Raw genomic sequence first — 72,089 nt, 5'->3', positions numbered from 1 at the left:
TACAAATAATAGTGGGAAAATAATTCACAGACATATTTTCTTGGCGTAAACCTTTATTATTAGACAAAAATATATAACTTTATGCAAATATATTGTTTTTGTTATGAAATCACCAACATTTAAAGTCTGAAAAGTGTGCTTTGGACTGGCTGTTTTTTTTCTTTTCAATATAATTCACTCAAATATCATATTTTAAACTAAAGAGCAATAATCAGTATATCTAGAGAACTAGCTGTGTGTCAAATACTGCAATAATCATTCAAAAAACAGTGTCTCAGTCTCTCGTTCTAACACCTCCATGAGGTAGCTACTATTTTGCCCATTAATAATTTTCTCCCTAAACGAAGAGGTTAAGAAACTGGTCAATATACGATGGTGGTAGGTAGTAGGATCAGGAGTGGAACTTAGGTCTAGCTGGATTCCAAATGAGAGCTCTTACGTTCCTCATTTTCCTGCCTCTCAAATATTTATTTATTGTTGTTTGTGCAAGGACCTGTTTTTAAAATTCCAAGCAAAGTAAGATGTGAGAATGAGTCACTGTCCTACAGCCACTTATAATATTATTAGGAGGTTTAAAAACATCAACTAGCTGAACTGAAACTCAGACTTGGATATGTGTTTCATTCAAGTGGTGTGACAGCATAGAGGAGAGAAAAGTGCATCTTGATGGTTGCTGAAGGTTGTGCCAAAGAGATGAAATTTTACCCAGGCTTCAGAATGAGCAGACACAGGAAAGAATGGGCAGAAGGAAATGAAAGTGAATAGAGCAGGATCTGGATAGAAAGTATAATTCAATTAGTTGACTTGTTTTAAGTGATTAAATAAGCATGAAATTTGGTGGTGCTCAGAAAGAGATAGGAGAACATGTGTCCAGGCAGCTAACTGGGCATTAACTTACCCCTGGTTCTTGACGTTGTTAATGGTCTCTCAGGTAAGAATTTCCTTGATGGAAGAAGATGAAAAGTAGAATAAATGATAGTACAAACACAGTCCTTACCAAACTCTTTGGTGTGACACCAGACTTCCTAAAACTTTTTTTTTTTTTTCACAAAATAATGGTGTCAACCACTTCTCAAAGAATGCTGATCTGAACCTTTAACACTGTTTTGCACTTTTGACCTAGACAAAATATTTGGTTTAGAAAGATCCTTCTTTCTAAAGAAGTGTAATTCTTATTTTTGGCAATTGATAATATTAGTAACATTCAGAACATGGCAGAATGGTGTAGGTTTAGGTGTAAAATGTCTTTTCATCATGAGGATTTACACATTTTCTAAAAGTTGCATTTTTACTTTGGGGAAAAGGCTAATGATAGGATGTAGGCTTTGCTGTTGAAGTTGGCAAGTGGAGAAGAGAAGGGGAAAATGGTTCATGGCTAAACATTAAAGTGTTAGCATAAAATTAGTAACACCCTGACCCAAGTTATAAAGGATTTAGAAACAGTGGAAATGTGGCATTTTTATTAAAATTTAGAATATGCATACTCAACACCAAATAAATCAATGCTGGGTTATTCTAGCTCTCATAGCCTGAAGGCCAGTGTTACCAACTATACAGAATTTGCTTGGATAGAGCAATAAAGCAGGAATTCAAACCACAGCAATCTCCCCAATTAGCCAGTAAGAGTCAGATATGGGCTCCTCTGGTTATTGTGATTTCCCTATAGACTGAAACTCCAAATAAGGTGAAAGTTCAAAGTTATGTTACAAAGCTGGGGGAAAAAACACCCTGTGAAATTAAAGTTAATAAGTATGAGATAGCATTCCTCATTTCGACCAACAGGTTTGCTCAAGAGGTTTAAAATAGAGGTGCTACTGGGAGATTGGAGTATTCCAAAATTCCAATCAAGTTTCTCATAAATCAGGAATCTGATATTTGAATATTATCTTCTTTTGATAATTAGTCTAAAAATGCCTACCCCTTTTAGGTCAGCTCAAATTCTTCATTCCCTAGAATGCCTTTTTTAGGTCTCAGTTATTTTTTGTTCTTGTTTTTTCTCTTGTGGTTCTATGGTACCTTATGTCTTAATGACTATTGTAATTATCATTGGAAATCAGGAATGTTCGTGTGCTTACCTTTTTTCTCCCCGAAATGTTAACTTTTTAAAAGTCAGAACTGGCTATATTGGTCTCTGCCAATGCCTAATATGACAGGAAATAGTTTCTCGAATGAATCTTGAGTGGAGATAAAAACTACTCCCAAGCATAGCCAAGTTGACAAAGGTTGGTTCTGAGATCAAGTGTACACACACACACACACACACACACACACACAGTAGGGAGGGTGTTCCAATACAGTTATTTGTTTACTGGCTAAAAAGTCCCTCACAGACAGTGCCATATGAGCTGGTGCATTGTTGTGATGCAAGAGCCATAAATTGTTGGCGAAAAGTTCAGGTTGTCTAACTTGTTCATGCAACGATTTTAGCACTTCCAAATAGTAACCTTGGTTAACTGTCCAGTTGGTATAAATTCATAATTAATAATCCCTCTGATATCAAAAAAGGTTAGCAGCATCGTTGCAATAAGTTTGCAAACTTAATTGTCAGACCTTGTATCTCTATCTATCTATCTGTCTGTCTATCTATCTGTCTGTCTGTCTGTCTGTCTGTCTGTCTGTCTGTCTGTCTGTCTGTCTATCTATCTATCTATCTATCTATCTATCTATCTATTATAGATAGATATAAATGTATATGTTAGAGTATACATTAGGTTAGTGGTATTAGACATCAGAGGAATCAAAGAATAAGAAGCTTCAACCATAACAAAACAAAGATAATAAACGAAGTATATATTGATGAAATCGATATTTTAGAGCAAACATCTAGTGTCCATTGCAACTTTCCATTGGTCATGGTAGATAGGTTGGGACATGCTACACAAAATGAAGAATGATTCTTTAGAGACCTAATCTAAAAGAACATATATTTCCAGAATAATCTGGGGTTAATGTGAACAGTAGAGATTATTTGAAGTTGAAATCATCCTTACTTACCTCCAGACATACTCGTATGGTTATTAGAAATACAGCAAACAAAATAGTGTCCCACACAGGCAATCCAGGTATAATTTTCAAGCTTCTTCACTATGTCTGCTGTAATATTTCATAGCTAACATCGTACAAGCCTAGGCTTCTATAAAGAAACAGAAACTTAAAAAGTCAGTCTAGGGTCAGCCCAATGGCTCAGGCGGTTGGAGCTCTGTGCTCCTAACTCCGAAGGCTGCCAGTTCGATTCCCACATGTGCCAGTGGGCTCTCAACCACAAGGTTGCCAGTTCAACTCCTCGAGTCCCACAAGGAATGGTGGGCAGCGCCACCTGCAACTAAGATTGAACACGGCACCTTGAGCTGAGCTGCAGCTGAGCTTCTGGATGGTTCAGTTGGTTGGAGCGAGTCCTCTCAACCACAAGGTTGCCAGTTCGACTCCTGCAAGGGATGGTGGGCTGTGCCCCCTGCAACTAGCAACAGCAACTGAACCTGGAGCTGAGCTGCGCCCTCCACAATTAAGATTGAAAGGACAACAACTTGACTTGGAAAAAAGTCCTGGAAGTACACACTGTTCCCCAATAAAGTCCTGTTCCCCTTCCCCAATAATTAAAAAGAAATACTAAGAAAAAAAAAAGTCAGTCTACATTATTCAGGTTGTGACATTATTGTTTATTTTCCAGTAATCACACCTGACCATAGTCATCAGAAATTTTATGAAGGAGTTATATGGTGCAGCATTCCATATTTAAATTCATTGGTCTAACTCTGGAATCAAATGCAGTCCTGCTTACCTAAATGTATTTCTAAAGACGTAATGGGTTGAGTTATTCTCAAAGTAATCTAGGAACAGAATAACACAGGAGATTTCTATTGTTTGCCCTGTTATTAATTAGTGGAATTCAAAAAAAATGAGATTTTGATATAATCAGCAACTAGAAACAATTGCTTCTATGAAAAAAACAAACCCATAATATCATTACTATATTTTGGTGGATGACCTCAACAGAAAAGTGGAAAGGCAATATTAAATTCTTGAATAAAATGTGGAATCATATATTGGGTGAATGTTGACTCAAATGCTTCATTTGTGTAAAGAAAGACAGAATTCTTGTGTGAAATATCATTAGTGTATGTTGTTTTTCTAGATTTCTGAAAAACATAACATGTTCGACTCTAACATAAGTGAAAATAAAATAAATTTCCTACTTTGGGAGAGCACTTTCTAGAAATTATTTATGTGTTTTTACAGTTACAGTTGACCTTCAATATTATTTTATACTAGTTTCAGGTGTACATCATAGTGGTTAGACATTTATATAATTTATGAAGTGATCTCCCCGATTAGTCCAGTACTCACCTGTTACTACATACACAGTTGTTGCAACATTATTGACTATATTCTCTATGCTGTACTTTATATCCCGTGACTATTTTGTAACTACCGATTTTTATTTCTTAATCCCTTCACCTTTTCACCCAGGTCCCCAAACCACATCCCCCCTGACAACAATCAGTTTGTTCTCTGTATCTATAAGTCTGTTTCTGTTTTGTTTGTTTGTTTATTTTGTTCTTTAAATTCCACATGTAAGTGAGATCATATAGTATTTGTCTTACTCAGTCTGACTTATTTCACTGAACATAATACTCTCTAGGTCCATCCATGTTATAACAAATGGTAAGATTTCATTCCTTTTTATGGCCTATAATATTCCATTGTATATATGTACCATAATTTCTTTATCTAATCATCTGTTGATTTCAGTTGCTTCCATATCTTGGCTATGTAAGTAATGCTGTAATGAATATAGGGATGCATCTATCTATCTTTTTAAATTAGTGTTTTGGATTTCTTTGGATAAATACCCAGAATTGGAATTGTTGGGTCATAAGGTAGTTCTATTTTTTATTTTTTTGAGGAAACTGCAAACTGTTTTCCATAGTGGCTGCACCAAATTGAGATTTCAAAAACAGGGCAAAGCATACTTTTTTTTTTTCTTTCTAGGAAACTGTGTTATCAGTATGAGTAGGAGTAGACAGAAAAACAAACTAAACCAAAACAACAAACTTCTTCTTAACTCTTGACTATCTTCTTTCATAGATGTTGGAACTAACCAGTATTCAATTCCCATATTACCTAAACATATCAGTTCTTTATTTCTTTGATGGAAACTTTTTCTGTTCTCACTTACATTGTGCAATAAAACCAATGGAATATAATAGCACATTTAACATATACATAAGAATTAACCTCTAGTTTCAGTATTACCAAATGATCATATTATTACTTAGTTTTCAATAAAATATAAAAACTCAAATTCTTACAGTAACTTAAAACTAAATTGTAAGTTATTACTAAGTAACGATTACATTTGGGTAGTATCTCCTCCAGGTAGGTTACTCTAGCACATTAATAAATGCTTATGATTCCTACTAAAGTAGAAGATAGTCTGAAGCTCAGAAAAATTTTTTCTGCTTAAGGTCATAAAAGAATACATGAGAGGATCTAAGATGGACTGAAAATTTGAGGTACTATTATAGAAACCATTCTTTAACCATGAAAATTAAAGTCTTTTTGGGAGGCCAACTAATAAAGGAGAGAAAAAGAAAAAAAGACCAAAGAAAGAAAAAAATGGGAGAGTTCCAATCCTTGTCAGTGGTGCATGGATTCACAGTTACCACCTTCGAGAATCTGATTCCGGTCTTCAGTACTTAAGTTCACTGTGTGACAAGATTTCTCTCCATCAAATTACTGTTATTTTTCCTAAACCTTTCCTGAATGAGCTGGAGAATCATTAATTGCTTTTCTTATTAAACAAGTTATTGAAAAAGCATATGTTGTTTCAGAGTGAGAACGCTAAATATAGTTTTTCAAGTAGGACTCATATTTCAATATATCTCAAAATATTTATTTAACCTTTAAAATCATTGTGATTTTTCTGAAATAATTCATATCTGTAATGGGTAATTATATTAACTGACCAACAAAAACATCTTTAAGTGAATAAAATATCCACTTTATTAATATAAAACATAGTACTTGTCAACAGAAAATGAATCTTTTTATTAAGATGTTCTACAGACTAACTTCTATTTTCATTCCTCAAGGGCCTTTATAATGTCTTTGGAGATGTGAGGTATCATGCTTCTCATTTGCTCCCCAAGGCAATTTTCATTATCCCCAAAGTATTTTATGGCTTCTAATTTTTAAGAGTTATTTCAACATTTCTGTATTAAAATTTGACACTTATAAAAGTTTGGAGATTATTTTAATTTAACCTTAATTACATAGTTCAAGCAAGAATGTCAGAAACAACTATTCTTGATAAAATGTGGACAGAGGACTCAATATACTATTGTATGTCAAAAACATCAGCAAAACCAGAAACAGAAGTAAGCAATTCTATTCTAAACCTCTTGCTTTCTTTAAAATTTAAGTTTGTCCAGTAAGTAGAAAGTAGTCAGGAGCTTTTAAAAAGGAAGAACAATGGTTATGCCTCATTTTATTTTTTCCCTCAATACATTTATGTACACATATATTACATATATATGTACGCACACATATACCTTTCTCTTCCATTAACAGTATTGTATTACTCATTCTGAAGTCTAAGTTTATATCTATGAATAACGAAGTTCATTGCACTAATGCTTAGTGAATGTCATTGCTGTTCTAGGCATAATTCTAGGCAATGAGCATACGGCACAGTATATTTATGATCAAAACTAAAATCCGTCAATATAGTTAATGTTCAAAAATATTCAAATAATGATTTTACGTATGTTTTATTATGATTATTTTGTTTGAAACGAATAGGAACCTAACTTATACATGTTTTTAAAAGGAAGGAGGGTTTAGCTCATGCAATTGAAAATTCCAAAGATCAATCTGGATGAGGACCTGCCTGGATCCATGGATTTGGATGTTGTTTTCTTGGTCTTTTTCCATCTCCAGCATGGATGCTTTCATTTTTGTGTAAGTCTACTTCCAGGGATGGCTTTTTCTACCTGGCAGGAAAGTTGGTACCTGGCATCCTGAAGGTTATATTTCCAGTGCTTTGTGAGCCAAATTATTACAAATGTTTTCTTTTTTAGCTCCATAAATCTTAGGAAAAGTTCTGGTTGGTCCTGCAGTTGGGTCATTCTTCAACCAATTATTTGAGAAAGAAGTAGTTAATGGGTGCACCTGTATTGCATGTCTACTGTTGTGAAGGGAGTGAGGGGAAGAAGGAGGCTGTGAGACAACCTTCTCAAACTGTAAAATGTACATTTGCCATAGGAAAATATCTTCAGATTCAGAATATGTGAGGAACGTTTGCTGGGCATAAAACAATAGTCATTCTGTATAGTAGTTTTCAGTACATTTGAGGAATGATCATTTGCTTATCTGTTATTCACTGAAAGTGCATATCTCATTGCCTTTTCATCAAATGATAGGCAAGTGCTATTATAATTATGCACTACCCAGATTTAGTTATTGACTAGTGTTCTTCAGAATACCTAATTCAAATTGCTGCTGATATTGTTAATAAAAGTTATATAGCTGTAAAATATAAATTCTTTACCAAACATGAAATATCCTCTAGACTTGAGGAATAGAAGAAAAATGAGTGGGAAAAAACTAATATTTTTAAGATCAATTATGATGATTAGCTATTGTTCTAGGCAAATGTTTTACATTGTCTTACCAATTTCTGACAATTACCCCAATGATAGATATACTGTTTGTTCAATTTTCAAATGAAAAAAGGAGACTTGGAAAAAGGTAGAAATCTAATGACAGATTAATCTGACTCTGAATTCCATGTTTTTTTTCTGTATACAATGCAGTAAGTTTAAGAACATAAATATATTTGTGTGGGGGGGGGATGTGCTTGCCCGCACATGCGCACACGGGCGTGTGTGTGTGTGTGTGTGTGTGTGTGTGTGTATGAAAGAGAGAGACTGAAAGAGAGAGACAGCTCAGCTTTAAAACTCCCAGTGTGATCACCTGAGTTCTCTGTTGACAATACCAGTTCAATTCATTCCTGTGCCCAATCCTGCTTCCTCACTTGCATACAAATGTTATTCCTAAAAGCATGCTTCAATAAACCACTTGTACTCAAATCTCCATCTCAGTCTCGATTTCCCCCAAAAACAACTTAGGACAGCTGGTGCTAGGAGTAACCCTTGGATGCAAAATCTAAGAAGGATTTTGAAGTTGAATCACCTGGCTGGCTGACAGGACCCCATCACTGGTGGTATGTGTAGCACAGATAACCCCTTGTACAAGGTAACAGTGCAGCGGTTACATCTTTCACTTGTGGTTCACTGGTATAATACAACAGTAAAAGGAAATGCAATGGAAGGTGCACCATCCTAGGCATTTGAGTGATCTAAGGGAAGTAATAATTATAAGAACTATGAAATTAGATGTCACTTACTCTGAGCAATGGATGCGTTAACTTAAGACAATGGAAGACTGAGTTTCATTAATAGTCATTTTAAGCATAAATATAAAAACAAGAGAAAATAAACAGAGTGTTACATAAAAGACTATCATATATGGCATCCAGTAGGCGGGAAAAGTTAAGGATCAGATCTAGGGTTGACGTAAAGAATAACAGAGCTCCAGAGAAGATTCAGTTTTCAACCCCAGCAAGTCTTCTATACCAGGATTGTATCTTGAAGAAGAACATTGATTGTGAAGGAGTGAAACCCAGAGACATAAGACTGGGGCAGCTAGGTCAATGCACTCAAAAAATTTGAATTCCCAGATTCCTCTGAACCCTTGGACTTGTGGATGTATTTTTCTCCTCCTAGTTAAAAGCTGTGCTTCCTCCTCTTTGCTAGTAGGTAACGTAGAGACCCCACTTTTCTAGACAAAATGAGCCTCCTCAGATCTTTCTCCTCTTTGGGACACCAGATCAAAAACTAACATTAAGTCTAAGCATAATCTAGTTAGGAAGTGCTGTGTCTTCTAACAGGAGAAATAAACTATACCATGAAGAAGCTACAGGGCCTAATCAAAACATACCAAGATGCATAAAGCAAAATTCACAAAAAGTCATTTTTTTAAATTTAATAAAAGGCAACTTTTCAATTCACCAAGTTAACTCTATTTTGTTCCTATTTTCCTGGAAGAGAAAAGCATCCCAACTATGTTTTCCCAGAGTGGGTTGATTTAGAAAGACCTACTAAAAGATAATCATCAAGAAACATATAGGAAAAGACATTCCTAGGTTACTGCATCTTTTCTTTTCTCCCTGTCATGAAAGTTGTATAGTTCATGATTATTAATCAACTCAAATTGGTCTCAAGCTAGGCTTAAAGTGATGGCTTCCAGGACATAAGATTATCAAATAAGCTGTTCTCTGGCAATCAGGGTTCACATGGGAAGTTGGTTTAAGTCAGGTAAGCTGTGTAAAAAAACATACATAGCATGAATAAAATCCTCAGTTTTAAAGGCCACACCTGGTAAAAATTTATACCTAATGTACTCATAAATTTTAGAGCCTTTTAAGTAGTTTCAGATTTATAGACATAAAACGTACTCAGTCATGTTCATAGTTTTAGAGCTTTTCATATGCCATTAGAGTTGACCACACATTGACTTTAATATTGTGTTGGCTTGGAGAAGATATCTGAAAAAACATAATCATTTATAAATAATTACATTCAATTTTACAGACATGAAAATGAATACTTTGGTGAAGGGAGTTGTAGTAAGTACAGTATTATAAACCTTTCAGACCATCTATAGTAATCATATTTTAATTGCAATACAAGGTGAATAGCTTTTATTGTAATGGGAATATTACTAGATATTAATGGGTATCATATAAGTATACTTGATGAGCTTATATTTTCTAAACAAAATTAAGTCTTTATCTTTAGTTAGTTCCTCAAATAACCTTACTTTGTTGAAAGTGTGGGTAAGTTGTAGAAATAAGGAAGGAGCCAAAATTCATAGTGGGAAGGAACAAGTCATCACTCAAACTGATGCCCCTACATGGTGGTCTTCTTTCTGTCTAAGTCAGAGGAAAAACATTTCTACGAGCAACTTTTACACTTACTGCATTTTCATAGAATGGAGGAAGATGCCAGCCAGCTGGGCCCAGTTATAAAATCCTACTCAAAATCAATAAGGGAAAATGAAAGGTAATATGTATCACTTCTTCAAGTAGATTAATAGTGCTGTGACTAATGAGATTCTTTCCAAGGTAAAAAGTATCACAAATTTACCTACCAAGGTCTGTATTTATGTTGAAATTACATTTCTGGTTGTTTTTTCCTTCCTTATAAAAGTTTCTGCTGCCCCAAGCTTGCTTGAGAAAGTCTGTGAAATGCTTCATAGGTTTAGAATTCTGAAATTCCCTGCTTGAACTGTCCTTGTAGTGAATAATACTCAGTACCAGTTGGACCATTGCCTTTTCTCACTGGAAAAATAAAATGTAAGCATATTTTATCAGCATCTCCAGAGACCAGTGATCTTATCACTTTGGACTTTATCACCTTTCTCTGTTTCTCTGAAAATAATTTTGTTTACCAGTTCATTTCACTAAAGTTTCACTTTTACTACAGTTGGTTTCCAAGTTTAAATTTATAAAATAAACTAGAGTATAAATATGGAAGACATATATTTTAATATCTCCTGCCTTTTCCTCCCAGAAGTCAAACAAAGCAAAACAGAAAACAACAAAAAAATTACAAAAGCACCATGAACACTTCTCCTAACCTAAAAGCACTAATTTGTGTAAAATCACATTGCTGGTCAAAGTATAAATTGATACATTTTCAGGGGAATTTGGCAATATCCATCAAAATTGAAAATATATACGCCCTTTCAAATCAAACCCCACTTCTGGGAATTTATCTTACTATTACTTTTACATATATAATAAAATGGTGCATGTATAAAATTATTCATTTTCAGGCTTACTTATAATAACAAAAAAATGGAAACAAATCAAACATTTATCAAAAGATGTAAAATTATGACAACTCCAAAATTTTTTATAATAGGCTAGGGGTCTTTAAGTAACAAAACAAGGATGAGAACAATGTGCTTAATATGAATTTTCTCATGTAATAAAAGAAGTGCTTACATGAAAACTTCTAGAAGGATACTCAAAGAATTAATAAAGGTAATTTCCTGTGGGGATAACACACTGCTAGAAAGAGGCTGTTAAGACTAAAAAAATGAAATTAAGTTAAGAAAGATGTCCAAAAACATATAAAGGAATAGATTGTTGAAAAAGACCATATGGAACTTATAGAAATAAGAAATAGGTGCATACAATTTTCAAATTACTGGATAAATTACTTAATGAATTATATATAGCTAAGGAGATAATTAGCGAGCTGCAAGATAGATCTGAAGAAATTCCTAGAATTCACCATAGAAAGACAAAGAAAGAGAAAAAAGCATTAGTCAATGAGCCTGAACATAAAAGTCTCACACACATGTAAATGAAGTTCCTAAAGGCGAGAGTAAAGAGAATGGGAGAGATGTAATATTTGAAGATTTAATGTTGTAAATCTTGTAAGAAGAGGTAAATTATATAAATATTCAGATTTATGAAGCATAGAAACGTAAAATAAAAAGAAATGCACCCATAGACATATTTTAGTGGAATTGCAGAACATAAAAGACAAAGATATGACCTTAAATTTAGCCAAAGAAAAAAGATGCCTACAAAAGGAAGATCATTATCAAGTAGCAGTTTTCTGAAGGGCACTGATGAAAACCAAAAGACAGTGGAAGAATATTTTCAAAAGCATAAGATAATTATCAAACTAAAGTAACATTCTCTTCTAACTCTATACTGCACTAAGTACTCAAGAATGAAAAGGAAATAATATATTAACAATACTGCAGTAATTTCTTATCAACACTAAAGGGATTGATTGAGGATATACATCAAAAAGAAATAAAATGAATCCAGAATGAAGATATGAGATGCAAGAAAGAAGGGTAGCAAAGAAATTAGTAAATAAATAAATAAATAAATACATATATAATTAATATAAACATGTCATTAATGTCTATCTTTTGTGCAAAATATGTCTATCTTTTGCACTAAAATTTCAAACAAATCTAAGATGTAAAGAAGGTAATAGTGTTATAGTATGTTGAAATCCTCTTATTGATTTGAGAAAAGATTGATCTATTGACTAATACTGTTTTGTGAGTTGTATGACTGACAGTAAGTGTGACAAATAAAAAAACAGAAATAGAGTTTACAACTTCCAGTTTATTAGAACAGAGAAAGTGGAAATATTTTTTTTTAAATTGCAAATGAAAAGAACAATTTGTGATAAGGGCAAATTAAATAAAATACACAAAATCCAAATATATAAGCAAATATCATAAAATAAATGTACTCATCCACAATTCAGCACATTTTCTCTATAAAGGGACAGATAGTAAATATGTTAGGCTTTCTTGGCCATATGGTCTCTGTCATGATTATTCAACTACGTCATTGTGTGGCACAAAATCAGCAATAGACAATACACAAATGAGTGTGTGTGGCTGTTCCAATGTACCTTTTTTTAACCCAAAGATAGATTGCCTTATTTGGCCTGAAGGTTATACTTTACCAATATCTGCTCTAAATCCACAACTTAAAATAAAAAATATTGCAGAATTAATCTTTCTTCTTTAAATTCCATTTATATGATGCTGATGAAAGGAAAATCAAAAACATAAGGCAGAGAAAAATTAAAAATAAAAGAATAGAAAAGGTATGCCAAGCAGATACTTTTAAAATAAAGAAATTGCTGGAATAGAAGCCTCCTGTCACAGGAAACTTATAAGCAAAAAAATAAAAAATACTTAGAAATGGAGAATAGGATAAATGTCTAGACTAAAAGGCTATATAATTTTAGACATGTATGCAGCTATAAGCATTGCCCCAAATTTATGTATGTGTATGTGTGTATACATATATAATAGAAATTGACCATCATAATGGAAGATTTTAATGTATTTCTCTGAGTATTTGATAGATGAGGCTGACATAATAATGATATAGAAGATTTGTGCAACACAACATTAATTTAAAGGACATATGTGGTATCCTGCAGCCAACAATTAGAAAATTAATATCTACCCAAACACTTGTGGAAAATATTTGGAACTGTCACATATTATGCTATAAAGCAACTTCAACAAATTGTAAAGCTTAGTATCTTAAAGATAAATTAGATCTGATACAATAGATGTGATATGATAAATTAGAAAACAATAAACACTTAAAAATAAAACAAACATAGCTATATTTGGAAATAACAGAACACACTTCTTAATAATATGAAGTATTCAAAATGGAAGTCAGAAAAGACTTCAAATTTAACAATAATATACCAAAGTTGTGGAATATGAGTGAGTGGTCATAAGCAGTATAATATACAGTAATGAACACCTATGTTAAAAATAAGAAAGGCTGAAATTAACAAAGTATTCCATTTCAAATGTTAGAGTAAAAACAAGAGAACGAAACTCAAGAAAATTGAAAGAGTAAAACAATAAATATAAGAGCAGATAACTATTATGTACAAAATAATAGTACAATTAAGACACTCAACAAAGCCAGAAGCTAGTTTTTTATTAAAAAAAAAAACAAAAAAAAAAACCACTGTTCGGCCCTATCCTACAAAGTAGGTCCTAAGACAATGAATAAAGATGCTATATTTTTATTAGAGAATGTGATCCTAGAGAATTTGAGTGACGATCAAAGGAATTGAAGCAGCCAAAGAGGAAAAAAAGGTCAGGCTGTGCTGTTGAACTGGCCACAGAGCAGAGTAATTGATTCTTTGATCCCATAGATCATTATAAACTGCACCTTAGGATGGTACTTCCTGAGAGAAGGTCGATAGCAGAGGTGGATACCTACTGGCTCCTATAGAGGTTGGGTCTAAGATTAGCCCCTTTATGTTCCCCTCTGAGCTGCATACTCATAGTTCCCCAATGTGATCCTGTTGAACCCACAACTCAGCACAAAAAGTAACCTAGAGCAAGAGATAAGAGGCACAGGCATGAAGGCACTGTAAGGTTGAACCTGCTTGAAGATGATCAACTCTTCTGTAGAGCTGTTCACTGCAGCAGCTAGAAAAAGTGGTTCCAGGCCCCAGAAGCATTTGAGGCCAAGCGCATCTAAAGTAGTATACACAAATTATCAGAAAAAAAAAGACCCCAACTCTACCAAGATTTTTCAATAGAGCGAAGAAAAAAGCATAAGTAAACAATATCCAAGAATATTATTAAATGAATTTGAAAATAGACAAGATGCATAATCTCTTGGAAAAATATAACTTGCTGTTCAAAGGGAATTAGCAATGCTAAATAAACTGGTAACCGTGAAAATAAATTACATCCACAGATTAAAGCCTACCCCCTAAAATTAGCTTTAACAAACAATAAGGGGAAAGACAATCTAGTTTTATACAAACTTTTCTAGAGAAAAAGGAAAAATAAAATATTCTAAATTAATCTAGCAAAAAACAATAAAATATTCTTAAAGTTTAAGTTAGGAATACAAGAATATATTAACATTATAATCTAATAATGCAATGTACTAAATTTTAAAAACTTAAACATATAAAACCATATAATAATTTCAATAGATACAGGAAAAGCACACAGTCAAGTCTAACATCTATGATTTAATCTTCCGATTATGACCTTGTAATTTATATTAAACTCATGCTTTTTCCTAGAATTACTAGAAAAGTTAAAGAATTTCTGAGGCACTCTCAGGACTTGAAAGATCAATATCTCACTGAGAAGGGAAGCCTACTGAAGGGAACCAGGTATTTGGAATATCCAATCTCCCCCAGTTCCTGTGGGATATTTACTGAGACGTAAGGGTTCTAAGGTAAAAGGCAGAGAAGTTGACACGTGTTTAATAAATGTCAGTGTTTGAGAGACAAAAATTAGATTTGGGACTGCCCAGACAGCTAGAATTTGCAGGCCCAAGACCTCAGGGAGAAGGGAGACACAGAGAATTGAGCCTGACTCTCTGTGCTAGTTTTCTCAGTGAAACATTTGCTTATTCCTAAATTGCAGAATGACAGGAAAAGAAAGTGGCTGAAAAACACAGCAAATCTTTTCTTAGGCTTATCATTTGGGGGAAAGAAAATTGAAAGTCAGGGACTTATTAAGTGAGAGAGGTACCTAAAAACACACAGACATTCTGTTCAGTCCCCAGGAGAGAAACAATATTTTTGAAGTGAGGGTGAAAGAAGCAGACACAGCCTTAAAAATCTGAAACCCAGATGAAGACAGCTCATTGCCTAGTTGGATTGAAGTGAGTTATCTTTTCAATAGCTGTCCAACTCTGGCTTTCACTCCTGAGAAAAATAAAACTATCTAGAACCTTTCCAGCTTTTCTTACACAATGTCTAAGATGTGATAAAAGTTTACTAATCACACATACCAAAAAAAAAAAAAAAAAAGAAAGAAAGAAAGAAAAGAAGGAAAGAAAAGGAAGAAAAAAGACCAGACCACAAATAGACAATTGAAACAGACGTACGTGTGATTCAGATTTTGGAGTTATCAACAATAAATGTTAAAAATAACTGTGATTAAAGTATCTAATAACATTAACAGGAAGATTAATAATTTCACCAGAAACTGAAGCCTATTTTTAAAATTGCATTAAATTCTAAAAATTAAAATAAAAAACTGAATTAGGAACACAATGTATGGGTTTAACAGAAGTATTGGCGAGAGAGAGAGAAAAAGAGAGAGAACTGAAAGACAGGTCAGTAAAAAACTATTCAAACAGAAGCATGGAGAAAAACATAAGAATGGCAGAAATCTAAAACAGAGTTTAAAATGCAAAAAGAAATGGGGAAAGGGTCTAACATATACATAATTGGAGTTTCAAAATATGAGGGAGAATGGGGCAAACAGTATATTTGGTAGATAATAATTGCACTATACAAGATTGAAATAGTTTTATTAAAAATAATGAAAATGTAACATATCACTATTTTGGTGTTACAGCTAAAACTATGTTTAAAGGGAAATTTAGAGCCTTAAATTCTTATTTTAGACAAGAATACTTTACTAAATACTATCGAAAAGACAATGGTAGCACTGAGGAAAGAAACAGTAAGTTCTATCCATGCAGTGCGTTTGGGAAATAGTTTGTGGAGACAGTGTTCTTTGTCAAAGTTTCATTACTAGTGTGGCTAGCATAGGATAAGTGGAAAAAGTGACAGCATGTGAGTTTGGAAATGTAAGGTGAGGTAGCTTGTGCTCACTAAAGAACTAGAATCTTTCCTATTAATCAGGGATTCAATGGCAATTGTCAGTGGTATTTAAGTAGAAAAAAGTGATATGAGAAATCTGAAATAAACATAATTCTAATTGCAGAGTTAAGGATGAATTAAAAGAACAGACGAATTAGAACGTTCTTGAAATAATGAGAAAGAAAACTAATTTGGTGTTTTTTGGAGTACAGAACACAATATGTATTTAGGAAATATTTCTTGAGTTGAAAAGACAGGATCCAATTGATAACTAATCGGATCCTGGAAGAAAGAGTAGATAAAGAAAAGAAGAAGAATTATCTATTTAATTTACTAGTTGAGCATGGAGTCTATTACCATAAAAGAGAATAAAAGAAGAGACTTTGAGAAAGAAGATAATGGACCTGCTTCCATCACACAAGTATGGGGTACCCATGAAAGAATATGTTGGAAGTAGCTAGTAAATAGTTTAAATAATTGGTTGAAAACTTGAAAAGGAGGGTTGTGATACACATGTGGGTGCTATCAGGTGAGGTAAGAAGAATAGGTGAGAATGCCAAGAGACAATGCAAACTGAGAAAAAGAGGAGGACCATGGAAAGAATTTCATTGCTCATTGTGGGCAGATTAAGACGATATAGACCCAGACATCAGGAGAGCTGGCAGAGAGGAAATTCAGGAAAATATAGGATTATAGAGCAGCAGTTTTAAAAAGGAGGGTTAATATACTTTACCAAGGCAGCAAGACTTTTGTCCTTTCCTTCACCCTTTCTCTTTTATACTAACAAATGTAATATTCAGAACCAATAAGATTTGGGAACATAGATATCAATTATGTGAAATACTCATCAATAACTTTACAACTAGGCCAGACTGACCAATATTTAAATGAAACAGCTAAAACAGCTCTTAATGCAGCTAATTAATGTAAAATAAAAGTTGTCAGGAATATAACTGAAAATAATTAGTTAATGTTAACATTAGTCAATCAGTTAACATCCCCGTCAAGTTGGCAAGCATGTAAAATAGTGACCTGTGTGTCTCACATTATTATCTCTGGTTTAGACATTACCCTTAAATATGGAGGCTTAGATGAGTTTAAAATCTTCATGTGTTGATTGAATCTTAAAGTCCCAAGTGTAAATCATTTCTCTTGTTTTGAATTTTCTCTGATAGGGAAGATTTATCTACAGGAATATTGTCAAAATCATTTCCATGGCAACCAGCTATGATACCTATCTAGAGAGATTACTCCATATACTAGTGTAGAAATTATACACATGGGGAGAAAACAATAATAAAAATATTCTTAACTTGTTTGCACACCAATTTGCCCTAGAGAAACAATAAAGATTAAGTGAAAATGTCTGTAAATTTTCTTTGCTAGAAATGTTCTGGAAAATCTTTGTCACACCCTCCTCTCCTCCAATTAAAAAAAAAAAAAGGACTCAAAAGAACAATAGTTCAGAGACAAATAATTTAAAATTGAAGTTATTTGAATGTTTGACAATACGTCTGTGTGGCAAATAATTTGATCTCTTGGCATTCGGTGGTTCAGTAGCAAACAACTAAAATACTGATTGTAATATACAATCGGTTTATTAAAAATCTATCTCAGGGATTTATTTTGCCCCTCAGGATCTGAAGTGAACTTTCCACTATTCATTGTTATTCAGAATACCAGGCTTTGGAAGATAATCAGTTCATTAGCTAGGCTTAGGAAACGACCCTCATGTCACCCTCTTTTTTGATTTTGCAAAGGTCACCATGCAAATGTGCATGTTTTGCACTAAGATAAGCTTAGAGAAATAGCCTGAAATCTTGTGGCTCGGTAATAAGTTCTGACCCTCCTTCACCCCCCCACAAAAAAGTCTTGAATTTAGAGAGGTATGTACTCTAAGAGTACAAAAAATTGTAAACAGGGCAAGTCAGGCTGCTCCTGAGAAACAAACACAGATAGATGGAAATAACAGGCTTTTCTTCCATATTAATAACAATACATTGTAAATCACAATTCAATACAAGAAAACACACTAAAATATCAGAAATATTCAAAACATGACCCATTTATCTTAGCCCACAGGACAAATTTAACTGCAGTAATCTCTCTGTCATCAGAAAACATAACCCATTATACGGCTCCTCAGCTGATGAGAGCAGATGAATAGATGAAAACAATAAAATGAAAATAGAAACTATATGCTCTTTCTGAACTAGTGATATCACTGTTTTGATCTATAATGGCAAAGTAAAATAAAATTATTGCAGTTATTTAGAAAATTCAGGCCGTTAAACCTCAAATCACTACTCTCCTCCAAAAGTCCCTATATAAAGTAAAAATATGCACTTTTGTCTACATTATCAGTATAATTGCACTATGTGTCTCTTAATTTCAGAGTACAATAATTTTCTTGATAGTTAACATCAGCAACAATGAAATAATAATAATACATTTACATCAGAATTGATCAAATGGATTCAGAGTGGCTAAAAACATGAGGAAACAAATTCAATCAAAGCAAAAAAAAAAGGATTGGAATAATTTCTTAAAGTGATTTACTCTCTTCATGCTTTATTTGTAACTTTTAAAACAGAAATAGACTAAGAGATACAGAGGAAAAACTGATGGTTGCTAGATATGAGGGAGTTTGGGGAATGGGGGAAAAGATGAAGGGATTAGAAAGTACAAATTGGTAGTCACAAAACAGTCACAGGGATGTGAGATATAGTATGGAGAATACACTCAATAATGTTGTATAGATCATGTAGGGTGCCAGATGGGTACTGGACTTATCGTGGGAATCACTTCATAGATTGTGTAGGTGCCTGACCACTGTGCTGTATACTTGAAACTGATGTAGAATAATGTTGAATGTCAACTATAATTAATTTATAGTTGTTATGTACATAATATATATATATATATATATATATATATATATATATATATATATATATATATGTATATACACACACATATATATAAAATGTATGTATAATATGTATGTATGACTATAAATATGTATATATAGTCACAGGATGTAAAATGTAGCATAGGGAATATAGTCAATGGTATAGTAATAGCTATCTATGATGTCAGAAGGATAGTAGATTGTAAGGGGGGTTATCACTTTGTGAGGGGTATAAATGTTTAATCATTATGTTGCTTTGTACACCTGAAACTAAAAAACAAAAAATCCTGGAAAAAATACAATAAAAAATTTTTAAAAATCTGGAAAAATGAAAGAGGAAAAGGTGGATAGGAAGAGTATGAGACTGAGATTTTTTTTCAATTATTAGGAAATATTTCAGACATTCAAAATGGCATATAGAATATTATTACAAAATTTATGTGCTAATCCTCAATATACCTTGAGAAATAAAACTTTATAATAATTGATACCACTGCTCCATAATCACATCCTCTTCCCTAGTGTTGATGCTAAATTTTGCATATGTTATTCTATTGGTGGACTTTTATAGTTCACCTTATTCTACCATTTAATTATGTTAACCTTGAACATTTTAAACTAAATATAACAATGATAGATATATAGATATCTCATTTTTCTAAATGAAATATTTCTCTATCAAACCAAGTAAACCATTTATGTGTTTAAATTTAGAGTATTAAGTAAATACATGTAATATTAAATAAAGGATCTTTCCATCTATGCAATTCTATAAAAGTTTGCAAATTGTTATAATATGAGACTTCCTGTGGGTAATTTTCAGAAGGGTGGCGGTGATTGAATTATCAACAAATACAAGAAAATGACACAAGGACTTCAATGTAAGTAGATAAACAGATAAACACTTAACTCTCTGATGATTGACTATAAAGATAGAACTGTATTCTCTCTGTTAGAAAGACAAGTGTCCTTGGCTTTTAAGTCCCAACAGAGAACCCCATGGCACATCCGTCCCTACTTCTTCAGGCTTCTTTAGCATTCTGTCTGCTCTTTTTTTTGTAATACTCTTCTAACTTCTCCTAACTGATATCTAGACTCCATTTGTCTTTTGTCCCTTGTCCTGGGACAAGGAACTGGTGATTGCTTCCTCGAGGCTTAGTAACAGAGCGAGTGAATGTAGGATTAATTTCTCAGGCTCAGTTACCAAGGACACATCCTTCTATTATTCCCCTGCCTATATATATATATACTCGTATGTCTGCTAGGTCAAAAATTATAATGTTCTACATATTTTAATAATTATATGTCCTGAAAACTTAGGCTCTATGCAAGTAAAGGAGAAGACTATGTCTCACAGAGTGAATAATGCAAAAGATATTAAGCCCGCTAATAGATTTTATTACAAATTGATAGCATTAAATAGCATATTGCAATGTCTGTTTTATAATAGTAAAAAAAACAAATTGCATCCATTTTGCTATTCCACTTTTAAAAGCTTATTGTGTTTTATGTGATGTCAGATATTTTGCTTTCTGATTGAATAGATAAGATGTTTCTTTTTCTAGTTTATTCTGAAGAGAATAAATCCAAATCCCTCAATCTAAAATGAATCCCAATGACTTGCACAAAGAAATATGAGTCACCATGTTTATGTAATAAAAACATTCACTATCTAAAGATAATTAAGAACTTATTTCATTGAGGAAATCTAGAACTTTTTACTTTTCTGCCCTTAATCATATATCACCACTATCACCACATTGTGGGACAAAAGAGTATGGGCCTGAAAGACAGAGCATATGAGAAGAGCGGATGGCAGGATGAATTGGTCTTTAGATGTATTAACAGTTAGAAGAGGTTAGATTGTGTTGCTTAACGAACAGCCCCCAAAACTCTTGTGTCTTAAAGCAGCAAAAACGTATTTCTCTTGGAAGTGTGCCTCAGGTCTGGGCAATTACCCAGCATAGCTGCCCTGCATGTGATAGCTCAGCTCTGTTCCTCCATATCAAACTGATTTCACCACCACTGAAGTAGGACATGGAAGAGATAGAGAATCATGTACAGGTTTATAAATGCATCTACAGAAGTAATACTTCTCAGTTTGACTCACCTATCTTTGGACAAACAAGTCACATGGCCACTTCAAAAGTTGAGGGGGTTAGAGAAATCCTAATTCATGCTTGGAAGTAGGTGAACTGGAAATAATGGATAATTGGTAGTAGTACCACACTTCAGCACCCTAGCTATCAGTAAAATTTTACAAAGTATTAAAGCTCAATCAAGCAAAGGGAAGAAACAGGACTAAGCACCATGTAGCAACTCATACTCCATTTTGAAGATCAAATTCTAATGTCACTATTGATGATGTTTCCCTGACACACTTAGAAAGATTTAGTTCTCTGTCCCTCCAGCGCATTGTTAAAATTACACTTACCATATTGTGTTAATCTATTGCTTTCCCCTATATGACTGTGTGAGAGAGAAAATGCCTTTTCAACTTTAGTGCATAAGATAATATTTGACACATAGAAACTGATTAAAAAAAAAACTCATGTAAAAGACAGGAGGAGATAATTTGGAGGAAGAGGGAGGCGGAGGGATGAAAGAAGGAAGGAAGCAAGAAAGGAAGAATTTGCTGAAGGCGGCCTAACTTTGCAATGATAAAATTTTCACAGGCGTGCTACTGTGTCTCCAGATCTCCTCCACATCATAATTTTCAAAGGACTCCAAAGTAATTTTAAAGTATATGGCAAAGGCTGGTGATTGGGTACCAATATCCATGTCCTCTTCTCTTTTAGAAATTCTAATTTTAGAAGGGCTTTTGCTAAAGACTGTATCTCCCAAACTCTCGTCCAGCTAAATTGACCATATAATTAAGTTCTTATCAATGGGAGGGGAGAGGAAGTGATATGAACAATTTCCTGGTCATACTTTAAAATGAAACTCTCTGCCCTCTACTGTCCTTCTCTCCTTCCTTCTGATATTGCTAGAGAAGCCATTTAAACTACAAAATGGAAGTAGCATGTTAAGGATGGCAGAACAAGAGAGAAAAAACCTAGATCCCAAAAATTGCAATTGTAAAATTAGCCACGCACTTCCTTAAGTTTGTTCAATTACTGTGAGAGAAATTCACTTCTATCTCATATAAGTTGTTACTTGGTCTTTATCTTAGCATCCTAACCAATACAGTGTTTAATATAAGGTTAAAGCATGCGCACACGAACACACACACACACACACACACACACACACACAATCTTTTTGTCCTAGTGCTAAGGCATCAACAATGCAATAGAGGCACTGTCATAGGCAAGTTTAGATTAAACTGCATAATTATAGATAAATGCTTCAGAAAGCACAATAGAACATAGAAATCAGTGTTGACTTCATCTTAATACCACAAAACTTTAGAAATATAGAAAGATTTGTTAATTAAATCAGAACCTCCGAGATAAGCATTCTAAAACCTTAGTGAAATGCATTTAAAATTAGTTATCTGACTAAAAGTATTCATAATTAATTCCAAATAAAATTCACTGATTTGGCCACATCCTTGTAGACCATTAAGATGCATCATATTGTTCACAATTTTGCCCTTTCAGTAGCAGCTGTACAATTTCATTGAGGACATCGCCACATTAATAGTCCCACATGTCCAAATTTGCATGAAATAAGCAGTCATCAGCAATTATGATTTGCCAGGGAAAGATTCTTTAAACCCTTCTCAAAGCCAATGACACATGTGTGTTTCCTGATTTTAGGATCTAATTTACTCCAGTGCTGGGCAGCAACATAAGGAAAACATATTACATATCTTAAAATCAATTCACTAAAGAGAATAAATACAGCGAATAAATCTGATGTTCTTATTCAACAAGAGTGATCATGATAAACCTCTGCTGCTCTTTCTCAAGACTGAAAGAAGTAAAAAAAAAAAATTGTGTGTGTGTGTGTGTGTGTGTGTGTGTATTTAGGTACTAGAGATAAAGATAGAGATAGATAGAGACAGAGATAGAAAGCTATAGAGATAGCACATAAATGTTTTTGAGTTTTTTATCCAAGATTCAGAGGGCAGCCTATAAAGCCTAAATCATAAAGGGTACCTGCCTTGTGATATCAGCTACAAAATATTCCATATTTATCATAGCCAACATGTCCAAATTGAATTCATTTTTTGATAAACCTGAGCTCAAGGAGAGAAATGACTTCGAAAGGCTAAGACCTAAATCTGCTATTTTTTTTTTTTTTTCAACAGGATTGAGAATGTCTTCAGGGACTGCTAATAGTGTTTGCTTGTTTTCATGGTTAAGAAAGTCCAAGTAATTCTTTCTGATTATCTGTCAGGAGTGAGTGTAACATAATCAGATAGTACAGTTAAAAAAATTTTACAGGGGGTGAGGGTTAAATAAAAAAGAAAAAAAAGAGATTTACAAGTTTTAGAGCAACACATTAGTGGTCTAGTTAACACAGAGTGTTTTTGGTGTTGATTCTCTATGTTTTATACTGGGTAAAATTTTAATTTTTTAATTTTCCTATTGTATTATCTGGAAAGTAAAGATAATACAGAGAGCACAAATATTCCCCATTGCATTATTGAGAGGATTAGATGATATAATAATAATAATTTTTAGGTTTTCTTTAAATGTGAAGTTTTTTGTTTGTTTGTTTTTTAAGATGAGACAAAAAGAAATATTTTTCTGGCATCATTTATAACTTTTTAGCATGGATTTTACCTGGAAGCAATCTGCGTAGTAAAATTCAATTAGGGGGTATTTTAAACAAACTGTTCAATGACCAAAATGCTTTGACCCCAATCTTTCACTTGTGTAATATACATAACTGAAAACAGCTCATATAAAACATATCTGACACAGCGATCCATATTTACCTTGGAGGTGGGCGAAGGAGGTTAAAAGGTTTTATAGTAGCAAAAATAGCTTCTTTCTTTTGTCTGTGTATGCTAAACCAATCAGTGAGCATATCAGAGGGCCAAAAAAGGGCCATCTCATTCTCATTCTTTCATTCTCATTCTGGTCCTCATTCTTTCTGTGTGTATGTGGGTGGGTGTGTTAACTTATACAGAATATAGAATTACTTGTAGAATTATTTCCCTTTCTTGGATTTATTTTGCCATCTCGCTGACTTCTAATTCTTTAAAATTAAGATAAGGATCATTTTCTCAAGGAAGCTTCCTCCCTTAATGTCTCTTTATGATTATTACAATGTAAATCCTCATTTTTCTCTTCCCACAGAACACTTAACACCATTGTTATCAGACATATCAATCAGGGCTGCAACAATGCATAATGTGCTTCTTACCCACTACACAATTAACTCTCCATAATTGAGTGTTTTCAATTTATAACGTTGTATTGGGCATCCTTATAGTGTTAATATTCTACGTGGTCAATAAATGTCAAACAAATGAATAAATGTGGCCGTGATGGTGGGGAGGGTGCTACTTCTTGAGAGTAGCAATTATTCTTGAGAGTTTTGTTTTGTTTTGTATTGTTTTGTTTCAGTACAATGATGGAAGCAGTCATCCTTAATCTCTCCTTCAAGCCTCCTATGATAAAAAACCCACTTTATAAGACAGTTTTCTGGGGAAAAAAATTAGACCATGGCAACCCTCCAGCTATTTTCTGCCTACAAACCACCTTGATATGGAATTCTTCCTTTTGCTAGTGTTAGTATCATTCATTCTTTTATTTATAAGAAAGCAATATAAAATTCTTAGGAAAAACTCACCGATGTATATAAATAATCAAATTTATTACTGCAAATAAAAATGATCAGGAAATATGGAGAGAAGACAAACGCTCAGAACAGATTGATGCTATTCTGGGAAACAGTTTTGGAAGAGATTAGTTGTCAGGGAATCATGAAGAAATTCATTGAAACTTGTTTTATACAGAAAAAGGGAAAGGATATTAGGGAGCTGTATAATTATACGTTCTTGAGTTGCAAAAGTCCTGGAAAGTTATTGGCCATATCTATTAATATAAAGAGTATAGAACTTAGAAAAAAGCAAAACCCATGAAAGTGCCGTGGAAGATTAGATTTGGCTAGACTGGAGGACCCGAGTAGAGAACCTGAATTAAATGGGCCAATTTCTTGCTTATTAATATATGTTAAAAACTTAACTGTAGTTTAGTAACAATATTAGTAATATAAAGCATATATATTTATTGTACTTTTTAGCATTGTTTTATCCTGGGTAAGAATAAAATTATTCTTACATTGAGCAAGGAATGACAAAAAAACAGTTCAGTGATATGAAATATCTCCATAGGGGGTCACATCCACATACTTCATATTAAAAACAAAAATGTTCTTTCTTGTTACGCAAATACACTATGGAAAGTAGTATGATCAAATCTCAATTTTACGCTTTGTGGGTAATGGTAGCTTCTCTATTTGGAGGCAAGTAGATAATTTTCCTTTTATCCAAATGTGCATTCATTCCCTTTCAAATTTTGTTGCACTACAAAGAAGACTGGGTAAATTCTCTTAATATCTATGGTGGGATCATTCCCATTGACCTGCAAACATGGTGAAACGTCTCCCATATGAAAAAAAATTCACCCTCAATCCCCTCCTCCAGCTCCCCACCAAACTTATCTGCTCCACACATACACACACACACACACACACACACACACACACAATGCAGTTCTCAAAAGAAGTTTATTCTGATTGACTGTTTTCTTTTCATTCATTCTCCATTGAGTCAATTCATCCTAATTTTGATTTCAATGACTACACTGAAGTTTGAATGGCAAGGTTGCCAACATCTATCTTGCTCAATCCAATGTTGATTTACTAATCTCCATCCGATAAAAATGGTCATGTCTTCCTTTTAGCAATGCTTTTTCTTGGCTTACAGAACGTCATACACTCCTGGCTTTCCTCCAACTGCACTGGCAAATCTTTCTGAGTCTCATTTGCTAACTCTTTTTCCGCTTCCCAACCTCAAAATCTTGGAATATCTTGGAATGATTGAAAATCTGGGGTAATATATCAGGGCTCTATCTTTGGCTCTTTTCTTATTCCTATGGGAACTCACATTTTATATGATCGTACCTGATCCTATGGCTTTAAATCATATCTGTAGCTCTAACTGTGACTTACTTCTAAGTTCCATACTCATAATCACTGCTTGCATTTTTATTTGGATGATAATAATAAATCCATACAATGTGCTGAAAACTATTTACATATTTTTATATGGATTAACTAATTTAATCCTCACAAAAAACTTAGGAGGCAAGACTTACTATTGCAATTTTATTTAGTAGAGGTATAAATGAGACATGAAAAGACATTAAGCCACTTGCCCCGTTAGTAAGTAGTAGAGCAGTCAAGTTATAAGTCCCAATATTAAATATTAATCATGAGTCTCAAATTTATCATGTTCAAAATTAACTGCTGAACTTTTCCTATCAATCCTGTTACTCTTCAGTCTTCTCCTTTCTTTTAGCAAAACCCTAGTTGATCATCCTTGACTCATCTCTTTTACAACCAACATTCAATTCATCAGTCAAAATGTATCCACTTATTTCAAAAACAAAAAAAACTTCAAATTGACCATTTTAAACCACTTCCACTGCTACCACCCTATTATAAGCCATTAATGGCTTATAAGCCATTAACATCTCTTTCCTGAACAATGTCTCGCCTCCACTCTAATAGTATCTCTTTACTTCTGCTCCCTTTCATTTTCCACTCATCATCAGAATATACCATTTAAAGGTACCATAAAGTGACATTAATCAGATTACATTAATCTTCAAAAACTCCAATAGCTCACTGGACAATTTCATAGCCTATCAGTTACTACTTAATCTAGATGCTGCTTTTCTTGTTAACCGTCTCCCTTTTGTTCCAGATATACTAGACGTTGTTTTCTTTTCTTTTTTGGAGGTGTGGGGGCTATTGTTTAATTCTCTTTTTTTCAATTGTATTCAAATATATCACAGCATATATTTAAGGCATATAGCATGATTGTTCAATTTACATATATTGCAAAATGATTACCACAATAGTTTCAGTTAACATCTATCTTTTCATATAGATACAGTAAAAAGAAAGAAAAAAGGAAAAAAAAAACAAAAAACAAAAAGCATTCTTTATGTACCAGAAACTCTTAGGGTTTATACTTTTAACCAATTTCCTGTATAATATATAGCAGTGTTAGCCTATAGTCATGAAGCTGTACATTACATACCGAACACTTATTTATCTTATATCTAGAAGTTTGTAACTTTTGACCATCTTTCTCCAATCCCCCCTCTCCCTCCCCACCCTTTGCCTCTGGTAACCATAGTCTGATCTCTTTTCTATGAGATTTTTGTTTTTATTTTTTTAGATTACACATATAAGTGAGATCATACAGCATTTGTCTTTAGCTTTCTGACTTATTTTACTTAGCCCTCAAGACCCATCCAGGTTGTCAGAAATGTAGGACTTCCTCATTTTTATAGCTGAATAATATTTCATTATATTAATGTGTTTTATATATATATATATATATATATATATATATATATATATATAATTTCATTATATAAATGTGTTATATATATCAAAACTTCTTCATCCATTTTTCCATGGATGGACACTTAAGTTGTTTCCATGTCTTGGCTTTTGTCAATAATGCTGTTGTGAACATGGGGGTGCAGATATATTTTCAAGTTAGTGTTTTTATTTCCTTTGCATATGTTCCCAGAAGTGAATTGCTGGATTATATGGTAGTTTTATTTTTAATATTTTGAGGGTCCTCCATACTGTTTTCCACAGGAAGTGAACCAAGTTACAATCTCACCAACAGTGCACAAGGGTTTTCTTTTCTTTACATCCACACCAGAATTTGTTATCTCCTGTCTTTTTGATGATAGCCATTCTAACAGGCATGAGGTTTTAATTTTCATTTCCCTAATGACTAGTGATGTTGAGCATCTTTTCATGTACCTGCTGACATTTTCTATATCTTGTTTAGATGGAATAATAATATAATAATAGTGGTACAAGTTTTGAGATGATCGTATGTTTCTTTTCTTTCATTCTAGTAATATGATGTATCAGATTGATTGATCTCTATATGTTGAACCATCCTTTATCCCCAGGAAAAAATTCCACTGGATCATGGTGAATGATCTTTTAAATGTGCTGCTAATTTGATTTGCTAGTATTTTATTGAGAATTTTTGCATCTCTATAGCAGGTGGGTCTGTGTTTCATCTTTTTGACTGGGCATAGGAAAACCAGGCTCAGGGCCAGGAAAATTCCTCATTTGAGGATCTGAATCAGGCAGACCTGAACTCTGCTGACTTCCCTGGTCAGAGTTCACTGCTGACTTGTTTTTTTTTTTTTTTTCAAATGATCCAAGCCACTGGTTGGGATTACTACTTGGGCACTGCAGGTATGACCTTGGCTTGCCAAGATCCATGTGCTGGTTGTTGTAAGCTCTCCCCACCTTCCCAATCAGGTTTTAATGGTTGAGCCCTGCAGACTGTAGGATCCCCTGCAATCTCCATGGTGCAAGATCAGAGTAGGAGCTCCCAGACAGCCACCCACAATGCTGAGGAGGGCTGGCTGTCCCCTGGGTTATTTTATCCCAGTGGATAAATTGGAGTTTCAGGGGAGACCTTTCCAAGTGGTTCTGTGCTGGCCTCAAGGAAGGGCTTTATGATCAACATATAGCCACTTCTCTTACTCTTCTAAGGCAGTCTCTCTTAATCTCTGTAGTACAATGTGGGGTGCTTCAGCCTCGCTCCCATGTTCTAGGGTTTTCTCAGTGGTGCTTTGTTCTTATGTAGTTGTTTGTTTTCCTTTTTGTGATGGGTGCAAAATTAGGAATGGCCTATGTTTCTATCTTAGCCTTTCCGATGTTTCTCAAACACATGTTGCATGGTTGAAATTAACTGTCTTTACTTACTAATTTTTTTCAACTGTAAATCTGGTACCCCAGGTATTAATATGATTAGTTCATGATGGGAAAAAGAGTTTGTTATAGACTTAAGTTTCCTAGGAAAATATAGGTAGTAAAAGTTAACTAAGTCAATCATTGGATTAGTCATTCATTCAACAAAGAGAATTAAATACCCACTATATGCCAAGAATTGTAACTGTTATGACAGGCTACAAAGGTAAAGCAGATATAGCCCTACTCTCAAGGACTACACCTTCTATTTATTCACAACCCACCTATACATAGGACAGTTCCCCAGTCACAGGCTATAAATCATTTTCTAAATAAATAATACAGACATTTATTTTGTACTTTTGGTCAACTTAGGGAAAATATTAGAACTAAATCCAATGCCAGGAAACAATTTTAAATTTCAGAGATACAATTAGCACTCGTAAAAATGGAAAGGATGTCAGTGCATACCTATAACCTGGTGGACAGCATTCCATTTACAGTTAACAATCAGACAAGGTACAGTACAACAGAATGTGATAGGAGAAGCTTTCCTAAAGCACCAGAAAGTAGAGGATAGTAGTGTCTATCTTACAGTATTTTATTATTATTATTATTCTGTGACTTTACTACATCCCTAATACACACACTTAAAAATATTTTTTTTTACATTTTAGGTGATTTTTTTTTTGTGTGTGTAATTGCTCCTTTTTTCCTAGAAAAAGAAGAGAGTGGTAAGGAATAACTGAATAATAGATTGTTTTGATTACAACTGCTGTGTAATTCACATGGTAACTTATTGTATTTCACACTTATTCTATTAATTTATTAAGCAAGATCTTTCTGAAAGAGAAAAGAATAAATAGAAGATTTGAATCTCTCAGAATTTTTCCAAAGCCCTTGAGTTGAGCACTTTTCTCTCATGTCATGTGTGTGTGTGTGTGTGTGTGTGTGTGTTAGAGAGAGAGAGAGAGAAAGAGAGAGAGAGACAGAGAGACAGAGAGAGAGAGAGAGAGAGAGAGAGAGAGAGAGAGAGAGAGAGAGAAGAAACAGCATGTGGGAAACATGGTAAAATGTGAGATCAGGTAATAGTAAAGAAAAGTTGGAAACAGGGAGCAAAAGAAAAAGAAAAGATCAGTTGTGAAAGAAGCTCTTTTGTTGTCAAACAGACACTTAGACACCGAAAACATTGGTCTCCTGAGCACACTTAGACAGTCCCAGAGCTCCGCGGGGAATACAACACACAGTTAAAAAAATACTGACGCAATTAACATGTAGTTTTTAAGATCAGTAGTAGCAGTGCAGGTAGCCAGAGCTAAAGTGAGCATTTATTGACTGTCATTGTGCACTAGAGAATGTGCTAGGCTCTGAGAGATACAAATAAATAATGTATATGGTCAATGATATCTCAGTATAACCATAGGTTGCACAGTTTATTAGGATATTGATAGCAATGGCGATTCATCATTTGTAGTGTTATCATAAGTATATATGGATTAGGTGATGCTATAGAAAAAGAACATAAAACTTTTCCTTCTATAAAAAGAATTGGCCTGAGACAAAGAAAGAGAAATTAGTTTCTTGAGTTAGGAAAACATAATTAGTGACAATAATAATAAATTTTTTCTCCTACTATTTCTTATGTCTGTAATGTACTTTCATTTAACCAGTGTGGCAGCTGACTGAGATGCATGAATGATCTTAACTAAAACCAGAAGATCTGCATAGCACCACTCTGCAGAATCATGAAATTTTGGAAAGCTTTGCTGTGCAATAAAAGCTAATGGACATGCAAAGTAGAGCTCAGAAGACATTTATAAGCCTTTAATATTCAGATTATTGAGTCAAGAGTGCCACTGAGTTATCAGAGAGAGAAAAGGAGCTAAAGATAGAAGAACAAAATCTTGGGATATACCCGTATCTAAAAAAGTGGAAAAAGGGAAGGAAAATTGGCAAAACAGGGAAAGGAGTGAGCATCATCTTTTGAATACATCCTGATTTTATTCATCACATTATATGCAATGGTCCAGATATGTGTATTCTACTTCTGGTAAACCTACCACAACATTTATCGGAAGAACCATCCTCCCCCTAATATAATTCTATTTGCTTCACATTCCTAGAGTTGCAAGGCTGCCTGGACAATTGAGAATCACATTCCCCTGGACATTGTTTTTGATTAAGGAAAGATCAACTGGCTGAATCATAGCCAATGGGACATACACAGAGAGGTACTCTTTCTCTCTTTTTCATTGCACTTGAACTTGACCAACAGTAGGTCTAGTATTGTTGGTAGCCACTTTGTGGAAGCTGAGAATTTAGACAATATGAAGCTGAGCATAGCCAAGAAATAAAGAAAAAACAGAATGGGTAGCATTATTTAAAGCCTTAACACAGGTCATGACTGAAGCCAGTACTTCCTTTTTATTTTTCGGTTTGATGAGGTAATCAAGTTCTCTTTTGTTTAAGCCACTGAGTGGGATTTTTCTGTCTTTTGCTAACATAAAATCCTAATATTTTAAGAAACTTTTAAAATTATTTTTTCTTACATTTTATACAAAGAAAAGAAAACACACTACACAACTTAAATTAAAGAGCTCTTAGACCATTTGTTTTCTGCATCTCAAGTAAGTACAAAAATAAATTTTAATTGGGTTTTCCTTAATGTTCTCTACAGTCATTATTAGTGAAGACAATAATAATGATAACAACCACATCCATGCACTAGATACTCTGATATGTAATTTATGTGTGTGTTTATATGTGTGTATTTCATTTTCTCTTTAAGATTGACCTGAAAGTTATATGTCATTACATTAGTTTTAAAGATAAGAAAATTGAGATATGGACAGTTGAGCCCCGTTACTATTAATAAATCAAATCAAATAATTGATTTTTCTGTATATAGTCTAATCAAGAGAAAAAATGTCAGAATTTAGAAAATCATAATTTATATGGAATATATATTTATCCTTCAGTGATGAAAATATAGAAAACGTATTATCAAATTAGTATATCATAGTACTCTTTGCAATACAATAAAGGTTTTCAATTGTTAGAACTGAAAAATTAAAAATAAATCATAAATTAAAAATCAGCCCAAGGTAAACAAAAGAAAAAATAAACAAATGGAGATTAAATTAAAATAAAACATTTTTGTACAGTAAAGGAAACCATCAACAAAGAGAAAAGATAATCTACTGATTGGGAGAAGATATTTGCCAATGATACATCTGATAAAGGGTTTAATATCCAAAATGTATAAAGAACTGATACAACTCAATACCAAAACAACCCAAATAATCCAATTAAAAATGGGCAAAGGACCTAAATAGATATTTCTCCAAAGAGGACATACATATGACCAATAGATATATGAAAAGATGCTCAACGTTACTAATCATCAGAGAAATGCAAATTAAAACCACAATGAGATATCACCTCCCACCTGTCAGAATGACTATGATCAATAAATCAAAAAACGAGAAATGTTTGTGAGGATGTAGAGAAAAGGGAACCCTCATGCACTGTTTTTGTTATTGCAAATTGGTACAGCCACTATGGAAAACAGTTTGGAGATTCCTCAAAAAAATAAAAATAGAACTACCTTATGACCTAGAAATTCCACTAGTAGGTATTTATCTGAAGAAATCCAAAGCACTAATTTGAAAAAATATATGCACCCCTATGTTCACTGTAGCGCTATTTACAATAGCTAAGATATGGAAGCAACCTAAATTCCTATAAATAGGTCATTGGATAAAGATGATGTGGTACATATAAATGGCGAAATATTACTCAGGCATGAAAAATGAAATCTTACCATGTATGGACCTAGAGAGTGTTATGATACTGTGTTTCCCTGAAAATAAGACCTAGCCAGACTATCAGCTCTAAGGCGTCTTTTGGAGCAAAAATTAATATAATACCCGGTCTTATTTTACTATAAGACCAGGTTATAATATAATAATATAATATAATATAATATAATATAATATAATATAATATAATATAATATAATTCATTATACTAAACTAGTTATTAAATAAATACATGTATGGCTAAAGACTCAATTAGCAGGAAAATGATACTTTTTTGAACTGGAATATGCAGGCATGATATCATTTCTATTTTATGACCTTAAGGCAACTCCTTATGAATTCATCTTTCCTAAATCAATGTTAATCTTCTTCCCCCACACAGTATTTAAAAACCTAAATCAATGTCGTCCTTTTAGTTAACTGTTATTTCAAAGAGCACATCTTGGGAACTCGCAAAGAGACCACATGTATTTAGGGGAGCCTGTGACTCTAAAACAGGTACAGCCCTGCGTGACAAAAAGATCCATAATATCCAGGTAACCCAAGGTTGGTAAAATTGCAGTCACTATACATCTTTTCTCCAAATGCATCTCAAGCATTCTTTGAGTACAAAAGTTGTTTTGTTTATTTTATTATTCTGTCCCTTATTTTAATAAACAGTGGGTCATTTTCTGGTTTCAAGGTTTCGGTTCTTCATTAAGAAATTCCTTTTGGGGATCAACATTTTACAGACTTTTGGGTTGAAAGTGAATAATTCTGTGATCACAGGAAGGCATTCACCAGGTACACTTTCCGGGTGTGCATTTACTCTTGAAAGGTTCATTTGATTGTGATGAATATGCAGAGGGCTGTGCCCCTCGTGAAGCTTCCACTAGGAGCCCTCAGGCTACTGCTGCTGGCCTCAGCTTAAACCTTTTAGGAAATAAATTTTCATATTTACAAAATGCAGTGTTATGTGTTATTTTTCTTAAGGCAAGGTGTAATCTTTAATGTGTCCGATCTGTTAGCATTGCTATATATAGATGTTAAAAGAAACCAAGTCACAAACTTGTTATCCAAGAGGAATATTCTTTTGGTCATAAAAAGCCAACACAAATGTGATGTATAATCTAGGGCTTTTTCTTTTAAAAACTTATCAATGGTCTTTAAGGCTTTTTCCCAGTATATACACTTTATGTTTATCCCAAGGAATTTAAATCTCCATTCCATAGCTCCCACTTTAAAAGACAATTTAAAAATAAACTGTGTTAGAGGAATGTGGATCCTTAAACTCATCTAATAGAACAGTTTCAACAATTTTCTCACAAATCTCTTAAATTGTAGATACAAGCAGTATGAAATTCATGTTTAAGGCAACCAAGGATATTCAAAAAGCAATGAAGAATAAGTGAGGCAAAAGTAATACTCTTTTTTCTTCCCAGCTGGCAAAAATTGATGGGAATAAAGCCATAATATTCTAATGATAGAAAATGAAAAGGGGGAAGCCAAATCATTCAGGAAGAATTGCCATATGGCTAGAGCCGAGGACAAATGCAGACGGACTTACACATTATGCGGTTATGAAGGAGGGATGCCATGAATAACTATGTTCACTAAAACTGGGATCTGAAGATTCCATTCCAAATTCTGCTTCTGAGTTCATTCCTTTAAGTCTTTATTATTTTCTTGGAACAGACTTCCTGAGAGCCAAAGAAGTGATTTATATATAAACAATCAAAGTTGGCATCACATACTTTTATATTGCGTGCAGCCAAGTGTACATTTTTAACAGCTGTATATTTAGTCAGGCCATACTTTTAAAGTAATACAATTATTCTAGAAGTACAAAAGCTGACTCACTTTGACAAACTAACCAAACTTAAGCAAATTTAAATATCACTAATAGCTCTATAATTATGTAAACTTAACTTTTAAAATAAATTAAATTTTTTCTTAATCAGTCACATGGGATTTGAAATCTTGGGAATTCATAAAGATATTTTGATTATAGTTTATCTGATGAAATATTTTATATATACCTACATATGTATACATCCAAAACTGGTTTCTCCCACAATCAAAGAATAGTCAAACAAGTAAGTAAGATGCTAATTTAATAAAATTCATAAGCCTTTCCATTTTTCTTTTATAAATTATTGTATTTAATTGTTTCTATTTTTAATGTTTTTAATTTTAAATAATTCTTTAATTTTTTAAATATTTAGTTTTATTTGTTTATAAATGGTGCTGTAAGATATATATAAAGTGAGACTTTTTTATTGCTTATAAGGGTGATTAATTTTTTTTAAAAAGTATGACAGAAATGTTACCTTTGCTTTGTTTTTTTGGGAAAGCTCCCAAACAAGTAAACACTTTCTTCTGTGGTTTATTTGTTAAGGCTGAGATTGGACAATCTTTTGAGGTTCCTGGCATCTGTAGGGATATTTTTGACCATTTTTCCTAAAACACATGTTGCCTGAGAATGGAGAATACACATTTTATATGTAATAGATCAAAATAAAATGATTGCATAATAATAATAATGACAATTTTTATATAACAAAGTTATAGCAGTGTCTAACATTTATTCAGTACTTATTATGAGTCAGGTACTTTTCTAAACATGTTTCATGAGAAAAGTCATTTAGCTGACACGAAGATCCACTGAGATGGATACTATATTTATGAAGATCTTACATATAAGGAAATTGAGGTACAAAAAAGTTAAGTAAATTTGCTAAGGTGATATGGCCAATGAGCTTCAAAACCTGGAACCTAATGGCCATGCACTAACAATACTGCCCCTTCCATAGGACTGAGACATTGCTGATTAAACAAGTCTCAACACAGTTTGAGTTGACAGTAAAATAAACACACTCAGCACTTATCATCATGGATTCAATTTTTAAAATAACTCTTTCATCAATTCAATGCAATTATGACTCAGTTTTAGAAAATAAAAAGAAAGATAAGAAGGGACAAATTTGTAGCTCTGAGTCCCAGCTTCCAATTTTCTTAAAGAGAGAAAATAGACAAGAATGTGGCATCTCTGTGAAGAACACTTGCATGGGTTTTTATAAACCTTCCTGTATTTTGGGAAAAGGATGTAAACCAAGAAAAACAAAGCCAAGTCCAGTATGTTTTCCTTATTGTGGCTGCACACGGAAGCAAATTTTCACTATTATCCCCCGTCCAAAAAAAAATGTGACTCTTTGGAAAATTTTCCCCAAAAGCCATTGAACTTCTGCCAATAAATATCCCTTAATACTCTGGAATAAACAAGAGCATCTGGCACTACTCCGTGTGAGCTGTCACCTTTACTCTGCCTGTTCATAGACTTTCTGGAAAAGAAGGTAATGCTTCCATCTGGTCACAGCAGCAAAGAAAGCAGAAAGCATTGAAGCACTTCCACTGAAAATCTGAGACTAAATCCTGCAAGACTCTGTAACCTGAGGGGAAAAATAATAGAACATTGGATTCTTTTCATAATGAATAGTTCCCATCTAACACCTAGACGTGGAGTGCTGGAGGGATTATAGAGAGTCATTAAGAATTTGCTTACTTTTAGATAGGTTCAGATTATACAAGTTCACAAATTTTTAACCATTTGTGATTTTCTTGTTAGTAGTAACATGATGATTTTTGAAATGTTATAAGGACTGCCAGGGAAACAGGAAGTTGATTGGCTTTATGTGGACCACTGAAGCTTTAGGATTTCTTTTCTAAACCAAAATGCATTCAAATAAATTATAAATAAATAAATTGTAGATACATAAGTAAATAAAATAGAAAAGAGGGGAAAGGAAATTTGGTAGAGAACAAGTTTAAGGTTACACAGAATAAAGTGATTTTAACCTTAAGATTGGATTCTTCTTGGGGTCAGGGGTGTTTAAGAGTAATATTTAAGATTTACGATCACTAGTTGTAGTTTCTGGGATGGCATGTTGAAAGGATTTACTTTATCTGAGAGACTATAACTCCCATCCAGAGTTAGGTGCTTCCTGACACACAAACCTAACCATGTTTCGTAGAAGAATAGCCAGATGTTAGGAGCTGCATTTTTCTCTTCCATTTCCAGAACAAGCATTCTTAAACTTAGAGTTTTGGGCTTCCTGAAACTCTATGCAAAATTTGAGTGAGTGATTGTACATTGTGTGTGTGTGTGTGTGTGTGTGTGTGTGTGTGTGTGTGTATTCCATTTGCCTCAGGAAGGGTCCAAATCATTAAGAAATACCAAATGGTTTTGAAAAAAAATACTACTTTGGATTCTTTCCAATGACTTGTCTCTTTCACCTGAAATAGAGAATTTATGTCTTTGCAACCACACCTATCAAAAAAACCTCTGTGGTCTCTGGTAAAGGCTTATGAAGAAAAAGATGATGATAGTAAAAAGAATGGCAATGATACCATATTAGCCTTAATAAGCTGATCAAACGTATTCACTTAAACTAATTTCAAAGAGTAATTTTGTGCAGATCTGTGGGGGAAGGGGGTTGTTTGTATGAAGGTACTAGATTTCAGCTGAATTTTTATAAGTTTAATTTTGTAAAAATAATAGGCCTAAGAAAAATAAGCTGAGATGCCTACAGAAGACCTTTGTATCGTATTCTCAACATCCGAGGTCTGACAATTATGTTCACGAACTCATCCTAGAAAAAGTGCTACCTTCCTCGTGGCTGAATATCACCTTTGAAGTACTCCCCTTGGGAAGCTATGCACTGATGCCAGCGCCTAGTCCACCTGTCAAAGCAATTTTGGAATTATTTTTCCAGAATGGCCATCAGAAGTGTCGTTGTATTACCCTTGATGTCCTGAATGTCATCAAAATGTCTTCCTTTCAATAGTTCCTTTATTGTCAGGTAAAGAAAGAAGTCACTGGTGGCCAGATCAGGTAAGTAGGGAGGGTGTTCCAACACAGTTATTTGTTTATTGGCTAAAAACTCCTTCACAGACAGTGCTGTGTGAGCTGGTGCGTTGTCATGATGCAAGAGCCGTGAATTGTTGGCGAAATTTCAGGTCGTCTAACTTTTTCACACAGCCTTTTCAGCACTTCAAATAGTAAACTTGGTTAACTGTTTGTTCAGTTGGTACAAATTCATAATGAATAATCCCTCTGATATCAAAAATGTTTAGCAATATCGTTGCAACATGTTCATGAACTTAATTGACAGACCTCATATATCACAATTTTTACTTATTCTGCTGTTAAAAGTATTTGGGTAGTTTTCAGTTTTGCATAATTACAAGTAGAAATACTATGAACATTCTTGTATATGTTTTTGTTGTTGCTGTTGTTGTTAACATATGCACTTATTTCTCTTGGCTATATACCCAGCAATGGAATTGCTAGGTCACACGTTATATTTAAATAATATTTTAGTTGATTCTACCAAAGCATTTTCAAAATGTGTCTACCCATTTGCAAGTCCACAGGAAATGTAAGACTTCCAATTGATCCACAGCTTCATCAAAACTTTGTATGATAAGCATTTCTTAATTTTAGTCATGTTAGTAGCTTTGCAATGGTATTTCATTGTGGATTTAATTAGGATTCTCTGATGACTATGCTTATTGTCAGTTGGGTTATCGGGTTTTTTTTCTGAAATTCCTGTTCAGTGTTTTGTCGACTTAAAACTTGGACTGCTGATATTTTTATTGATTTAAAAGAATTCTTTACGTATTATGGCTATAAGTCCTTTACCACATGTAAGTATTGAAAATAGTTCTACCTAACATATGGCTTAACTATTATCTTAAAAATTTGGATTATCTTGCTATTTATCTTTCAATTCACTATTTTTCTCTTTAGTAATTTCTAATACTCTGTTTAAATAAGCAATTGAGAATTGTTGGAACAATTATATATGTATTTTTTAATTCCAGACTTTTTTTTTGTTTTTTCAAATGTATTTTATGTCTTAGCCTGTTTGGGGTGCCATAACAAAATGCCATAGACTGGATGGCTTAGACAACAGAACTGTATTTTGTCACCGTTCTGCAGGATGTTCAGGCCAAGATCAGGTTCCAGCAGTGTTCAGTTTTTAATAAGGATTCTCTTCCTGGCTGGCAGATGGCCACCTTTTTTCTGTGTCCTCATATGGCTTTTCCTCTGTGCATACAATGGAGAGAGAGCGACTTCTCTCATCCTCTTCTCATAAGGCCACCAATGCTATAGAATTAGTTCTCCACCCATTATGACCTCATCTAACCTAATTACCACCTAAGAGTCTTATCTCTAAATACAATCACATTGAGGGTTAGGACTTCAACATACAGATTTGGGGGGATACAATTCTGTCTGTAGTGCCTTGTTATTTTTAGATTTCTTACTGCATGTTTGTTTTTGTCAGTTTTCTTAAACACTCCATATGTGTTTATTTACAAACACACACCACACACACACACACACACACACACACACACACACACACGATGTAAAATCACATCAGAATCAAGGTATAGAGAATTTCTACCACCTCAAAATTTTCTTTGTGCTTCTTTTCTGTCACTTTCTCACCCCTCTCATGGCCCTAGGCAACTACTGACCTGTTTTCTGTCTGGATAAATTAGTACTACCTATTTTAAAGTTTTCCAAAAATGAAATTATACAGTATCTTTTGTTTTGTGTCTGGCTTCTTTCACATAGAATGATAGTTTCAGATTCATCCAGGTTGTTGTATTATCAGGAATTCATTGATTTTAATGCTGAGTAGCATTGCATTGTATGAACTAATTTGTTTATTCTTTCACCTGTTGATGGACATTTGGCTTGTTTCTAGATTCAGGATTTATAGATAAAGCTTCTATAAACATCATGCCTACGTCTTTGTACATGTATTTCCTTTTATTTTTAGTGTATTCCTAGGAATGGAATGGCTAGATGATATAGTAGTTGTATGTTTAACTTTTTAAGAAATTGCCAAGCTGTTTTCCAACATGTGGTAAAATTTTCCATTCCCACCATCAATAGATGAAAGTTCAATTCACTCCATAAACTTGCCAACATTTTGCATTATTATTACTTTAAATTTTGGCCATTCTACTTGATATGTGTTAGTAATTTACTGTGGTTTTAATTTACATTCCCTTGATGAATAATTGATGTTAAGCACCTTTCCATGTGTTGATTGGCCATTCATATATCCACTTCTGTGAAGTTTCTGATCAAATACTTTGCTCATTTCTTAATTGAGTTGAATATTTTCTTCTTATTGAGTTGTAGGAGTACTTGATATAACCTAGAGACAAGTTCTTTGTCAGATGTGTAATTTGCAAATATGTTCCCCCATTTTTATTGTCTTTTCATTTTCTTTGAAGTTTATTTTGAAAAGCAAAAGTTTTTAATTTTCAAGAAGTTGGATTAATTATACTTTTTCTTTTTTGTGTTCTATTTGTATCTTAATTAAAATCCTATGACCAAAATCACAAATATTTTCCTGTAGTTTTTCTTTTAAGTGTTTTTCCTGGAAATATATCCGATAAATTCCTTTGTTTATTTATTCATTAGAACCATATGATTTTAATTATAGAGATTTTATAGTATATTTTAACACGTGGTAGAAGTGGACCCTCTTATAGTTTTTTCTTTGCTGGATCCTCTTGTAGTTCTTTCTTTGCAGTTTTTCTGGTATTCCTGTGTGTTTATTCTTCAATATAAACTTTATTATAAATTTGTTTAGTTTAATCAATGTTTTTATTGGAATTGCATTAAATTTATAATTGACTTAGAGAGAACAGACGTCTCAATGATGTTGAAATATTCTAACTAAGAACAAGAGAGGCCTTTTCATTTGTTCAAGTTGTCTTTCAGGAATATTTTATAGCTTTTTATGTGTAAACTTTGAACATATCTTGTTACATTTATTCTTAACTTTTTATTATTTGTTTATTACAGTTTTGAATGGGATTTTTGTTATCTTTATATCTTCTAACTGGTTATTATTTGAGTATATATACTCTACTTATTTTTGCATTTTACTTTTAAATCCTACTATTTTGCTGAAAACTTTCCTATTAGAATTAGTTTCTTCATTGATTCTCTATCATTTTGCAGAGAAACCATAAGGTCATCTGAAAAATAGAGATAGTTTGATTTCTTTATTTCCAATCCTTAGGTCTCTTATTTTTTCCTCTTTTTAAAATACTTTCGCTAGTATCTCTATAAAAAGTTTAGTAACAGTAGATACAGTTGACATCCTTGGCTTTTTCCCGACCCCAGTGGGAATGTCTCAAGTATTCGTTATTACATAGGATGGGCTATACACTTTACCATTCTAAGGAAAAAATCTATCCAGTTTTATTTCCCCAAAAGTTTTTAATAAAAATGAGTGTTGCATTTTGCCTTTACAGGGTCTATGAAAATAATCATATAATTTTTCTTCTTAGACCTACTAATATGGTGAATCTATGTTAATAGGTTTTTCTAATACTGAGTCATCCTTGCATTAATGGTATAAAACCCCACATGAGCATGGTTTATTATTTTCTTTCTGTGTCTTTGTAATCTATATGATAACATTTTATTTACAATGTCTGTACTAATAATTGTAAGTGATAGTAGCTTGTAATTTTTGTTCTATCTTTATCAAGATTAGATATAAATATTGTACTTGCTTCATAAAAAGAATTTGAAGTTTACCTTCATTTTTAACACTGTGAAATTACTTACATAGTTTTGGGATATCTATGAAGTCTTCCTCCTGAGTTTAGCAATTTAATTCTTAGAGTCTGATGTTCTCTGGAGCTGATTTTGTCTGGGCACCACCTATGTCCTCTGATCCCTTCCTCTCTTTTGCATGGAGCACCTAAATCTCATCTTTCCTGTTCTTTGAGGCCATAGTCTTGTAGTAGCCTCTGGAGATTTCAGTGATAGCTGTGCTGGAATGTGGAGTTTGTTCTCTACTAAGAAGTAATTGCAAGTCCTTAATCTTCTCTAGCACCTAGCAATAAGGAAGGATCAGGTGTGGTTTTATTTGCATTCCTTGTTGATCCTTTTTTTTTTTTCTGTCATATGTGGAGAGATTCATTTTCAGATAGTCACCATTATTCTCCATTTAAAAAAGCTTTTCAATAATCTCATACAGACATTTTAAAAAAAGTATTTTTAATAATCATAAATTTAGCTTGGTATTTAGTGTATACTTACTATAACTTTTTTAATATGTTACTACCCAGGATAAATGTTATTTAAAAAATGAGAAATCCAAGGTGAATCTTTCAAGTTTACCAAAAAAGTAATACTATTCTTTCATTTTGTTTTGTTTTGTTTTTTTATTTAAGGAGATATTAATGTGTCATATTTTAAGATTTCAGTTTGACTGTCACATTTTTAAATTCTAAAATAAGTTTACCCATGTCAATAGTCTTTCATTACTGTATTGAAAAAAAACCCTGCTGTTTTCAAGTTTAATATTAATAGAAGATCCTGAATATTTATTCTGACACATATATTTAAGAACTGATCAGGCATTCTTAAAGCCAATTAAAATATCAATAATTACTCTTTGGGTTTGGGATTTAACTTGCAGTATTACGTTATAATATTTAAGCTATATTCTTCCTTTTGGAAAAAATATCGTTTTTTTTATAGAGATTTTTAAATTAATACTCAACTGAATTTCTAATATTATATTACATATAACATTGCTGATCCTAACTGTGATAGAATGAAAATGATCACAATTTCTTGAAATCTCCTCTATTGAGACATGGAATATATTTACCTACTCTTTGAATCTGGCCTGACTTGAATTGACCAAACCAATGAGACAAAGTTACATGATTTCTAAAAAAAAAAAAATATATATCAATTCTTGCAGTTTTTACTTTTCCATCTAGGATGCTGCTATCCTCCTGTGAAGAGTCATTCTGGCTGTTTCAAGCCACCCCTATTGATGTCCTAGATATATAAATAAGACCATCCAGGATGCAGCAACTTTCTGTTGTCCCATGTCCCAATTAACTGCATAGATGACCCAAGAGAGTCCTACCTGAGACCTTCCAATCTTAGCCCAACCCAACATGAAGAAACATAGGCAAATGAATTGTTATTTTTAACCCCTGAGTTTTGGGGTGATTATTTGTACAGCTGTAGAAAACTTATCATTGATATGGCTTTAACAATAAAACAACATTATTTTGTTGGTTTTTACATAGAACAGAATATTTATAAAAAGATGAATGGGAAATTTTTTGTGAACCAGGAAAAGAATGTTGAAATTGGAGATGATTTTTGCATTAACATGGAATTTTGAAAATGTCTGTGAATACTATTTGCAAAGTAAATTAAAAACGAGTTTAAAATCAGAAAAGGTAAGTCTTTTTTAGATTAGAAAAATAAAGTTTTATAAATGCATATGCATTCATTTCATGTGGTACCTCTAAATCTTATAATAGATAAAGGTATGTTTATTTTAATTTGAATGTTGCATTTTGGTATGCTTGTGTGAATTGGAAATAGACTTGGCAAATACTTTCAGAAAATGAGTTAGCATCAACAAGTGAATAATCTGTGTTAAAAATCCCAAGTAAAAATGGTAAACATCAAAGACATGAAGCCGACCCCAATTCTATAAGAAAAATCTTATATTGATGCATGCTGTTGATGTAGAGATAGTTGGTAGACTATTGGAGTCCACTTATTAAATTATGTGCTTTAATTTCCTTAATCTCGCAAAATGGCAAATGGATGACACAGTCAGAATTTGAATACTATAGCACCAATTAATAGTGGATAACCTTGCCCACATACATTCCCTTTATTACAACAAATGAATAAAGAAAAGAAAGAGAGCAAGAAAGAAGATGTATTAATTTTACTCCTTCATGTAATGTTAAGAGGGGGACCACTCAATTGCTGCTTATCTCCCTTCCTGAAGCCTCATTTCATGTTACCTGAGATTTAGTCTGCCATTATTCTGTTATCTCATCAACAAAGGCCAAGAAGTTCTACCTGATAAAAAGAACTTCAAATGTTCTTCTATTTTGGAGACAATGGAGTTCACTGGATTTGAAAACATGCTGCAATGCTGAGTTGACAGGATGTTGGTTATTGAGGTGGCAGGAATCCAATGACAGAAAGACCACTTCTGAAGAGCTAGAGATTGATGTTCAAGGACAACTTCAGCAGAGAGACAAGGGTGATATCTTTCTTTTCTAATTGAACAAGACGGATAATTGATCATCAGAGTTTTTAGAGATGCTGCTACAATGAAAATGTGCATCTATATCTGGAAGGGAAGTTTATGTTCAATAGGAGTGCATGAAAGGACAGGGTATTATATCCACCCTGACTTTTATAACATCACTCTAACTGAAATGTTATTTTCATGCTTTCAATTTTATAATAGCATACATTTTGGTAAGCCTCCTTGAAATCATTACCATTCTGGTTCACACTCAATGCAGAATTATCTACAAAGCAAACACTGAAGTTGTAGACCATGCAATTTGCATGTGCGTAGAAACTCTTTCTTAAATCTGTTCTATTACTTTCTTCCCACATAACTCTCATGAAAGGAGACAAAGTACACAGAATAACTTGCCACGTATTCCTCAACTCTGTTTTCCTGACTTCCAGGATATTTCGTCACAGGTAATATGACATTATCACTGCTGAACTTTACATACTTTACATAAGTATCATTTAATAAATTTGTCTTACTTTACCTAGACATATTTTCTTCATCACTTTTAGATGATACAACGTGAATATAGTGTTATATCCCTCACTGAGGAAATTAGGATTCATCTGAGATGAATAAACAGTGATTAACACATAAATTCTTCCCTTTTAGGTATAACATTGTTGCTCTGTCAGCTATCCATTCCCTCAAAGAACAAACCATTGATAAAGTAAATACATTGTATGTAAAATTATCTCTTGCCAAACTAAGGGAGATCATTTCATTGGCAGAGTCTTAAAACTATCTGGAAGTAGGAAGGATCAAAGACAAAATATTTATATGTGGCTTAGGAGATATTATTTAAAGTGGGTCTTTCACTGTGAAGATCTGTTTGGGATTAGGCAAAATTCATGGTATAATAATATAGGATTTTGGACAGTGAGCCCAGGGTTCCAAATTAAGTCTCTTGAGAAGTGAAAAGTCAACTGATGATCCTGATTGAGCTAATTATTGTCTTACGTCCCTTCATGAGGGTTAGCTGAGTCTTCTACTACTCAGATAAATGGATTTTCAAAAAAATATTGAAACGGCCAATAAAGTTATTTGCAATTCCATTTTCCTGGGCAAGAGAATCCTAGAATAGCCAAGTATATTATTACAGATAGTTAGCTGAATGATTGAAGATGGTTTCTCACTTTCAGAAATCAGAAGAAATCAGTTTCCAAACTTTGAGAGAAGTTGAAAGTAGGTAAAAGCCTGTCTGAGAATTATAACATAAAAGTTTATTCTCTCTGAAAATTTTTGAGCAAGCCCAGGAAATGGCTTAAATTTAACCTAGTACAAAAAAAAAAAAAAAAAAATCACAATATTAACAGCAAAGGGAAAGAAAACACTAAGCTGTGAAAACTCCTCAAAGACCTGTATCAGTGGTTCACTGAGCACTCAAGGCTATATAGCATTACTCGTCACTGACTCTGCAGACAAGAAAACTATAACAAAATGTTTTCTGAGGAAGCAACTTGCTCCAAGATAAGACTGAGTTTAATAACCAACATTGTTCTTGGCCCAAATTTCAAAAGCTCTGTGTTCCTCTTCACTGTAATTGAACTAGTAATGAGACACATGAAGAGGGATAAGAAGAGACTTTGGAAACAAATAAGCATACATTTTTGCTTGAATAACATTTAGCTTGAAATGAGAAAACTCTCTTGAGAATCACATCTCATTACATGGAAGTCTCACTGTAAATATGACCACCAATGATAACATAGAATTCATTTAAAAACAGCTTTTCTTTCCTAAAAGATATAATCAATGAGTAGATCACAAGTATTTTATAGCAATAAAGTCTTAATTGCAATATAGTCATATGAAATAATTAATCCTAAGTATAATATTATAGTAAGATTACATGTTTCTATTTATTCTACTGAGGCCTCTCAGAGAAACAACAGTGTCCACATTCTGCTAAACTGATGTATTTTTCCGTTGTTAAATGGAGTGTCTTAACTGAAGGTAAAAGTTGCATTGAAAAGTAGAATTTTAAACTGCCTAGGAAGAAAAAAAGGAGAGACATATTCTGGCTGGTTGAGAATAGGAACTTTGAGGATGTGGAGATGGACGGGGTAGAGAATAGAAATATCAAAAAGGTTGTTGGAGGCAGGCTGTAAGATGATCCCAGATATCTCTGCCTCCTAGTATTCACACCCTGGTGTAATACCCTCCTCTTGAGGGTGGGCTCATCTCAGAGGCTGACTTCTAACAGACAGACTACAGTAAAGCAATGGGATGTCATTTTCAAGATGAGATTATTCAAAGAGTAGCTTTCATTTTGAGCGCTCTCTCTCTCTATCTCTCTTTCATTCCTTGATCTTAGGGAAGCAATCTCCCTTGTTGTGAATGACTCTAAGGAGAGACCTACGTGGCACCAAACTGATACATCAGGGTAATGCGTAGTCAGTGAGAACCGGCCCACAGCCACATGAGGGAACTTGGAAATGGTTCCTTCTCCAGTTCAGCGTTGAGATGACTGCATGATTGCAACCCGAGCCAAGATCTTGACAGCAGACTTATGAGACACCCTGAAATAGAGACACCCAACTAAGCTATGTTCAGATTCTTGGCTCACAGAAAGAAACTATGAGAAAAAAAGTTAATTTTTAAGCTAATAAGGTTTTGGAGTATCTGTTACACTGCAACAGATAACTAATGCATAGGTATTTTGTTAAGTTTTTGCTACATGGTGCTTGATGTGAATCCTCTCCCACTTCTCACAACTCTTAAATTTTAAGTAAAGCACCCATCTTTCATTAATTGATTTTGGGGGGTGCAATGAACAATTAAGTCCTCCAGATAAGGAAGCCTTTCAAGAGAGGCTAATTGTATCTAGGATATGCATTTCTAATTGTTATAAATCCTAAACTTTTAGGGACACAAAGGACAAGGTAAGTAGCAATGTCATTTGGCAAGTAACATGGGCTTATCTTGCATAAATCTACATCTGACCTTTTACTTTCTAAAGTTTAATCAATGCTTTATAGAGGAGCAATTACATTTACTAAATAAAAGAAGTCACTGGGACAGTAGAGATTTTTCTTTCTTTAGAGCTTATAAGCAATAGTCCTAGACTCTTAGGGGGAATGAAGACCAGCATCCCGCATTTTTCAAAATACAGTAACTGAATTGTTAGATTAGGTAAAGATGTTAAAAGTATATATTTGGAGAGAGATATACATTTTTCTACCATCCTGAAAATAATTTACACTTAAAAAAAACTATATAAGGTTTTTGTTAGGAAAAAAACTCACATAGTATAAAGTTGTGTGGGAGAAAAAGATAATAGCCAGTCACCCAACCCCCACAGGTAACCATGGAGAGTGAAGACCCTCCTTCTTGACACAATCTATGCTAAAAGCAGCGAGTGCCACAAAGAAGGCACTCCACAAATAATTTTTCAATGAGCATAAACTATATTCACTGGATTTTAATTAAGAGTTTCTATTTGAATGGGAATGTTATCTGAAGCCCAAAAGCTACAGGAGAAATAATTTCACATCCTTAAGAAAGGTTCTGTACGACCTGCAGGACGTGCGATAAAGAAATGCTCCATAATGTTTGTCTAGAGGATTTGGGGTACAAAAGAGCAAGAGAACCCTCTACCCTTTTAAGGAAAGGTTACGCCATTGCCCCTCCCGTCCCCTGGGGAAAGGAAGGAACTGCTTTCCCCCAGCCACCACCTCACCCTCTATACTCTTCCCCACCCCCCAACTTTACCACAAGCCCAGGGAGGGCTTCAGGAAAACCACTGGAGTTTCCTGCTAATGGAGACATGTGTCCTTTCAGCCTCCTGTCTGGATGCCTAGTAAGTTTCAGGCTGTGGGACCAGAGCAGAAAGAGTTTACAGAATTCTTGATAGAGTGTAATCTGTTTTCCCTGGAGTTTGGGGACCTCCAAAAGGGGCCCTCACATGATTCTCACCTGGTAAGTCTAAAGGAAAGAGGCTAATTGGAGCTGCTTGGATAGCATGAAGAGAACTAGAAGGTTGCTTGGAGAGACGTCCAGTATTCAGATCATGGCAAAGCCAGTTTTTCCACAACAACATGGAGCAGAGCTGGGTTGGAGCCACCTTAAAGCACTCCCCTTTTATGACGTTTGTGTGACGTTATGTTTGCATTTGTTAGTTTAAGCTTTAAGTTTCTCCTTCCCCCCCCCTCACCCCCAATAATGTCAGCAAGGAAGGCTGTGCAGAACTTGGTGGGTCCACGGGGGCCTAGCACAGCAGGGGTCCTATTCCAGGAGGTGATATGCCCCACTGGTGCAAGCCCTTCTCACTGAGTTTTTCGAAAGACTTGTGCCAGTTGGTAAAACAAAACAAAACAAAACAAAACCAAACAAAACAAAACAGGGCTTGCTCACCTTGATGATGACCGTGTTGAAGAGCTGAGTCAATCCTGGCTCACTCTGTGCCACATCCCTTGTCCACCAGCTGAAAAGGCTGTTGGTAATGAGTAATAGCTGTTTCCTCTGGGCCTCCAGGGAAATGTTTTGTCCCCTTTCAGGATGTATTTCATGTCGCACTGGTGCAGGAGGCGCCTCACGGCAGGAATCCACACTCCAGACAGAGCCAGTATAAGTCCTCCTGCTATTTGCATAAAGAAACCTTGATAATTAGCGTAAAGAAAAGTTTTATGAGTTCAGTTAAAAGCATTTAAAATAGCATGATGAATATTTAAATGGATTTTTGTAAGGGAAATGGGAGATAACCAAACTATATTGATAGACTAAAATATTTTTGGAATTTCCTTAATAATGAGAGTATAATAATCAATGAGACCTTTTCCATTAATTCTAGGGATAGCTCAAAAGGCTTATTCCTAAATTGCCCTGAGACCAGCTATTAACTGAGAAAGTTTTGGTTGTCTTTTGTCTACTATGAGGTTAAGAGAAACCTTCTCTGTGAATGCTGTCTTGTATGCCAAGAATAAACCTTTCAATCAAGGCACTCTTGAAAGTTCAGAGAACTGGGCAGTTATCGAACTTTCAGAGAACATTGTAAGAACTGCTTTGTGTTGCTTCTGAATATTTGCATAATAAACATTTTTTTGTATCAGAATCTGTCCAAGACTTGTCAGTAAAATGTGGCAGAAAAGGTATAGCGGAGTTGCTAAGTCTCACATTTCTTCAATAGGCTCCCACTGTTTATCGAAAAGTACTTAAATATTGTGTATGACCACGTTGGCTTGGGTCATGTCTCGACATTTTCTAAGATGATTTCCTATCAGGGACAGGCCACACAGACAAGGGAAGCTGTATGGAGTGTTCTGTCAGAGAATGGCTAACGTTGGGATTACAGCAGCCAACTAGTGAGTTCTTGCTCATGTCAGAGAACAGTAATAAAATTTAAGACCCACAACAGGCAAGTCTTCTGAGAAGCCTCAAAAACATTTCATGAGAAGAAGAGCTTGCACTTTGACACAGGCCAGCATTTGGAACACTGTTAACAAATTGCAACTGAATCTGCCAGGGGGATTTTTGTTAACTTCTTTTCATCTTTGCCCACCCTGGAGGGAGAAAAGCAGTAGCTAGCGGTGGGACAGAGGTAAGAAAAAAATAGAAAAAGCAGATCCTGCCCCCCTGAGCATCTAGCACTAAAGAAGAGGAGATGCTTTTAATTTGATGAGAGATGAAAGTTCTGACTTGGATCACACTGAATATTTTAATACCTGAAACCAAGACTATTCTCATATCTCCATAGTGTTATAGAGTTGGCCAAAATAAGTTTTCATGATTGCAACATCTCAAGTTCATTTAACTAAATAACCTCATGTAGATACACACAAATGGAATTGCATTATACATGCTATACGGCCATGAGCTTTGTTCACCAAAAAATATCTTGGAGATCTTTCAATGTCAAAATGTACAGGATTTACCCTCTTCTTTCCAACAGCTCTGCATTATTCCGTGGTATAGCTGCACAGTACTCTGAATACCAAGTGCTATTTAACCAACCTTTAACTGATAGTTCAGGTTTTCCAGGGTTTCACTATTGCAAATAATGCTGCAATGGGCATGGTATATCAATTCAACAAAATTTTGAATTCAATTATAGGAAATATAAAAAAAAGTTCTATTTCTTGCAAACTTGACTTTGTCACCTAAGATTCATGTCATCAGTATATACATGCTTAGGTCATTATCCTGGATTAATTTATATAAACTTGCTATCTCCAGTTTCGTTCTCTCTTTCTTTTTGAAACCACTCCAATCAGGTTTTATTCAAACAACTCTAACTAAAAGTCCTTATCATGAATGTCTTCCATATTGCCAAATCTAACAGCCAATTCATCATCTTTCTTGCCTTATGAGAAGCATTTGAAGTAGTTATTCATTATCTTTTACTTGAAACATTTTCTTCACTTGGCTTCTGGGACACCACAGTTGCTTTCTTTCTTCACATTTTTCTGGCCTTCCCTTATCAATGCTCCTTTACATCTCCAACCTTTCAATGTTCTAATGCTCCAGGGTTCGGTACTTGGACCTCCTTCCTTTATTCCTACATTTATTCACTGAGTGATGGCATTATGTTTCATAGCTTTAAATGCCTTCAGTATGTTGATGACTCACAAATTTCACTTCTAGTATAGACCTTTCCCCTGGAACTCAGACCTATATTTTGTCTCACTATTCAAATTCCACTCAACATTTATTTGCATTTTTGATAGGTATCACAAATTCAATATTCCAGAACCAAACTCCAGACTTTCCTAGACTCCTATCCACACTCCCAGTGTATTGTTTTTTAACACAGTAGATGGAGTGATCCTAAGTCAGATCACTGCTGAAACCAGCATTGGTTTTTCATCTAAATCAGAGTAAAAGCTAAAGTTTGTATTATGATCCATGAGACCCTACTTAATCTATCCTGCTCTTTTTTTCCCTTCTTGGTCTCCATTTTCTACCATGCTAAATACACAATCATTCTGCTCTTGTCATAGCTGTCCTTCCTTTCCCAGTAACACTGTGCATTGAATTTCTAAACTTATATATATTTTTAGTCACCTCAGACTTATTATGCCCGAAATGGAATGGTTGATCTTCATCCACAAACATACTGCTCTTATAGTTGTCTCCAAACCTATGCCTGACATATTAAGTTCCATATAAATGTTAACTATAAATTGGTATAACTATTATTTTCCCCAGCTTCATGAGAGAATATTTTGTCTGTTTTGATAATTGTTGCATTTCTATGTTTAGTGTACGTCTGGCATGTTGACTGAAATGTTTTCTTTTTCTTTTTTTAAGTGAAAATAATTTATTTGCTTTTTTGCATATGCAAAACACAAGGTTAATTAGTGATAAATTAACGCAAGTGGCTATGACTTAGGGTAATATTAATATCTTCTGTTTTCTTTTTTGAGACTACTTTTAGTCATGGTTATAAACTATGCGGTTGTACATGCCTGAGGTACTTTGGGCTGAAAAAAAATGTTTATTTCGCCTTGGCACTCCTGGTTGTTTGTGTGTTGAAGAGATAGGAATTACAAAAAATTATAAGAAGAAAAAGCAAAAGCAAAACAGGACAACTTGGGCACTGACACAAAAAGAAACTTAACTTTGGTAAAGAGACAGAGTAGAAGAGAACCTTACAAAAGATATGTGTTGGATGAAGCACAGTATGAGATGTGCAACTACATTTATGGCAGTTTTTTTATAGCAAATATCTAATGTACCTTATTCCAAGATATATTTCTTATCTAATATCTTATTCCAAGTTCATTCTGTGTCGCTGCTCATCAAAGTGATGGTGGAATGCTATTGCTGTGTATTACCACTGACTTTCTTTGTTATAAATTATATTTGGCGTCATACTGAATAAGATTTTTCAATTTGGGTTAACTTTGCTCCTGCTGTGAGTGTCAAGGTTTTCCTGACCTTCAGAATGTTGGTACTGAAAAAAAAGGTGGAGGTTCATACTGCCTCACAATGGTTGGCATTAATAATCCACCACTCATACTTGAAAAGTTCTCAGAGTACAGGGAGGTGATGGAAGTTGGAACACTTCAGTTCTTTTCCTACCGGTACTTCTTTTTTCCCAGAAAGAAGAGTACACATTTCAAAACAGGTTATTGCCTTTTGGGGGTTTGTTTTGTTTTGTTTTTTCCCTAAAGAATAATTAAAAAAAACACTAAAATCTAGACTGCATTATCCAATATGATAGCCTATAGCCACATAACAGTACTTAAATTTAAATAATTTAAAATTAAACAAAATTAAAAAGTCAGTTATTCAGTTGTCTTAGCCACATTTTAAGTGCTTAGTATTGGGCAAGGTAGATACAGAACATTATTATCATCACATAAATTTCTATTGGTCTACACTACACTCACAACATTTCCAATTTTTGAAGAGTATAAGAGTGTGATGTGAAAAAACATAGCCTTCGGAGCCAGAGCTTGAATTCTTGAGTTTGAATTATAAATCCACTATATGACCAGCTTTGTGAGCAAGTAGCTTAACTTTCTTATACCTTAGTTTCTGTGTCTGTAAAAATGGGAATGGTAGCAATAACCTACTTTATAAGGTAGATTTGGAAAATAATATGAATTATATATAAAGTGCTTAGAACTGTGCCTCGCCATAATAGGCACTTTTTTTTTGATTGAGGTAAAATGCACAATAAAATAAAATTAATCATTTTAAAGTGTGCAGTTCCATGGCATTTAGTACATTCACATTATTGTGCAACCAGCACCTCTACCTAGTTTTAAAACATTTCATCACCTCAAAATACACTCCTCTATCCATTAAACGATCACTCCCTAGTCTTGCCTTCACCCAGTCTTTATAAAACACCAATCTAGACATTTCATATACATGGAATCATATGATATATGCCCTTTCTTGTCTGATTTCTTTCACTCACAACTTGCAACAAGGTTTTTAAGGTGTATCCATATTGAAGCATTTATCAGTACTGCATTCCTTGTATGCCTGAATAATATTTCATTTTATGTATATACCACTTTTTGTTTATCTGTTCATCCATTGATGGACATTTGGGTTGTTTGCACCTTTTAGCTATTGTGGATAGCGCTTCTATATACATGCATACACAAGTATCTGTTTGAGTCTCTGTTTTTTAATTTTGGGGGGTATATTCCTAGGATAGAATTGCCAGAACATATAGTAATTTTCTCTTTAACTTTTTGAAGAACTTCGAAATTGTTCACCAAAACACACTTTTAAACTGTTATTATTTTCTCCTATCAGAATCTTATTTTTAAACATTTTTTAGGTTCCTTTGTTGAAGCAAATAACAGGTGAATACTGTTCCCTAGATGGGTTTGACCCATTATCATACAGCCTGTTTAATTATAGCCCTGTCTCAACCATGGGAAGAAACTAGGCCATGAGCCCATCTTTCTCTATTCATGTGAAAGCCTTTTTTTTTATTTTGATAATCTCGTTCATTTGTTTTGATGATCCACAAGTAAGATCCTTCACACTATGAATGACCAAGACCAATGCTTTCAGCCTCTCAGATATCTAAAAACTGTTCAAAAATAGACTGCCTTGAATAGCATAAAATTTGCTTTTCAATTACAAAGCCATTTCATCTAGAGCACTGGCTTCATAAGGTCAGATGGACCTGTGTTAAAATACTAGCTCTATATTTTATCAATTTGGGCATCAATTTTCCCATATATGAAAAAGATTATCCTTTAAAATTTTGTTGTTGTTGTTGCAAGCAACAGCAACTGATTTCATGTAAATTTAAGCAGAGAATAGATTTTCTTTTAAGATATTGAGTAATTTAGAGAATCAGAGGAAATGCTGATGATTGAGGCTCAAAAAAAAAAAAAAAAAAAAGCAGGAACCAGTATTTACTAGTAGCCTAGTAAATATAAGAATCTTGTTAGGGTAATGTTGCTATTAAAAAACTCTAATCAAAATTAAAATTTCTGGAAAAAGTAGCTCAACTAACTTAGTTTGGGTCATGTGTCCATTGTTTAGTTCTGTGAAGACAGAGTCCCTTAACTAATGCCTCCTTCAAGGTTGAACTCACCTAGGAAAAGAGAAATCCTCAAAAAACAAATCAAGGCAGTGTACCTAATGAAAATAGACATGGCTTTTCATCGAGAAGTAAGGGAGATTATACATTTTAAAGCATTTAGAATTGTTGACATATTGCTGTTATTATTAATATGATGACAACTATTTGTATTAGTTGTGTAGTTGGTAGATGTCCTGAGTGGATTTCTTCAATGAATGACTAAGAGTTCTGTCCTAGAGTATGACGAAAAATTATAATAATCAGATTCTGGTGAGTTCTTGGGATAAATTTTAATATGTATTTGCTATAAGCTATATGAAATTTAGAACAAACTTGCCCTATATTCCTAATTTTAGGTTTCCTATCTATTGGTTGTCAAGGAAAAGAATTTGGGCAGATATAAGGCAGGTATTTTCTCTTAAGATACTTTGCTTCTTTGTAGCATTGCTTTCCTTTCTAGTAAATCTGAACATGATTATTTTAACCCTTTAACCCTGGGGGGGGAGAGAATATGGGAATATATATATATACATATGTGTGTGTGTGTGTGTGTGTGTGTGTGTGTGTGTGTGTGTGTTTATTTATTTATTTGTGTTTCTTTTTGTTTTTTGCTTGGACATATATTAACTTTGGTTTGTTCATTACAAGCCAACTCCCTCTAGGGATCTGAATACTGGGATTGGCAACTGGTATGTTGGGATCCCATCTGCTGCTGTTGTGTAATGATTGATTAAGTTGTTGGCCACAAGGATGATTATAATAGCTTAAATGGGAAATGTGTTGCAAAACCTGTCTATAAATAGAAACTAGTAGTGAGGAACTAACTGTAACATGTATGGAATATTGGGGAGTCCACACTGAAATTTTTATCCGGAATGACTGCATCACCGTAAATCATAGTCCCATTGGTGTTTATTCTTATCTCTAAAAATGGTAGTCTGGATATTGTAAAAAGCAATCACTTTTGCTTATTCTTATTCTTGCATTAACTGACCTGGAATCCATTAGTACTCAGTATTGGACTGGGAAGGTTAGTGGCTGAGAAGGTTAAGGTGGCCTGAGGGTTTTAAAAACTCATTTAGATACTTTATACCTGAAAAGAGTATCTTAAACTTTCATGTAGTGCCTCAAGAGAGATATCTCTTGTGTGTTATGAGCTATATATGATTCAAGGCCCAATCAGAAAAGAGAAAACATCAAGTATTTGTAAAATAGATTATTTGTTTAGAGGAATTGGTTTGAAATTGAAGGAATAAAAAAGGATGCAGAGGTAACTTCGATATTATTAACTACAGTAAGCAGCTACTATTCCTGTGGTTGGTAGAACAAAAGGAAAGAGATGGCGTTATGAAAATCCTGGAGCTTAAAGGAGGGGCTTCCAGAAAGATGGGAATGGAACCCCTGAGGAGGGTAACACACAGCTCTTGTTTATGTCAAGAGAAGCTGGAGGCTGTAGCAGTCTTCTATATTTGGAAGGAAGCTGAGAAGACTTGGAAACAGAAATAGAGTCCTTTGCTTTTTATCCAGATTTCCAGTTTCCCGTGAGTGCCTCTCATTGTCAAAATCTAACAAAAAGCCAGATAGCAAGAAAGTCTAGTGAATATATTTTGCAGACTCTAAATCCTAGCATTTCAGAAAAGAGTATAGCAAGACGGATTTAAGGCTTAGAAACAATAGGTATATAACTAGCACTGTTCTTGACAAATTGATTTATGGGTATGGTCATATTTGGTTGAACTGAGATAGTGTGTACATTCCCTTAAGATGAGAAATGTGTTACTATTCCAAAACTATCATGTTTTTCCCTTATTAGAAACTTAACTTATACTATGTATTTTCTTATTGACTAACATTGGTGCTTTTTGTTGTAAATCAAGACGTTGTATGGGTGAGGTTCATTTCTGGACTCTCTTCTGCTTCTTTCAAATATTTGTCTATCTTCATTCAATTACGACACTGTTTCTATTACTGTAGCTTTAGGATTGGTCTTGGCCTCTGTCTATCCTTTATATTTTCATATAAATCTTGGGATTAGGTTGTATACTTCTACAAAAAGTCTGCTGGGATTGTGATTGGGATTACATCAATGCTGTTCTTAGATAAAATTTACATCAAGCATTTTGCAGTCTTTCAATCCATAAACATGGCATATCTTCCTGTTTTTTAGATCTTTCAATATTAAAACCATGTCTATAGTTTTCAGAAAAGTCTTGCATATAGTTTATTAACATTATTCCTAGATACTTCGAGTTTTAGACAAAATTACAAATGCTATTTAACATTATTTTTATTATTTGTTTCTAGTTTATAGAAATACAATTGGTCATGTATCCTGTGAACTTTCTAAATTTACTAACTAGAAGTTTGTAGCATTCTTTGTATTTTGTAAATTCACAATCATGTTGTCTATGTATGACAGTTATACTTCTTTTCACTTCAGCTTTCTTGCTCTCTCTCTCTCTCTCTCTCTCTCTCTCTCTCTCTCTCTCTCCTTTTATTATTTATTTCTTTTACATTATTCTATGAGTTAGAATTGCTAATATGATGTGAAATAAAAATAGTGATCATGCACATCTTTTATTTCCCCTCACCTTAGGGGAAAAGTGTTCGGCATCTCATAGTTTAGTCAGATATTACCTGTAGGCTTTTTATAAGCACTCTTCTATCAGATAGATTGAACAAGTTTTCTTCTATGTCTAGTTTGCTGACAAATTTTTTAAGAGAGTTGTTAAATTTTATTAATATTTTTTATCCATCTTAGAAAATCAATGTTTTCTTCCTTTTTTATGTCACTGAGGGAAATCACATTTATTATTTTTCTATTAAACCAAGTTGTAATTCTGAAATAAACTCAGCTTGGTCATGACAGTTCATGTTTTTCATGTACTACTAAATTCTAATTGCTAGTACTTCGACTAATGCTTTGCATTTATGTTTATTCAAAACACTCAAAATATTTTCTATTTCCATTGTGATGTCATCTTTGGAAAATAGATCATCTAGATGTGTACTTCTTAATTTTCAAACAGATGGCTATTTTTTAAATTATCCTATTTGTTTGTGATTTCTACCTTAATTCTTGGTAGTCAGAGAACATATTCCGTACAACATCAATTCTTTGAAATGTACTAGGTTTGTTATGTGACCCAGCATATTGTCTATTTTGATGAAAGTTTTATGGGAACTTAAAATAATTTGTATATTGTAGTTTCTTTGTATATATTAAATGTGAATTGTATTTATATAAGTATTTCTATTTTTTTAATGAGGTAACTTTTTTCTTTAATGTGAAAAATACAGAAAAATATAAAGATAAAAATTTATGTTAATTGCATTGGCAGATGCAAGTTTTAATGTTTTAAAATATTTTAAAACTATTATTTTTATATATTTTTTAAATTTTTTCATTTACAGTGGACACACAATATTATATTAGTTTGAGGTGTACAACATAATGATTAGACATTTATATAACTTACGAAATAAGTATCTCTATTTTATACAACTTGTTGTTGTTGTTTTTAATCCACACAAAAATCTACCTGTTGCGCTTGGGGTATGTATTAGTTTTCTATTGCTGCCGTAACAAATTATCACAAAGGTAGAGTCTTAAAAAACATGAATTTATTATTCTTTAATTCTGTAGGTTGGAAGTCCAATACAGGTCTCACTGAGCAAAAATTGAGACGTAAACAAGGCTGTGTTCCATTCAGGAGACTCTAGGGGAGAATCTGTTCCTTGTCTTTTCTAGATTCTAGAATCAACCTACATTCCTTAGCTCATTTCTCCATTCTTAAAGTTAGCAGTATCATGTCTCTCTAACTCTAATTTGATTGTAACATATTTTTCTTTGACTGCAGCTGGAAAAAAAAAAGTTAGCTGTATCATGTCTCTGACCCTAATTTGATTATAACATATTTTTCTTTGATTGCATCTGAAAACTGTTCTCCACTTTTAAAGGCTCATGTAATTATATTGGCCCTACCCAGATAATCCAAAATAAGGTCCACATCTCAAGGTCCATAATCTTAATCACGTCTGAAAAATCCCCTTTGCTAAGTAAGGTAACATATTCACAGCTTCCAGGGATTAGACATGGACACCTTTGGGGATTATTATTCTGCCTACCATAAGGTATTGCTTTACTTTTTTATGTAATTGTTGATATACTTGAGTTAATTATATTGGTAAATTTTGAATCAATTATTTTGATAAGTTTCTCTATTCAGTTCCTGTCTTAGTCAGTTTGGGCTCCTGTAACCAATATGCCATAGACTAGGTGCCTTAAATAACAAACATTTATTTCTCACAGTTCTGGAGGCCGGGAAGTCCAAGATCAACGTGCCATCATAGTCATGTTTTGGTGAGGACTTGCTTCTTGGTGTGCAGATCGCTACCTTGTATCCTCACACGACAGAGAGCAGAGAAAAAGGGATCATCTTTCTGGCATCTCTTCTTATAAGGTCACTAAACCTATTCATGAGGGGCTGGGCCCACCTCCAAATACCATCACATTGGGGATTTAGAATTCAACATATGAATTTTGAGGGGACACAGACATTCAGTCCACTGAAATTTCTGAGCAACTCTTTTTATATTTTCCTATGGTCAGATTTGAAAAATTATATTTTTAGAAATAATTATTCAATCAAGATTTTTATAAATCTATTTTGATATGGGTGAGGCACATAAACTCTCTTTTTTTAATTATTGGGGAATTGTCATGCGGGGTGTCATCCGGGGTCTCTGGTCCCACTCCCCACATAAGAACGCAGGATATAGTGAGGCCAAAAAGGAACACCAACGGAGCCATAGGAAGGGAAGTCAGATCACTATATTCTCGCTGGCGGCTGGGCGAAACATACTGTCATGCGGGAGACCCTGCTCGCTGCACCATTTTTCAGGCGGGGCGGCCTGCGGGGTTTCAGCTCCCGCTCCCCACGCAAGAACGCAAGATATGGTGAGGCCAAAAAGGAACACCCACGGAGCCATAGGTCGGGGAGTCATACCACCACGGTCTCACTGGAGGCTGGGCCCACCGGACACGCGACCTGCCGTCCGCCTTTCCGCCAACCGACTGACTGACGACTCTCCTCCACTCTCTCGACTCTGTTCCTCTCCTCTCTTCCACTCTCCTCGGCTCTGCTCAGCTCCTCGGCAATCCTCAGCAGTCCTTGGCTCTCCTCCGTAGCCGCAGCAGTTATACCAGCGGCCAATCGGCTAACCGGCCACAGCCGACAGCCAATCAGCCACAGCCGAGCCAGCACCTTTCCACGTGAGGCCGAGAGCCTCTAAACTACTCTCTGGGGCTCTGTCCCCACACATACCAAGTAGGATCCACACGATCCGCAATCCGCCGTCCACTTCTGTTCCTGACAACCAACCAACCAACGCAGTCACAGCAGTTATATCAGTGGTTAACTGGCTAACTGGTTACAGCTGATGGCCAACCAGTGACAGTTGATGGCCATCTACTACCCGAGCCAGCAGTTTTCCACGTGAGGCCGAGAGCCTGGAAACTGCTCTCTGGGACTCTGTCTCCACAGGAATATTTGGGAACAGTGTGTTTCTCCAGGGCCCATCAGCTCCAGATAGTAGTCCTTCAATCTAGTTGTGGAGGGCACAGCTCACTGGCCCATGTGGGAATCGAACCGGCAGCCCTGTTGTTCAGAGCTTGCACTCTAACCAACTGAACTATCCAACCGCCCCACATAAACTCTTAAATGTCCTTTAATTTTCTCTGTATGTGTTATTTATCCATTTTTAAAATTAATTAATTAGCTTAGGTTTCTCATAACTTCCTTGCTTTGATTAGATAATGGGTTGTATAATTAACTGTATATTCTTTCCAGAAAAAAAGCTGTTTAACCGATTCCATACTTTTACCATCATTTTCCCTCCTAAGGCAATACTTTTAATGCTACCTTTTTTCCTTCACCTTAGCTCATGTAATACTTTCTTTAAGATAATCTGGTGTCTTCCTAGTTCATGCTTCTCCTTTTCACTAGGCAGAAAAACAGTTTCTTTCTATTTATACTTCTGTCTTCAGTTCCTCCAAAGTAGCAATGGCCAGATTAACCATCTGCTCCACTACCAACCTAGTATACCTGCCCAGCAGATAATTGCTGGGCAGTGTAACCTTGAACTCAATTCTCAGCAATACTTAGGGAAACAATAGTTTTGGAGGAGTTCTTGAGTGTCAGGATTTTACCTGTTCCTATAAATATTGTGAGATCTGTCCTTGGATAAAACAACAGCCCTACAGAGAGTTACACACCTGGGTCATATCACTTTTGTCCCCCACAGAACTACTTTTGGTGCATTTCACTTTGGCACAATGCTATTTACCTACATTGAGGAACATCACTGAGAACAGTCTGTGAACTGCGGTGCAGTGTTTCCTCGAGAGGTACTGTTGCAGACAATATTTACTGAATTTTGTACAGTTCACAGATGAGAACACAAGACCAGAGTTTTTTCTCTGGACTCAGTACAAGGAGCGATTGTCCTTCTGAGCAAGTGATTCGTTTTTATCTTAGGAATCTTCAGATGTATGCAACTGACAATGTTTTCTTTTTGTATTGAATTCCAGAAAGCTCTTTGTCAATGTCCAGGTACACTTTTAGTGCATTTCTGGCATGAATGCTGCGTAATAAATGTTCACATCTCCATTTTATTTTTTTATCTGCATTTTTTTCTCTCAATTTCTTTCAAGATTTTTCAAACACAATGGAATTTTTTTCTTATAATTGCTACTGAAATCATTCCTGACTATTATATGCGTTGTATATTAAATACAAGACAATTTAGTACTACACAGTGATTTATTTTCCAGTTTTCTCATTTATTTTAATGCACATTATTTACATTTTTGGAATGAGTTATGCAGGTTTTGCAGTTATGAATTAATAGAGATGATTATATTAATTTGTATTCTTTAATTGCAAACCATAAAAATTGAATCTAACTTCAATAAGGAAAGGAAGTATTATCACAATTTATATTCACACAATCTAAGGTAAGTTTGATATTTGGAAATTGGCAGAAACTAAATCAGTAATGAAATGGGGACTACAGAAATAATTTTTATAACAGAAACAATTTGCCATTGAATCACATGATTACCAAATTGTCCTTGTGATGTCCATTTCTTGCTCAAAATTCAAAGCTCTGGAGGAGGGCATTTGATTGAGGCACATGTTCATATCATCATGTACTGGACTGGGGAGTGGAGGTATCCTGCCATTTCAGCTTCCATACTAGGAAGCAAACACCTGGTTTCAAAATTCCAGTAGGACTATACACAGAAAGAAAAGAAATCTTCTGAAAACAAACAGATGTGCTGCTAGGAAGAAGGAATAGATGCCAGGAAGACTGAGGAAAAAAATGTCCTCCACAATATAGTAAGATATCAATTTAATTGGCAATTTTTGTTTATCATCATTGTGAGAAAATGAGAAGCTCCAGAAAGGAAATGTAGAGGCTTTATATTTGAAGCATTCCTTCCTCCTAACTTGAGAATCTGCAGTGGAGGCTGAGAAGAAAAGAGGAAAACAAAAAACAGTGCTATATTCTCCTCTCTGCAGAACAGAAAGGACTTTATATGTTGGAAAATTGTATTTCTGGAAACAGAGAGGTGAAGGAGGAAAAGCACACAGTTTGGAGTCAGACGCTATAGATTTAAATTCTGGCTCTGCCTTTGATAAACTGTGTAAGTTGGAGTTAATTATTTACCATCTCTCACCCTCAACTCCAACGTGTACAGAATGGGAACGGTTCTCACCTCTCTGGCTTGTTGTGAACATTTAATAAATTATGTAAACAAAATTCTTGACGTGTATTCCCTGCCACATATCTGACCTTTAATTTTACTTGAGATGGAAATTCATATACATGCAGACTGTCCTTCGCTCATGAACTTTGAATTTACCAACTTTCACTAAAACCAGTATAAAAACCTGTGCAATCTGCCCACCACTACTGACAATATTAGTACATGTGTCAATTGTGTTGTTTATTATCTCTAGTATATTGCTGTATTTAGAGTTATTTCTGAGGGATTTTATAAAGCGTATTCATTCCATTTTGTTTAATGAGTACAAAAGTAGTGTTATTGCTGGCAGTGCTGTAAGAAGAAACCATAATCGTGGAAATAAAATTATAAATGTTTTCCATGGAATTGCTAAGAGAAGGTCAAATATTGCTGCATGTTATCACATGACACTTAGGAAGAAATGATTTAACAACTGCATGATCAGAAAACAGGATGTCAACCTTAAAGTTGCAGGGAAAAATTTTAAACATATGATGAAAGGTAAAAACTCGCCCAGCTCCTTGTGAAGAACAAATTGTTAATACCTATACAATATAACAGGGATGCCCACCTCAATTTTTTCCTGGTTTAATTCTCAAAAATAATGCATAAATGATATTTAGATATCACTTATGCTTTTACTTTCTAGTGAAGTGTGAAGGCTTTTCTCCTTAACACTTTTGGACATGAGATTTAATGTCACTACCTCAGGGACTGGATATGTGCTCTATTCTGTGTTGTCTACTTGGCCTCATCACCAGCCCCATCTAAGATATTTCTGCAATACAGAGGAGAAGCTGGAAACTAGATTTCCCAGAATTCCCTGCTCTATTTGGCTAGAGTCAGCTAATGGGAGATACTTAAAAGAAATCTGGAAAGTAAAAGACAAAGGTAAACCATTACTCTCCAGAGACAGTGATGGACAAACACGTAGGCTGGTGTCAAAGGTTACATTTGAAGCAAACTTCAGGTTAACTTCTTAAGAACTAGTGCTGCAGGCTAGGATTGCTGGTGACGGCTTTCCAAAGCTTTGTTACCTAGCACTAACAATAATGAACAATTCTCTTTCTTTCTTTCTTTCTTTCTTTCTTTCTTTCTTTCTTTCTTTCTTTCTTTCTTTCTTTCTTTCTTTCTTTCTTTCTTTCTTTCTTTCTTTCTTTCTTTCTTTCTTTCTTTCTTTCTTTCTTCCTTCCTTCCTTCCTTCCTTCCTTCCTTCCTTCCTTCCTTCCTTCCTTCCTTCCTTCCTTCCTTCCTTCCTTCCTTCCTTTTCTCAGATTTTACATCCAAATATAAACCTGTATAATTGAAATACGCAGAGTGGTTTCTTTTTTCTTGCTGGGCCCCTGACTACAAACAAAACTTACCTCAACAAAATAAAAGAGATGACTGCTGATCTGACTTTGATTTATAATTTAAGCTGAGGAAAACAATACTAAACTAAAAACAAACAAATAAAAATTGCAGTGAAATGTAGTCATATCCACTTCTGCTTAGATTCTGTTGCTGATGTAATAAATGAGGGTAGTACCGAGGAATACACATTTTTGTCATCTCTCTTGGATGATTCTGATGCAAGTGACCTAGATTACAATTTAAGAAAAAACAATGTAAGGTTTGGGGTTCTATTAAAATTTAACTGTTTCTGTAATGCTTTACCCCTTTTAATTCATTTATTCCTTCATGTGAATGAGATGAGTCAGGATCTTAGAACAGGTTACCAGGTATGTATGTCCTGGGACCTTGGTGGGAAGATAAATAAAAATGAAGCTCAGAATTCTAAACATAGACTTGACAATTTTTTTCTCTGGTAAACTGGGAGAAAAAGATATTGGACAACTAGTATCAAGAAAAGTCGAAAAAATGTGTAAGTAACAGCATATTTCCCTTGGGAACTTCTAGAAGTTTTGAGCTAGACTCGAGGAAAGAAGAAGATGCCTCAACCTACTGCGACTCATCAGTACTATTGGTTTATTGAAATTGGAAAAAGAAGAAAAGCTCTAATTTAGAAATGCCCCTAAATCACTTATCTTTTGCTACAATAACAATGCATGACAAACAACCATAAAACCTCAGTGGCACACAAAAATACACATTTACTTCAGCTCATGGTTCTATGGATCTATTGGAAGGTCCTGCTGATTTAGGCAGACTCAACTAATCTTGATTGACCAAGTCTATTATGCATCTCTGTCAGCGGGTGGGTTGGCTCAGGCTCTGCTAGCCTGGGATGATTTCAGCTCTCTGACCTTTGCTCCAATGATCTCTCATCCTCCACCAGACTAACTGGGGCTCCTTTTCTTGGCTGAGGTATGTGTCTGAGAGAGAGGGAGGTATGCAAGGCCCTTTGAGGTCTAGAACAGACCTCAAAACTAGAACATCATCACTTCCATTACATTTTTGGCCAAATCAATTCAAAAGGCCCTCAGATTCAGAGGTAAATAAATAATCCTCTTAATGAGAGAGGCTGCAAAGATGTTGGAAATAATAAAGGGAACAAGAGTTGGGACCGTTTTGTAATTAGTATACTGTAATCCACAAGTGGTCACATTCTAGGTCAAAAAATGTCCTGTCTATACTCCTCTGCCCTTCTGTTACATTTTACTCCCAGTAAATCAGGAAAATAATTGTTGCCCTATGTGTGACCACAATTCAATAGAATGATTTTCTTGTTCAGCTAATAAAGAGATGAGAGAACTGAAAAACAGCACTCCAATTCCTCTGAATATCTAAAGAAAGAAAAAGCATCACACTTGACACATAGGCTTCTGTGTCAAGTTGACAATAGCTACAAATTTTATTCTCTGCCAGGAGTTCACGTTATTGACTTGGTAGCTGCAGAGTTCCTTATCAGTAGCTAAGAGAGAAGAGAATGAGTTTTGTTTTGTTTTTTTCCCCCCTAAATTTCAAGTTAAAGGAAAGACAGATTTCATGGTCCTTCATAAAACACAAAGATAAAGAACATGAGAGCAGAAAAATGGAAGAAAAGAGTAGGAGTGAACACCCTCACTGTAACGAACAGAAAACTTCTGAATCGGCCCAAGATTGTGCTTTCTCATTTTTATGGCAGGTGAGGCTTTAAATTCATTATGTAGTTCCTAATGAGCCCGGTCAGTATTTTATATTCAAGAAACTGCGAAAAGAAAGTAAGTGATTTGGTAAAGGCAGTTGAGCAATGTTAAGTTATAATTCCTAACTGCCAGATGATAGTTAAACCCTCAAGCTGTGTTAAATTCAATAAACTAGTTTAGTAAAACAATCTTGTCTTCTCAAGAATCATGGAAGATTGCAGAGGACCCGATTTATTTAATACAGCAAAGGGTTACTAAGCCATTGTAGCATGTAGCTCTCTCAGTTTTAGTCTTTTTATTTTTAAAAGCACAAATTAGGTTTGTATTTTTCTCTAAGGAATTTTTGGGAGTGAAATTCCCTGTCCTGAATGTCAGCATTGATTTGGCAATGGAATGCATGCTAAACTAACCCAAGCCTCATTTTTTAAAAACATGATACTATTTATCACAAGGTTGTGTGTATCCAATGTCCATAACAGAAGAATATATATATGTATATATATATATATATTAGTTTCTATGATTATCAATGGTAAATGCTTCCACTTATACATTCTTTTCTCTCTTCTAGTTTTTATTATATCCTCCTACGTGTGGCATTGTTGCCTTGTTCTTTTAACGGGGTAAATTAAACATATTTCGAAAGACGTTAACTAGCATGTAATATGAAGCAAGGTGATGGTAATTACGTCTCCAGTTCTCCTTTTTGCACCACTTCTTTATGTCTCCAGATTCCCCGACCTCTACCCAAAAGTCCTCAGTCTATTTTCATCCTGCCATCATTGCTTTCATTAAAATCTAAAAATAAGGGGGAAAAAAAACTTCACACAAAATGTCATGCAATTGATAAGGTTTATTAAACCTACACTTTGTGTTTACGTGCCAGGAGTGCAGAAAGTCTTAATATAAAGAAATCGTAAAATGGCTGTCATCCACAGAGACCCCCACTAGGCTGTTAGCTACCTTCAAATGATGCAATATTTTTTAAAATATGGGACTTATTTTTGTTGCATTTAATCCACATCCCTAGTCACTCTTAATATTTGGTTTGAGTTTTTGGCAAAAGTAACACAAATACAGAGAGAAATAGCCACCTCATGTGGCCCTCAGCCATCCCTACCCTCAGACCAGCATAGGAAGAGAGGAAATGTTCTGGTTCAGCCTCCATTTAGCTACATAATATTTCAAACTAATAAATACCAGTATTCATTGATCCATACTGGTCCATAAGATAAAGGTGTATCTTGTAACCAATGGCATGTTAGAGTCAATAAAATACGGTGCTAAATCTATCATTCCCTGTTCTCTTTTCTCTCCAGCAGTATTCCCGCTGTGACACTAACTGTGAAGCAAGATTGCTTCACATGAGGCTAAGCTGCTGTGTAAGGGAGCTGTGCACTGATTTAAGAGAATTGTGTGGTGAAAACAAATGATACAGTGACATTTAAATTATGTATCAATAAATGTTAGCCTTTACTTAAATAATGCATTTGATAGGAATCCAACATATGCTTCTTTTTAAAGACTGAGTTTGATTAAGACACAGTTTCAGAACGTTTCTCCAGGTTATGTATTTCCAAGAGGTTCTGGAATAGCAACGCAGCATGTCCCTCCTGTACTGCCTTAATATTTGGAGGATTTTAGGGTAAAAGATAAATTATTCTGGGTGGGTTCATAAACGCAACTGGAAAGATGTACATCAGCCACTAGTAAACAGATTTCGGATCACTCTAAGATGGAACTTTCTAGTTCTTTAGATATCTCAGTACAGAGTGATCTTGCGAAACTGTGAGATTTTTATCACACAGGCATTTGAAGCAGAAGTTGTCTGTGCTTCTGCCAGGGATTATGGCCAGCAGATTGCTGCTTGAGTGATAAGTGTAGAATTAGAGGGACTATCCTTTTCAAGCTCAGAGTCAAAGATTCTGTGGCATGACAATATGTAAAAAGCTCTATAGTCTATATTTAGAAAGCATGTCTTAACTACAAAAACGATCTATTTGCCATTTCTTGCAGGAAAACAAGACAATGCAACCAATCTCTTTTTTTTTCTTTTTTTTTCTTTTTTTACTCTCTGTGATATTACTGTTTTTTATTCACATATGGCCTCATTTCCCTTCCTTCAACTCACACCCAGCACTGAAGTGTTAAAAAGTAGACTATTGAAGATGGGTCTTTAAAAAAGCTTTAAGTTACTCTTCAGAAACTGCTGACTTCACTAAAATAAAAATAAAAGAAAAACTATAACTTCTGAAATAGTAGCAACTATTGTTCGGAATACTGCCTTGATGTGGTTGGGGAAGAATATAAAGTGTATATTACTCTGAAAAGGACCTAGTAATATCAAAATATAGAAGAATGTAACTCTAGTGGGTAATAAAATTCTTCCAAATCCTGACATGCATTTACAGCCTCATTCACAGTTTTTCTATTTCGTTTTATACAATATAACCCATGAATTGAGCTCTTATAAATCCTGCCTTTCTGCCTTCTGTCCTGTTTTGTGTTCTTATATACTCCTTCCCCACCTCCATACCTTTAATGCCTGGTTTCCTATATTTACTATTGTACAGCCATGCAAACATCTGCCATCAGATTCGCTCTCACAAATTTTCTTACTGAACACTGGTTATTACACATTCAGATTTTAACCTGGCATATTAAAGTGGAAACCTGATCCTTCTCAGTGTGGGAGAAAATCATCCAGTGGAGGACAGCTGACCATGTCCATAGGTAGACATACTTCCCCAGAAAATTGGTTTTGTGAGGATATGCAGATCTAAGAAGGGGAACTGAGTTACACTGACCAACCTTGGGCAACACCAGCATATACACTCTAAGGTGACGGGCTGCACTTAAAATTCATACATAGTTGTAACAGGTTAGAACATTCCATTCTGCTCCCTAGACTGCCCAAACGAACCCAATACTTATCAGGAGGGTTTCTTTGCTTGTTTACTTGTTTGTTTTTCTTGAGAAAATCTAAAAAAACAAAACAAAACTATAATATATCTGTAACAAGTGTAATCAGCCAATTTCATGGATCATAGACCCATTTTTCTTTCTCTTTATTTTCTCCAGGCTTTTTATTGCTTCTCCAATATGATATATTGAATCTGATTGATTACAGGGTTCTTTCTAGGGTATCTAAGCCTAAATGCCCCTGATTTTGCTGAATGAACCAATACAGCCTACCAACAAACATATGCAAATAACTGAACTCAACTAAATCTCCTCCACTCTACCCCAATCATTTGTTCACTGAAAACCTGGCTTCTCTATCTCCAGAACAAGTTCTCTAGAATCAGAATTATAATATATATATATATATATATATATTTAAACTAGCATCATGAGTATGTACAGGATTATTTACAAACCTATCTTGAAAATAAAGCATAGAAACCAGGTGCTTCTGAGCCCCTGTAAGGAAGTTGTCAGTTGGTTATAAAATGAAATGAAGTATAATCAGCATTCTAGTTGAGCTAAAACCGTGCCCTATGCCTGATGTGTGGAATTAAGAGTTGTCCCCTCCTCTCAGATCTGTTTATGTTCATTGTTTGGTATGTGGTTTGAAACAAAACAAAGTAAGACTTCCCCCCAACAAAAGAGTAACCTGAGGGGTCTATCAGAATTCGGATCTGGCAAATAGAGCTCAGTTTGGTCCACTAGTCAGGGAAATCCTCAAGAAAAAGTTTGCTCCAGGAAGACAGGAGTCCTAGAACAAGGAACCACACCCAGGAACAAGGCCTACTGGCTCGAGAGCAGAGTGATTGGTAAAGTGTGAGCATTGTTTACATAAATTTCCGCCACCCAGCCATCCTTTGGCTTGTGTGGAATTGCTGTGGTCTTCAAAGGATTGGAGAACAGTGGAGCAATGAGGGTATCACTGGTAATCATGACAGTCTAAAGTTTAAAGGCATGCATCTCATTTTTCAATGCTATCTATATTTTCATGTTTTCTTTGATTTTAAGAGCAAGTCGGTAGCCCCTACAATCACTATCATTGAAATTACAGCCAAGTTGTTGACAATGTCTGATATAATTTAACTTAAACAATAAAGAAAAGTGGCATTTATTGAAATAGTAAGGTTGAGAAATAAGATTTATGCCCATTATGTTTCTAATACTTTGAGGTTAATAAATCCTCTTGTAAAACTCTCTTAACCATGTCCCACAGAGGAAGGCAGTGAGGCCTGGGGAACAAGTAGAGGTGGCAGTTGTTTTAGAGAAGAGGTCAGCAGACTGTGGCTGTCAGGTCAAACCCAGTCTGCCACCTTGTTTTGACTTTGTTGCCATTTGTTAAGTGGAGCACAGGGTGCTGGATGGTGACCCACATCTCAACAGAAGACCATAGGAGAAAGTGAAATAGAGAAGCTTATTAGTCAGAGGTTCTGGAGGAGCCACATGGAGAAGTCACGACAAGGTACAGACACAGAAAGAGAGAGGTAGAACCTGGGGCACATTCCTTTATTAGGGTCTGTGGGTGGAGTGTTTTGGGGTGCCCAAGTTAAGGACAAATTGGTCAATTCAAATGAAAGAGTGGGGTTATGGTAAGTTCCACGGGGTTTTATCTACAGGGTACCCAAGATCAAGGACCAAGGGCAAGGAGGCAGGGGAGACTGTTGATCATAAGGGCTATTGGGGAAGTCTTATCAGGAACTCACATTTATTTGGGAGTCGGTGGGCTATTTTCCAGGGCAGGCACTTGCATGAGGGGGCTAGTGTCAGTTTAAGACCCTGCAGGCCACTTGGGCAAACGAAATGGGTGCTGAGGCAGCAATACCATGGAATAGCTTACCTAAACTACCAACTCCCGTTCTCGAAGTATGCCACGTGACTCTAACCCTTAAGAGCAGAGTGGATACCATAAAGCAAATACCAGCCAGTAGAGGCTTCCCAGCCCACAGCTGAAGTGCTGGTGGCCTCAATCTACATTAGCAGTCAATCTTCTTGCCCAGGTCCTGCACCTGTTTGCCCTCCTGTCCATTTTTCACCCTCGATCTGCTACGCTCTGCATTGCATCATTGTGTGTTTTCCCTGCAGGGTTGTGTGTCAGCTGACTTCCACATGGGTTAAGGCAATTAAAGGGACTAGGGGGAGATTCGAGGAAAAGAAAGAAGACTGAGTATTTCTCTGCCTCCGCCCTGTTTCTGGCAGCTTCTTGAGGAGTAGTTGTACCTATTTCATGAATTCCATTTCCTGTCAGGCTCTCCTTTTGTGGCTGCAGCTTCTATCTGTTGGCTTCCTGTCATATCGGTTCCTCCCTGTCCCTCCAGTTCAGGTATATTCTGGCCTCTTGGTGCTAACCTTAAGATTGTTCATGATCCTCTGTTGGGATTCTCAGCCCTTATATCATCTAAGTAGCTACTTCCCTGCATCAAAGTCCCTTTGTTGTAAATAATGGATTTCTACTTCTTTAGTAGATCAGGGTCAGTAGTATCTCAGATGAGAGGAAGCAAACATCTCTACTTAAGTGGCCCCTTTGTGGTGCTATAAGAAATGCTAACAGCTTCAGGGTACCAGCTCAGCTACCAGGGAGAGTGAGTGATAACCAGGCTGAATTTAGGATGTATTTAAGTCACATCTTGAGGGTTCTCATAAACACTTGTGGAATAATAAAATTCCTGCATGAGTAGGTGAGAGCTTACTATCAGTGAGACTCAGGCACAAATATTAATGTGACTTTAATTATACTCATGGAGTGGTGAAAGCTGGTACATTTAGGTTACCAAAAGCATTCCATTATGAACTGTAGTGCTATTGATGTGTCATTATGTGTAATGACATTCAACATTTTCCTTAAAAACTAATTAACAGTGTTACCATGTCTTCTATGAGAAACAAAAGGGGAAAGTGAAGACATGTCACTCAGATGATGTTTTCATTACTATCGTTAAAGATACAGTAAACTTTCCGACTTCAATGCCCGGTTCCCAGTTCTCCACGTTGGGTGAAGTCTGGGGGACTTACAGACGCCGCTATAATTTAAACTCATAGTTTGATAGGAAGAGTCAGCCCTAGTTAAATGCCATCAATACCTAATGCAGTTTGGACAGTTTAATTATGTACTTGTCTAAACACTTGTCACACTTCTGGTGACTTCAAAGCAGTGCAGTTATGTTTGGCACTAAAATTTGCAAAGAGTATTATAATCATTTTTATTAGTGCTTTTTCACATTAGATCACTGGACAAAAAATGAGATGTGAAGAGGTTAAGGCTAGACTGAATTGACAGGAAAAAATTGAGACCCGAAACAATTAGCTAAATGGTTCATGTAAGATTAAAAATACATCTTTTGATTTGGGCAGGGAGGGGGTGAAAGTTTAAATGACTAAGCTATTTATCTGGCGATCACTTAACTCTCAGATCTAACATTAAAATTCATGCTCCCCAAGTCAGTGACAAAATACTTAGTGTATGGCTTAATGCTATGTTTTTATTGAAATGATGAACCCTTTGCATTGTCTTTGAAGATTCTGGTGCCTGATTTTTGGTGCTACATATTTATATCACCACCTAGTGGACTGATTTGTAATGAAGGCAGGCATATGGTTTAGAGAGGAAAAGGTGGGAACAGATGTTCCTAGAGCCATTCATCCCTTATGGACACCTTATCTCTCAGTTGCTTCACCTCTAATGTTGAACCTGAAAATTTTGTTCTGAATATTAACTCCCAGAGAAAGAAATTCAGAATCATGTTATTAACAGACATGTCTTGCCTCAAGGAGAAACAGATGAATGAAGTTCCCGATGGCCAGGAAAACATGAACATATGTTAAAGTCATTAATGGCTGTGTTGCTTCTGTTTAGCAGCAAGGTATAATGACACAACTGATTTGCTTTTTCCCCATTATGAGGTGTTAACAAGGAGAGTAATTATGACAGAGAAGATGGGGATGGAGGTAATCTTTAAATTAGAAGTAAAGGGTAAATCTAATCCACAATGCATTTTTCTACCATAATGCAACGTATTTTATAGAAAATCTATTTGATATTTCCATTAGGAGGTGTATCTATTATGTCCTTAGAGATTAATTAGGACCTTTTTTGTGTGCATCCTTTCTCATTGTTCTCTAACGATGTTAGGACACAACTGCCTTTACTTAAACAAGTGACTTGTATTAGTCTGTTCCCACATCAGGTAATTTTGAGGGTCATTCCTG

Source organism: Rhinolophus sinicus, chromosome 17 (genome assembly GCF_057876585.1).
Source record: "Rhinolophus sinicus isolate RSI-liver-muscle chromosome 17, RSI-T2T, whole genome shotgun sequence".
NCBI lineage: Eukaryota > Metazoa > Chordata > Mammalia > Chiroptera > Rhinolophidae > Rhinolophus > Rhinolophus sinicus.
This window is presented reverse-complemented; position numbering follows the sequence as displayed.